The 72,089-nt window shown below is 38.8% G+C and overlaps 2 protein-coding genes across 3 annotated transcripts; both read left to right on the forward strand.

Moving 5' to 3' along the window:
* The first annotated feature begins 14,236 nt into the window (after window positions 1-14,236).
* Window positions 14,237-58,279, forward strand: LOC139123744 (PR domain zinc finger protein 5-like). The gene is made up of 3 exons (XM_070689902.1): window positions 14,237-14,354; window positions 39,490-39,586; window positions 56,743-58,279. Exon 3 carries the CDS (start codon window positions 56,813-56,815, stop codon window positions 58,277-58,279), a length of 1,467 nt encoding a protein of 488 aa, XP_070546003.1. The 5' UTR covers window positions 14,237-14,354; window positions 39,490-39,586; window positions 56,743-56,812.
* On the forward strand, window positions 25,798-28,527 carry LOC139151627 (uncharacterized). 2 transcript variants are annotated; one of them, XM_070724563.1, is made up of 3 exons: window positions 25,798-26,135; window positions 27,428-27,624; window positions 28,424-28,527. In XM_070724563.1, exons 1-3 carry the CDS (start codon window positions 25,959-25,961, stop codon window positions 28,467-28,469), a joined length of 420 nt encoding a protein of 139 aa, XP_070580664.1. In that variant the 5' UTR covers window positions 25,798-25,958; the 3' UTR covers window positions 28,470-28,527. The 2 variants fall into 2 exon arrangements, with proteins under 2 accessions (XP_070580664.1, XP_070580656.1); XM_070724555.1 differs by lacking the exon at window positions 28,424-28,527 and having other exon boundaries at window positions 27,428-28,179.
* Window positions 58,280-72,089: the final 13,810 nt, after the last annotated feature.

Genomic DNA, 72,089 nt, shown 5'->3' on the forward strand with positions numbered 1-72,089 from the left:
CCTTTCAACAAATAGTCGAGATCTTTATCATAGTCTGCCATGCTTTTAAGATATTGCAAGCACTGGAATCAGGCGCGAAAGTTTGTCGACTGCAAAGTTTTGAGTCTATAAAAGCATAATTTCTAAATTTTAAATGTGCCTGATTCATATAAACCTACATTATCATTATTGCTGCAGAAATGTAATTTTAAGGTTATAAAGTCTGTGCAATCCGACGAAATATCGCAGTGTAAATGGTAATACTCTGTATTATTTGTACACATTCATCACGAAATATTCTGACAGTACTAAATACTGTCAAACTATGAAAATTTTAATATAAAAATTAGACAAGACGAAGATTTGAGTTTGATAATTGTACTCGAGTTCACATTCACATGCTATAGATAATTAACATGTGATAAATAATTTGTATATTTGAATTTACTTTTGATATATTAGTATGTTGATTGTAAATTACATGCATTTAACTGTTTTATTGAGTTTCTAATAAATGAGACGATAAGCATTGTAATCTATAATTATTTCTGTAACTCTACATTCAGATTACATTTAAACTTACAAGTTTTAGTATGTGACAAAGCGGCAAAAACCGGTAAAGGTCGTGACAGAACACATTGATAAAATAGAAGTCAGTGTTGAAATAAAGATCACATAAAGACCATTCTGAAGGAGATTTTTTGAAAAGTAATTTTCTTAACTTTACAGCAAATTTTCTCCCATCTTTTTTCTCGGGCAATTATCTGCTCTTACAACACTGGAAACTGGTCTACTGTTTTTGACTTCATGGGATCATTAATTCTGTTAAATCAACGGATGTCAATTAAATCCCTGAGTTAAAGAGGAAGACTAAAATACGAAATAATCACTCCCATGATAGCGATTTGCCTGCCCTTCTTAGTTGCTTAAAATCTTTCAAAATTGCCTTTATTTTGTTGTAATGACCTCTGAAGTCTGCAATGGTTGCTCTCTGCTGTGAAAATCGATAACATGTGGTGCAAAATTATATCAGGAGTGAGGCCCGTCTTTTTACACAAGAATTGAATAAGAAAGCAAAGAGAAAGTCAGAAAGGGATTAGGTTAAACTAAAGTCAATCAGCTTTCACGAATATCCAGTGATACGATAAATAATATTTGCTTTCCGGCCAAGTTTGTTTTGTCATTCAATTGAATTCATTCAGGAGATAACGTGAGTGACGTCATCGAATATGTGCTGCCAAATAAAAACGAAAATGTCCAGGGCATATATATATATATATATATATATATATATATATATATATATATATATATATATATATATATATATATATATATATATATATATATATATTCGCTATGTATAGAAATATTAACCAAAGACCCCGAAGATATTCAGTTTTGCTATAAATGTCAATTCAAGCACCTTCTAAGGATTCAAATAAGTTCCCTACAGCATTTTGACCACATAGGTGTTAGAAGCTGATAATTTGTATCACACGAAGTTGCCCGCACATTTAAATACTAGTACAATCCTTTCGGACCTTTGGAAGCAAAATGTTTATCGACTTCAAATGAGTTCCTGTATACCTGTACATTCCCCAGTTATGAGTTCCAAGTTTTCAAGACGAAAGCTGCAATCCTGACAATTTTGTTTCCGTTTTTAGTATCTCATATGAAAACATTGAAGAAATAAGAAATTAAAATGACTGTACACGGAAGGGCCACACCCGATATTAATGACTTGTCATCATGTTGTCTCGGATATCACGTTGGTTTGTGCATTGACGCTACGTACAGATATCGACCTCCACGAACGTTGACCGTTTTTTTTTGTCACATGTACTGATCAAATTCAAAAGTGTTCAGTGACTGTTCCGATATTGAGTCCTCGGGTTTTTCTGATTTGGAGCATGAGCCTTCTGGGAGATTCACGGTAATAACTTACAGAAAATGGTCGCAATAAATAAAAGATATTCTAAAACAACGCGTTCTCACAATCTTGAATGTTACCGTCAAATAATAATGATTGAAGATAAATGCACTCGTGGACTAGCGTTACAATTTGTTTCCGATGGCTGACATACTATGATGATGTTAACTTTTACGTCGTTGGCGGCGTCGTTGTCTTCAATTACGGCTGTAAACTGCTGTGTGCAGGTTGATCGGGAAAGCAAAGTACTGGTAACTACCAACATGTATTATTTATCACCTTTCATCACAGTTCGAACACTTTTGAACAAGAATATTGTTGCAATGTTCTTTAAGAATGGTCCCAGATACATTAAAAAGTTGAGCTGGGACCAGTCCCTATGTGCATGTTCGGACAACCGGGAGTCCCAAGCAGTAATGTGAGGATTGAGCTACGCTCACTATGGACGAAGCACAGTTTACAGAGTATTACCTAATGCTGAGGACTGCCACGCCCCATGGTCAAATGTATGATTTTCACAGTGCTAACTTTAGCTGTGTTTGATATCAGATCGAGGTAGATTTTCTCTATGTACGCTAGCAGCGTCAGCTAAACTCTCTCTTGGAGACATTTTAACGGCGATGTCTCTTCGGCTATAGGGTGAAACATTGCAATGTTATTTCATAAACATTCAGTGAGACAATCCCGTTTCATTATCGTACATGGCGATACAACAATCCATATAGGCTAGACAGTCGATATTGTCAATGTTTTCCCAATGTACGACAAATTCTTCTGAGTTTAAGTAGAGAGGTGCCGTAACTTTACAGTTTCAGTTACAGTTAGTTAGTTTATATAGCGGAGTGTCAACGAAAACCATTATCCAACTCGCTTTACAATAAATACAGAGTAAGAAAATGTAACCAAAAGGACATCAGATGAAAAGGTACAAACAGTGTTCATAACACTAAGTGTTAACTGTCCAACGCTTGAACCACTCCCGTGTTCATTACTTGCTGCATCTATTATGGATACAGGCCTAGAATTTGCCAAAAAGGTAAGTTTTTAGGTCTGCCTTGAACTGTTAGTAAGTTTCTGCTTTCCTCAAACCTATTGGTAATCCATTCCACCTTTTTGGACCCTGAACACTGAATGCCCTATCTGCGAAGGTTTTACGAAATGTTCTAGGAATCTCGTACGAACTTTCAGAATTACTACCTGACCGAAGTCCTACACGCCTGACTACAGATGGAGTTAGCATGGATATTAAGTACTCAAGTCAATTCTGAGATGCACAGGTAGCCAATGTAGAATCTTCAAGCATTCTGTGGCACTGTCATATTTATTTTTGTCCAGGATGGTCTTAGCTGCCATGTTTTGAATCCGCTGTAGTTTCTTTATGTCGCATTCCGGAAGTCCTGCGTAAAGAGAGTTAGCATAGTCCAAATGTTAAAGTATCATGCCTGATGCTACGATTTTCCTTTCATCAAGAGTCAAGTACTGTTTAATTGGCTTCAATCTTTGTACATTTCCTGCTGCAATAGCGCATTTCCTCGAGATGTTCTTCCTCATCGACAGATGTTCGTCGAGATCAAAACCAAGGTGTTTTATCACCTGCGTCCGTTCGATGTTACATTCATTGACCGTTAAAGTCTTCGACACAACTTTCTGCAGATGTACTCTTGACCAAAAGCATATGGATTCTGTTTTACTGTCATTCATCTCTAAAAACTTTACTGTTAACTGTTACTACCATGGGAACTGCAGCTTTACCCGCGACGATCAAACTTTAAATGTGGAAACGCAATCTATGGACACAATTTTGGTCACCAAAACTGATCAAACCCTTTGAAGGGAATCAATGGTCTTTGATCGAAAGTAATACGACAACTTTCTTTTGATAATGGTACACATTGCAGGGATTGATAGTATTCCAAAATCCATTTACTGGTATATATTATTAATTTTCAAAGACAAGAAATCTCCTCATCAGATACTACGGTGGAAGCAAAGACTGAATCACATGACTGTGGCCGAATTAAAGTACAGAAAATTATTCACCGTGAAAACGTATGTAGACTAGAGAACAAATATCTCTCATCCTCAGCAGAGTTCGCTGTATGTCCATATAGTCCTGTTTCATAATTCAGGTCCATGACATATTTATTTATTTATTTATTTATTTATTTATTTATTTATTTATTTATTAGCCGTGTTCACAATAATGACATTGGCTCAGAAAGAAAGAGAGGAGGGGAAGAAAATGTATAACACTGAACAGTTTTCAGATTCACTTCATTCACATTAGCTCAGAAGTGATTAAACTTTCTGTTTGAAAATCTGTAACAGCTCATTCATGTATTTTGCAACAACATGAACAATGCAACTGTCAGTACATGACAAAAAGTACTTAAAAAGAGAATCATTGTCAAAGCATTTTAGCTGGTTCTGAATGTTAAAAATTATTTCTAAGTAAATTGTTCGTACAGTTTGTGCTGGTTTACTTGGACATAATAAAGTACAATGATTTCATCACCAACACCAGAATGACAAAGGGTACAAAGTCTAAGATGTCTTGGAATGTTTTTAAAACGACCAATTTCTATTGCAAAAGTATGATCAGAAATTCTTGCCTTTGTCAAAGCAATTCTGTGAAATGGAGACTTAACAAGTGATAGATAATTTTCACATTTAAACATGTTTTTAATACTACAGTATACATTTAATTTATTATTTTTTGACAAGGCATTTTTCCAGGCTTCCTTAAATTTAGACTTTAAAGACTTTTTCACAAGTTCGATAACTGTTGAAGGTTTACATTTCTCACAATTCAAAATGCTAGAATTGCACAGTAGAAGAACAGACTCAACAAAATGTAAGAAACACGAGAAACCTTTCTTGTGTAAGTTTTTTTCGAGTTCAAATGCAGTATACAGCAAACTGTCCTTGGACAAATTCTTAAGGCGAACCCAAAATTTAATAACATTCAAAATAACTGATATCAGTAACGGGTAACTCCCAAGTTCACCAAGACAAGCATGGATGCTGGCAGTTTTACTAACACCAAGAATGTGTTTACATGCTTTCATATGAATTGACTCAAATTCACTGACAGGTTTTTCAAAATAATCTGTAAATCTTTCCACACTGACTTTTCTGAATAAGTAAGCACCCCACACCTCAGATCCATAAAGCAGCACAGGTTTTACTAATGAATCAAATAAATGTAATTGAACCAACATCAGTGATTGGTTCATCTGGTAATTTAAGGTCCATTTGCGTTACGCTGATTGGTGGGACCTCATGCGTTAGGTCTCATTACTATGTACTATTCACTTTACAGCTCGCTGATTGGTTAATGTGTAGATTGACCCAAGATTGGCGTGAAAATTGTAGAGTCAATATACATGGTCCAGACCGTACTTTGAAGTTTGAACTGGAGTGGATGCTCCCTTCACATCCCTCGTTGGATCAGTATAAACATTTGGCGAAATCATTATCTTTTGAAACAATCCTAATTGATAATTTCGAATGAAAGGAAAAGAAGCTGTAATTACGTCATTTTAGAAATTGTACATATCGACCTATCGTCATGGTTTATTTTCGCATAGCGCATCGCCAGATCCTCATTGCTTGTGTCAGTCTATGTATTCTCTATGAGGGAGCGTGCCCTTGGCAAGAGAAGTTCAGCGTGAGCCCTATCAGTTATCGCGAAAACCGCAGCTTACGGTGATCTCAAGCTGTCAACACGCTGCATACCAAAGAATGTGGATCGGAATGACCGTCAGCGGGCAGTTAGTGAAAGTTTTACCCGCTAAAAGAATTGACAATCTGCCGTAACTAAGCATGCTAAGGTCCGTGAAATTGACTGACTCTGAGCGGGTAGCTTTCCACAAGTGCCCTATAAACAGCTGACTATCTTCCGTACAAAAAATACGACAATTTCTATGGTCATATACCGGCAGAAGCCGTCAAGTATGCCGCTGCAGTACTACCAATCTCTCGTCAAAAAAGAAAATAAGACAAAAATGTACAAAAATTATTCTGCGTCTACAATTACCGCAGATGGAACAATCTGTACCTTGAAAACATGAATTTAGATTATCCCTTATCATGTTCTTCAGGTCCGTAATACATAGTACTATTGAATGTTCTTTTAGCGCGACCAAACATTTTCATTACCTGAACTAGTCACGTTTCGCCTGTTCTCTTCGGCAGGCTTTGTCAAACTATCTGTTTGTTGTCATACCGCTAGGTTTCGTAGTGGTGATGACGTGATCGTAAATATGTTGAAGTTGATACTCTTGCCACACAGAGACGAGCTTCTAAGGAATATAACAAGTCAGCAATCACAGACCATGTCGCCCAGAATAATCACATCATAGACTGGAGCGCCGCACAAATAATAGACAGAGAATCAGACAGACTATCCAGGCATATCAGAGAATCTATCCACATCAGAAGACAGGGGGCATCCATCATGAATAGAGATGAGGGGGCGTATCAACTTCAAAATATTTACGATCACGTCATCACCACTACGCCACCTAGCGGTATGACAACAAACAGACAGTTTGACAAAGCCTGCCGAAGAGGACAGGCGCTAGGCGAAACGTTACTAGTTCAGGTAATGAAAATGTTTGGTCGTGCTAAAATAACATTCAATAATACTATGAATTTAGGTTGATTTTCTTTTTTGAACGAAATTCACCATTCAATGAGTCAGCATAAATGTAATGGGGGAAATGCCTAGTGATGTGTTGGACTGGCACGGTTCTACGGGGATTTTAATATATTCCCCGAGACAGTTGACGGCCTAGCTGATAGAAGCTTAAGAAAGTGTCGTACTGCTCCTGAGTGGTCAAACAAAGTCTTGACAGAACGAATGTAGGCCTATGTTTTCGGTAAGGGTTTGGCAATACCGACCACTAAAATCAGCGAGGACTAGAAAGTCTGACGGCGGGAATCGGTGAGAGGTGTATCCGATAAAGAACAGACAATGTTCCCTACATATGAGCGTGAACAAAGATGGCAGTGGTGGGACAAGGGTAACTGATGATTGTGCGGTAAAACACTGACAAACTTCGATACCTCAAGTACGGGTATTTGAATGTGGGATGGCCGTTATACCACTATAAGACTTATGTGATCTTTTTTCATGTTTTAGTCGTCCGCTACAATAATGCATTTTACGGGGGAGGGGGCTTCGGTATAATCGTATGACAATTTTGATTTTCCGTTATGTACGGAATAGGTGTAGAAAGTCACCCTTACTTACATTTGTAAATTGAAGGCCTTAGGTAGCTTTATGAGAGCCGTTGGTAGAAGGCAATAATCTGTGTAAATGACATTAATATTTACGCCTTTAATTAAGGTGAAGACTACGAATTACGTCAAAATTAGGTTGTGGTGTCATTTTCTTGAAACTTTGCACAAATATTCTTGGAAGTTGTGCAAGTGCAAAAATTAAAAAAAATGGGGGTCACCACGCTCGTTTCCATGGAAACGGACGTTAAAATGGCGTCGTTAGAAATAAATAAAAATGATATAATTCACTTAAACTAAAGAAAGCAATTATAAAACGCTTAGCAAATGAGTTAATTTTAATAAATACCAAGAATTAAGATCCATATCTATCGAATGTATAGTTTTCATGATGTTTGTAAAGAAATTTAACATAAGTATCGATTACAAAATGACGATATCGAAATTATATCACTATGTAATTTTCGGACTTTCTTCCTGTCGCTTTGAATGGTGCCATTTTGACCAAACTTGGCGAATAAAATCCTGACATAATACCATTTAGTTTACACTTTTAATAAAAGGGTGTCACCACGCTACTTTTTACAATATCGCCAGGTGAATGGGTAATATGCGCTATGTAAATGGGAGAGAAATGTTAATTTTACGCTCATATTGAATAAAAACCAGCTTCCTAGGGGGTCAAAATATGACAAGGTTATAGGTCACATGTATTTCTAAGAGACGGGGTCAAAAACTTAGGTAAAAGCGCCATTTCAACAATGACAGGTGATGTTAAATACATGCGCTACAAAATAACCCATTTGCGACAGGCTGGAGTTAGATCTGCGCAGAAACGTTCTAAAGCGCGTGCGCGTCCGAATTCGTCGCCCTTTTACCTTAAAACAAATACTGCTTGATAAAATACAAATCATATCTCTTTAAATATGAGCAAGAGTGAAAGCGTATGTGTCTTTGCAGGTTTAAGAAGTCGCTTAGAAAATTCTTCGGCTGCATTCTCAGCGATCAATAATAATATTTGCTGGTTTTCACCAAAAAGTACGCAACGACTATTAGATATTCTGGTTCTTTTCGGATTCGAAATATACGCGATGGGCGACACAAATTGGGGATAGTGCCGTTATTTTGAGGGTCAACTTTTGTCTTAAAATCGAAAAATATAAGGACAGTTTTTTAGCTTTAATTACGTTTTTTTTCAGAAACGTCTGAACTTGAAGTCGTGGAATGCGGATCAGATGACGAACGGAAATTTTCTGACGTTTTGAACTTAACTCCATTTTCTCTGTCCTCGAGTGATTCTGAAATCCTCATATAACATTTATAAACTTTAGACATGAAACGTTTACACGAACGACAAACTGACTACCGACAGTAATGTGTACCACTCTTACGTTTCGATTCATCTCAGCTGCATTGCAATCGCGACGTCGATGTACGTCTTACAAGTCCAAGTCGTCTTTCCTTGTTTGGATGGTTTAACATGTAATCAAAACAATTTTACTGTGGAAAACACGGTTGCACAAATCGCAGTTTAGTGACGTATTTTTATATAATTTTTGGATCACGCATTTATTTTGTTGCAATTTAGACACAGCGTTCACATCTTAGGAGACAGTTAACCCAGGGGTGGGGGCGGGGTTGGTGTGTCTTGGTCTGAAGACAGGTTTTTTTGCTCGTAATTTTATACGTTGAAGTATGATATGTATTGCCTAATATTATATAGGGCTCAGCCCTTGGTGTCGCGCCAGGGGTTAAGATTGGCAATGTTATTTGTATTGATTCATGATAAACTGTAATTGTTACTTCATAAACGTTTATATGACAACTATGCCCAGTTTCCCTCTGATGAAAGCAGTTCACGTAATTACACGACGTCAAACCCTGCAGCAGGGTAGGTATAGATTTTCTGTAGCGTGTAAAAATTTTGGACAAAAATTGGCAATTTTTAAAATGATAACAGCCTATTGCGTTCAACAAGGGACGTATTATGCAATAATTATAATTGCAATGGTAACCGCACTGCCCACCTTCCACTTGCAAGCTGCAAACTATAGCGTTCCGTCTAAAAACTTGCAATTTTTGAATCTAATTATTGACACAGGGGGCGCTCTTCTATAATTCAATCCCAGCATTCTTTGCGTATGGCCCCGTTCATATGCACGACAGTTTTCTCCGTTTATCTATATCAACGATACTTTGTATCAGCGACAAGGTGTATAATAGTCGCGCCAGCGGCTTACTGACTACGCATGCGCTTATTCATAATATACTATGCGAGTAACCGGAAGTGTACCCTTCTTTCATGGGCGCCGCCATGTTTTTTTTTGAGTACTCGTAAATAAACAAATACAAAACAAATTACTATGATATAACATGCCTTTTATAACATATACCTCTTTTATTAGCCAGTAAATGTTATTATACACCTTGTCGCTGATACAAAGTATCGTTGATATAGATAAACGGAGAAAACTGTCGTGCATATGAACGGGGGGCATACGCAAAGAATGCTGGGATTGAATTATAGAAGAGCGCCCCCTGTGTCAATAATTAGATTCAAAAATTGCAAGTTTTTAAACGGAACGCTATAGTTTTCAGCTTGCAAGTGGAAGGTGGGCAGTGCGGTTACCATTGCAATGATAATTATTGCATAATACGTCCCTTGTTGAACGCAATAGGCTGTTATCATTTTAAAAATTGCCAATTTTTGTCCAAAATTTTTACACGCTACAGAAAATCTATACCTGCCCTGCTGCAGGGTTTGATGTCGTGTAAGTACGTGAACTGCATTCATCAGAGGGAAATTGGGCATAGTTGTCATATAAACGTTTATGAAGTAACAATTACAGTTTATCATGAATCAATACAAATAACATTGCCAATCTTAACCCCTGGCGCGACACCAAGGGCTGAGCCCTATATAATATTAACATTTACTGGCTAATAAAAGAGGTATATTTTATAAAAGGCATGTTATATCATAGTAATTTGTTTCGTATTTGTTTATTTACGAGTACTCAAAAAAAAACATGGCGGCGCCCATGAAAGAAGGGTACACTTCCGGTTACTCGCATAGTATATTATGAATAAGCGCATGCGTAGTCAGTAAGCCGCTGGCGCGACTATAAAGATTTGTACTATCAACCTATAGTGTCTTGGTCTTGTAAACTGGTGAAGATTTCTTGATGAAGTTGTTCCCTTCACTGTATCATTGACCCTAGTTTCTCTACAGGCTAGTGTCATGTATTTGTCCTTTGATAATCTTACGCTGTTTTATCAGGAGTGTGATAAAATAATGCGCCAAAGCAAGCAAGTGTAAGTTACTCATCTGGGGACGTTGTCACCAAATTATCACCGGATAAACTTTGACAAAGTCAACAACGAACTAACCAGCAAGGGTATCTGTCGATTTCCTGGCAGGCAAGCTTAGGTTCTTCTGTCACACTGAAATCGGCCATCTGCATTAATTACAGCCAACTGTAACTCTTCTGACTTTGGTGTTAGCTTATAAATGCAGGACTCTATAGCAAAACGCTCAGATTATCTTTTACAACAAGTTAAGCAGTCGAGAGAAAGTAAAGTTGATTTTCTTCTTTCACACAATTAACAGTAATACAACACTAATAGAAACACTAATAGAAAAGAAATATTAATAGAAATACATGTAAAATATTTATTACACATCAATTAAGATGCTAAACAAGCTAATTCACACTCACACTGTCTCTCTCTCTCTCTCTCTCTCTCTCTCTCTCTCTCTCTCTCTCTCTCTCTCTCTCTCTCGGCGTACGCACCACGTTTGATGTTTGTCGACATTAATTTACCAGTTCTCGGTCGCTGCTCGATGTTGACATGCCGTCAATATCGCGTATGGAAATGGTATAACTGTGTGTCCTCATTGCAGTTTTTCACGTACACGTTTTTAAAATCAGATTATCAGTAATGGTAATATTGCAGATTGAGTCTTCAAAGCGGAAAATACGATAGCAGGGTTCTTTTATTACGTCCGTGAAACAACCGCCAATAGCGTACCGTTGCATATCGCATCCATAAGTAAATTCTGAAGTAACAATTGCACATTTTATTCTTATGTCTTTATCTGCAATTTGTTTTATCCCACAACACATTTTTTCAAAAACGACCGGGTTTATTCTGTTCGTACGTTCGGAAAAGGCATGAACAATTAATCAGTCTTGCGTACCTTCTGTCAGCAGGTATCACCAAAATGCAAGACTACAAAAATCTGTAGCTGAACTTTCTTTACTGTTATAGCTGTCACCGAGCACTATGAAATTTCAAGTATGAATTATAAGCATTTAAGAGATGGTGCCAGACTCGAAGAGTTAAGTATAAGCTATTTATCTGGTTCGAAAATTGTCATTTTCTGCACTATTTTTTATATGTGAAATCGACGCTATAAAGGTACAAATGACAATAAAAAATAAAGAAATGAATGATTATCGATGCATATTGAATGTTAGACTACTTTTATGTAAGGGCAATTGAACTTATCATGGATGCTGTACAATAGTGGCGGAAATTACAACTCAACGATTTTATTGGCAATATCAGCGCTCAGCCCAGAGATTTTGCTTCCTTTTTGGTTACCATTTCCCTCCCAAATAGTATTTGTACCGATTTATCTCAGCGAGATGTAGGCCTACAGGAAAATATTAGTTTTTGAGTCGAAAAGTTTATGGTCAAAATCATTCCTCTCATGTGGTATGATGTACATTCCATTCTGAGTCTAATCTCCGCACAGAGATCGAAGCGCGGTGTAGAAGCAGTTGGGCGCGGATAATTCTAACCAAGCTAGAGAGTCTCCGAGTCGTTGACCGCCCGCCCCCATACTGAGGCCCCTAGTTACGTTATAATTATCCACGCTAAAATGGTATGGAGATGGTTAGAGTTCAGTGGCAGCCACTCAATGACGCATGGCAGTGACGTACAACGGACACCTCTTCATGGTTACCTTAAGTCAGTTACTGGACATTCTTTGCATCTGAACGATGCAAGAGACAGCGCTGAGTGGAACGGAATTTCGTTCTCATCTGATATCATCTGAATAATGAATGTTAAGGGGAGCAGCAAGCAAATGCACCAATGCCCATCATTGGATCAAAATCTCCTTGAGGAGTACACGATCCATCAAGATGGTGTATCAACTACGTTTTATTGCACCTTCACTTGTGCAAACTAGCTGTGACGTCTCCTCTGACGCCTCCTTCTTTCTGTACAGCCAATGGAAGAACAGAAGTGAAGAATCGCACAAACTCTTAAAGACGACGTGACTACTAGTAAACACGTTTAACAATTGATTCGACTGTGTGTATGTACATATCTTTGGTTCAGAGGCAAACATCATGTACATTGTTTCAAAAGCTAAAAGAAACTAAGGATGGAGGGACGATGTCATCAGTAAACGCGTGGCACCCTGACATTGACCTGGAGTCCAATAACTATGGGCGTTGTTGAACGCTATTCGACCTTTGAGTTCACAGTATTTTATATGTGAACACGGGAACTGGACAAGATTCACTTGTTTAAAAAATTAGACATATAACAACGACTAAGTCATGTAGTGAATGATGACCAGGAAAAAGTTTAAATATCTGAAACAGTTCTACTGTACTACAATTTCTTCACGCGCACTGCACCGCGCGTGTTGAATTTTCATCCTCCGCGCTTTAGGGACTGGTCAGTTTCTTCGGCCTGAAAGGGGGGGGGCGGGGCGGTGGATTATCTTTTGCCGATGTCAAAAAGTGGCTGACCCCCCCTATTCTGAACTTTCAGGTTGTGCTCCTTACACTTCCGTCAAAACGCCAAGACAACATTCTGTCTTTGTGATTTTTCTACAATATAAATAAATAAGACACCGATAATGTACGATTTGGTAAATCTTTGTAGCTATCTTTCAATTGTAAAGTTGCTCAAACACAAATTAAAATTTCATTATTTCAAGGTTTATCACTGTGTTGCTTTATCCAGTAAAATAAGGCTTACAAAGCATTGATAATGCCCTCTGCCACTTTCCAGGCTTTCCTTTTCCTGGCAATAACACAATCAAAGTACCAATCTTTGACAGTGTCTGAAATTGAAATATTCACAGAGTGGGTTAGGCCTAAAACGTTTGTTCCATGTATACAGTGTTATGCTGTTTATGCAAGTTGCATGTGAACATTTCCAGTGAAAAGCCCTTGATTACAGTGGAACAATACCAACGTAAATCAAACAATCAAATACGTAGCTATATACATGTAAATAAATAAATAAATAAATAAATAAATTAATAGGAAATTGACACTCTGCTTACCATAAAACATACTGTATATTGTCAAAATGTACACCAAGAAGCCTAAATAATTTGTTTGCTTTTCGATATCGTTAATTGTAAAACGTATAGAAAATTGATCTCTAAGTTATCGCTTCTGAAACTGAAAGATCACATTTTCTTTTTCAATAACAATCGCACTGTTCAATTCTCAAACCACCCGATTCCTTGTGGCGCACCCGGCCGGATACACCAGTCGTCGCATCGTAGGGATTATTGCAATTTATTCACAGTGTGTATGCGTCATCAACCATGACGTGAAAAAGAGGGTGGGCCAACTCTCTACCCCCTTTTCAAATGGTTTCATCCGGTGATGCGGTGATGTATTTGTCTCATGCTTCAAATAGAAATTCGAAAATTATCCACTAAATGTCTGAGGAAACCAAGTCGAAACTTTAACTTTTGGTAACTTTTCTGCTTAAAGTTTAAGCAGAAAACAACCAACCTGTAATAGCGTTGATCGTGATTTCGAGTTTATTACTAAATATAGCTGCACGCGCGTGACTTTCGGACAAATATGCTGAAATTCGGACAAATTTTGTTGTTGTATGCGCGGCGGCTGTTGTTGCAAGCTTGCAGTCTTAGTCATCAATTCATACGAATAAGTGTGACGCTAAATAGCCATTCTAACACTCGCAGGTTTTATTTTCGTCGTTTATGCCGAAAATGCGGACAAATGTTTATTTATGCATATTAATGAGACACAACAGTGACGTCATTTCCGATCAGCGCTATTGTTGTCTCCTGACTCCCGCGCGTTTTTGGCGGCGTGACGGTCGACATATTATGATTATGACGCAATTACAAATCCAGGACGGCACTCTCCATGGCGGCGTGTGGACCAGACGATACATGCCAAAAAGCCTGGTAAGATAGCTGCTATATTCTTCGAATTACCGGGCGGGCTTACTGGAAAGTGTACCTCCATGCACAGGAACCTAAGCTGCCGTTATTGCATTGGTAGTCCACAGGCCGTTGAAACCGGCTTCTCGTATCGTGTTGGCTGTGCAGCGCCGGCGCACAGTAGAGGGACTCTGGCCGGTGCTACACAGTCCACACGACAGAAAAAGCCAGCGCACGGCCCCTGGAGCAACAATATGGCAGTTAATGGGGAGCCATAAGAGCAATTAACCGAAACGGAATTGTTGAAGGCGTGAAATGAAATCGAAAGTTACTGCATGCCACGAATGCCTGTTACGTCGAACAGTGCTATGCAATACCGTACCGGTCTTAGCTGCAAAATTGTAGCTCTACGGTGAGGCGGTCGGTGAGTTTTGGTTTTTGCGACCTCGCTCAATGCCGAAGGCCCTGTAGCATACAAAATAAGCGCGCCACACATGGCGCGGCATTTTCAGGTAAAATCCCACATATTTACTGCATTTGGTCGTACCGATTTATCACTACTGAAGACTAAACACTATAACCTTGTCGTTTATGGGGTTTGGTATAAGCAAAGACACGTCGATCGCGTCCCATAAACATTGAGCGTGTTTCTGGGAGCCACCATTACCAGAAGTTGGAAATGGCGGCTCCAAGAAATGTTTTTGGAACGCGATCGACGTGTCTGTGCTTATACCAAACCCCATAAACGACAAGGTTAGTGTAGTATAGTGTTTAGTCTTCAGTAGTGATAAATCGGTACGACCAAATGCAGTAAATATGTGGGATTTTACATGAAAATACCGCGCCATGTGTGGCGCGCTTATTTTGTGTGCTACAGGGCCTTCGGCATTGTAGCTCTACTGGTGAGCGATGTCGCAAAAACCAAAACTCACCGACCGCTTCACCGTAGTAGTCGGCTGCATTTATGAAAAAAAAAGACCTCACCCCAAAAAAATTGCTACAAAAGGTTTCTCATCGGTTTTTGATAGAGTCAAATGTGCTTAATAACATACTAAATGTCTACCAAAATCTGACCACCGGAAACGCGTCATTTTCAAGATGGCGTCCAAGATGGCCGCCATATACTTAAAATGGCCATAACTACTTAAATATTAAACCTAGACTAGTGATGTCTGTGTCTACCACCATGTTTTAGTGGTTTAGGAATCCAACTACCATATCTAGATTATAGACAAGTGGTCATAAGTCCCATAATTTGCATATTTGTACATGTATTAAAAATATCAAGGTCACATTCTTCGTCCGGAACATGTTGCTCATGTGGATTTTCACAATTTCTGAGGTTAGGTAGTAAAGGGAAATTAACTCCACACATCGTTCATATTTGGGTTGTTTGCATTTTGTGTATAAAAGTATGTATAATATAAGTGTATGTCATGTTTGACTGTTTTAAGTAAAGTGTTGCTTAGCCATGGCGAGACGTACCCGTAATCTACGAGTCTTGATGTTACTCCACACTGGAGCGGAGAGACAAGTGTGACACTGCGATCCTTTGGCGCTGCGTTTCGAAAACAGAGTTTTCTTCATCAGTCGCTTAAAATTCATTCTTGATCGTTGAGACGTGTTGAATGGTTGATTGTCTTTATTTGGTAGTATGTTGTTCCACTTATGTTTGGTGTTCAAGTAGGGAAGCTAGAATGTCTACTGGTTGGTCTTGTTGTGTTTGTGTAGATTCGTGTGAACCTGAGTTCGAGCTGTCGTCGCTTTTGTGAAATCTGGCGCTTATAAGTCTATCGCCTATATTAATGTTCCTTCTACCGGTATATGCGATTATTGGTTGATTTTGGAACAGTTTTTTTAGTACTTTGTGCCCTGTGGGCACAAGGTACTAATGTGATGGCGCGGCCCAATACGGCCAACATAGTGGGCCGTATGCTGTGGACGCAGGTATCTCAGAAACGCTTCAGTAACTTTTTCTGAAATTTGGTCTGGTGGTCACTTGGGCATGTATCTCAAACGGTCTTTTTTCTTTTTTGATTGAATCATTTTAAAGTCTCTTTTTTAGCTTTTTCTGAAAACCACTATTTTCACTTTTTCCTCAAAACCACTGATTGATTATTGTGATGTTTGGCATGGGTGTTCGTATAGTTGAAATATTGTCAGAAATGTTCAAAATTTGGTGATACATGCCTTACATTATTTTTAAACAATATTTTTATCCATTTTATTTTATATTTACTTGATTTTGCCTCACTTTCGCTAAAGCTACCGTCTGCGCATGCGCACAACTGTAGGACAAAATCTGAGTTGAAGAATCGAAACGGACGCCATCTTGTTTCTCGGTATGGGCACATTTCATTACATTGTGAACGTTTCACTGTGTGTTTCAACATGTTTTATAGTTATGAAGTTGACAGTGATGCACTTTTGCAGCTGTCGTGTATTTTTTGGAACGAAAGGCGCCTTTGATCGACTGAAGAATGATGGCCTCCGTAGGCGATAAACATTGGTACTGGCAGGCATATCAGTTCTACTGAGGAAGTAATCCACTGGCCCGTATAGGTCAGGGGCTCACTTAGGGGAGAACCACTTGATTTCTGGGGGGGGGGTATGGAGGATTTCGAGGAAAAAAATTGTCACCAGGTGAAATAAAAGACAAAAATTAAGCCTGTAATGGCTTGAGAAAAAATATTCTCATAACAGACAGAAATAAAAAAGGAATTGTCACAATACTGTTGAAATGAGCAAAATTTTGGAAACTTCATTCTCATGTATTCTTTGCTGGCATGCTGCCAAAGGCACGCAAATGTTTTTACCACAAGTAATTCTTATGTGTTTTTTTTCCAGCACTTATGATATAAGCATTCACTACTGTACACCTCGGTGCACTTGATGTTTTCCTTCCCTTTTCTGACCCAAGAAATCATGTTTCAGGATTTCTGTTGCAATATCTCAATGGTATAGGCAATATCTAGATGGGACTATTTGACTTCTCTAAATCGTGAAAATTTAAAACACAAGATAGGAGTCAATAAACTAGTGTTAAAACCAATACATTATGCTCTCAATATAAATATGATAGAAAGATTACAAGTTGACAATGAAAATTGAGGAACAACAAATATAATGAAATACAATGTGTGAGCCGTGTTTCTCTGACCACAAAAGATAACATCTCCCCTGAGAACTTAAAAGGAATTGACTGTTTTAAAGAAAGAAAGGAGCTGAGAAGTATAGTATGATCACAGTTGATTTGCCAAAAAAGTGTTCTATAATTTAAAGTTGTATATATAATAGACTTTCCATTTTGTTTGTCATTTGTTGGAATGTAAAATGAATAAATAAAAAAATCCTGTGATATGTGAAACACTGGCTTAAATTTGAAAAATTGCACTGCTACTCCATATGAAAAAAAAATTGATGCAGGTCTGACTGTAGAAATAAAAAATGCTGTCTCTCTAACAAAAAAAGTTCCCATACCCACTTCCTGCATACCCCCCCGAAATCAAATGGGTCTCCCCTTAATATGCGCATGCGCACATAACAAGTTAGCGTTGTTTTTCAAGGACTGCCATCATGTTTCTCGGTCAGTTGCGGATTTTGACGTTTTAAAGGTTTTAGCGTATATTTGATTGCTGTCATGTATTTTTTGGCACGAACCGCTCCTTCGATAGACTGAAGAATGATGGCCTCCGTACTCCCCAGTACCGGCGAATCCATTGCTTTTAATAGCGAGGCAATCCCACCGGCGGCCCGTGCTAATAGCTGGGTGAGAGCGAGGGAATGCTCTGTCCTTCTACCCGGCCTCCATGTCATAACAAACTAGCGTCTTTTTATGTTGATATACTGTCCTTTCGACACAGCGATAACTTTTAGTTTTCTGTTGCTTATTTTGGGTAATTTCGACATTTTGCATTGATTTTGACATCATCTTTTACTTAATAACCGTCGATGTCGGCAACTCTCTCGCTAGCCCTGCGTACGATGCTGTGTGTTAGGAACGCACACAGGGAATGCACTGCGTACACTGCGTACGTACGCAGGGCTAGCGAGAGAGTTGCCGACATCGACGGTTATATTACGAAAGTGAATAAAAGACTGGCATTTTTGGAAGCGATCGAGTAGCTGAGGTGGGCAGGGATACGACTTGGGCCCAAGAACGCTGAATTTCGGCAGTAATTTGGCTTGTACGTCAAGTCCCAAAGTGGATTTGAAGTCACCGACCCTAGCATCGTACGCAGGGCTAAATCCGACATGGAAATTTGGCATGATCATCAGATCATACATGATCCGAGATTGCACTTTAGCAAGGTCACGATAACTAATGTTGTTTGTTTCACTGTCGTTTAATACCTATATTTCCACTAAAAGACCATTAGAATTTCCTCCTGGCTACTTTGAAATCGTGCACTGGCATGCATGTAGTTGTCAACATCACTATGCTTTAATGTACAGTAGACTCTCATACTATGAATATATCGACTGTCACTGCATGTGTGCAAATCACTCCATATCATATCAAAAAATGTAGTATTGCGACGTTTGAGCTGCCAGAAGCCAGAATTTACAGTTTACGAGAAAGTTATCTTACATGTAAAACTCAGTTTTACTATGAACAAAATGCAAGCTATGTTGTATAACTATCGTGAATAGCATAATATTTTGTACCTATCACCGTGTCCTTCCCTGCACTACATAATTCAAAATTAAATATTGTTTTTGGCCTATACATACTTGAGGGGTAAGCTTATTTAGTCTCATACATTAAAGATGCACTGTTGACCTACAGAGTCCAAACTTTTTATCATTGTATTGTAGATAGGTGTACACTCCAAATACTAAGTACAAGTGTGGTGAGTGTAACAAGCAAATGTTTTTTAGTCAATGGTTCATATCAAGGTTGTTGATACTTAGAATCCACACTTGAACTTATGCTGGAACGGTAACCAACCAGTTCAAATAACTTTCATTTATGTCAAAACAATTTGACTTTTTGCCAAATTTCACATTTATGGCAATTAATAAACAGTAAGGAGGTACAAAGGACGTCGGTGCCCCCGGGCCCCATGTTTTAGTGTTTCGTCTTTTTCAAGTTCACTTCAGTTTTGTCTCAGAGCTTGCTTTATTTTTGTCATTTCGATGTACGGGCTATATGTTGTTATGAAGACTACTGCATTGTTGGTGGCGTTCTTTCTTTCTTTTTGTTGTTCAAACTGTCTTTTTTTCTGCTTTTATGATCTGTTTCTCTGAAAATGCGTTCTATTTCATTTTAGCTCATATTTGGTATGTGCATAAATAACAAAAAACATCTAATATGGTGAGTCGGTGGCATCTGTGTGTCTCTATGTATGTATGTGGGTATGTTAGTGCGGATGCATGTCCGTCACATGCAAAAGCTCCCTTACCGCCAAAGCTATCATCTCAGTATTTGGTGTACAGGTAGATGCAGGGGCTGAAATGTGACGATGTTCAAATGGACGTCAAAAATGTGCAAATGAGGTAAGAAAAAGGGAAATCCTGCAAATGTGTAGGAGTGGTGGTATGCCAGTGACTGAAACAGGCTACTCCACTGACCTTGAATCATTTCCTGTCATTGTTTTTGAACTGTTACATATTAACAGACCTGCTCAAACTTAGAGGGACTAGCTGTTTTTGCTATGTTGCTAAAGTTGACCTCCAGTACCTAAAGTTTCAGACGATATTTACTTTTGTCATTCTTCTTTTTCTGGTTTATATATTTCTTGTTGTTTTTCTGGTTGTAGTGTGCAGAAGTCATGTTGATCTTTGGTACCCATACTGGTATGTACCAATTCTGATCAAATATAATGGACACCGTATAATTGCGGTATTTTTATATTGTCGGTCTTCTAGTTTTTCACTAAATTGTGTGACTTTCTCTGTAAAATCGGTTTCGTTGTTGCATGTTCTGATGTATCGTAATGTTTCACCTTTGATCAGACCTTTGAATGTTGCTGCCGGATGGCCTGAGTTTCTTTGTAAGAACTGGAATGTATCTGTTGGTTTTATGTGTGTCTTGGTGTCGAGAATGTTCTTTTTGTTGTATCGACGATCTTTGTAGATAGTCAGGTCTAAATATGTGATTTCTTGAGAGGAGCTTTCAAACGAAAATTTGAAAGTAGGATGCATTTTGTTGATGTTTGATATGAATTCTTTGAGTTGTGTTCCGATGAAAATCAGGAAAACATCGTCCCTGAACCTCAGCCAGGTCGGTATTTGTTGTTTGTGTTTCTGTATTATTCTCATTTCTATCTCGTGAAATGTAATATCTGCCATAGAGCACCCCCATATTTGCCAGTAGAATTCATCATTGAATTCAAATATGTTGTTTTTTCAAGATTATTTTTAAGCAGAGCTTTCATGTATTTCGTTATTGGCTACTTGATTATGTAATTATTTGATGATCTTACGTGATTTCATGCTCTGCCGACTGATTCAACTGCCTCATTATGTGGTGTATTTGTGTAAATTTTAATTACATCTAGTGTTACTAGTGTTGCATTGGCCGGAACTTCGATTGTCTATCCCATATTTGAATATTTGAATCAGTCAATAGAGAAATAAGAACACCACTTTGGTACCTCCTACCGAAAATACATAAAATGCCGCCACCAGGAACTAAGCTCGCAGGACAGCCAATTATAAGTAGATGCTCCAGTCCAACATTTCACATATCAGAATTCATTGACCACTTTCTCAAACAAATCGTCAAAGAAACAACCAACATACATAAAAGATACAACAGACTTTATACTGAAAATTTAAACAATCAAAGTTCCGGCCAATGCAACACTAGTAACACTAGATGTAATTTAAATTTACACAAATACACCACATAATGAGGCAGTTGAATCAGTCGGCAGAGCATGAAATCGGGAAAGATCATCAAACAATTACATAATCAAGCAGCCACCAACGAAATACATGATAGCTCTGCTTAAAATAATCTTAAAAAACAACACATTTTAATTCAACGATGAATTCTACTGGCAAATATGGGGGTGTCTATGGGGTCTCTCTCGTCTCCGAAAATAGCAGATATTACATTTCACGAGATAGAAATGAGAATAATACAGAAACACAAACAACAAATGCCGACCTGGCTGAGGTTCAGGGATGACGATTTTCTGATTTCCATCGGAACACAACACAAACTCAATGAATTCATATCAAACATCAACAAAATGCATCCTACTTTCAAATTTTCGTTTGAAAGCTCCTCTCAAGAAATCACATATTAATAAAGACCTGACTATCTACAAAGATCGTCGATACAACAAAAAGAACATTCTCGACACCAAGACACACATAAAACCAACAGATACATTCCAGTTCTTACAAAGAAACTCATGCCATCCGGCAGCAACATTCAAAGGTCTGATCAAAGGTGAAACATTACGATACATCAGAACATGCAACAACGAAACCGATTTTACTGAGAAAGTCACACAATTTGTGAAAAATTACAAGACCGACAATATAAAAAATGAAATAGAACGCATTATCAGCAAAACAGATCATAAAAGCAGAAAAAGACAGCTTGAACAACAAAAAGAAAGAAAGAACGCCACCAACAATACAGTAGTCTTCATAACAACATAACCCGTACATTGAAATGACAAAAATCAAGCAATCCCTGACAGAAAACTGGAGTAAACTTGTAAAAGATGAAACACTTAGTCTAAAAAGCGGTTCCAAAATCAACCAATAACCGCATATAGAAGGAACAGAAAGATAGGCAATACACTTATAAGTGCCAGACTGCAAAAAGCGACAACAGCTCGAACTCAGGTTCACACAAACCTACACAAACACATCAAGACCAACCAGTAGACATTCTAGCTTCCCTACTTGAACAACAAACGTAAGTGAAACAACATACTGCCAAATATAAACAATCAACCATTCAACACGGTTCACCAATCAAGAATGAATTTTAAGCGACTGATTAAGAAAACTCGGTTTTCGAAACACAGCGCCAAAGGATCGCAGTGTCACAAACAGTATCTCCGCTCCAGTGTGGAGTAACATCAAGACACGTAGATTACAGGTACGTCTCGCCATGGCTAAGCAACACTTTACTTAAAACAGCCAAGCATGGCATACACTTATATTATACACAATTTCATACACAAATGCAAACAATCAAAATATGAACGATGTGTGGAGTTGATTTCCCTTTACTACCTAACCTCAGAAATTGTGAAAATCCACATGAGCAACATGTTCCGGACGAAGAATGTGACAGTGATATTTTTAATACATGTACAAATATGCAAATTATGTGACTTATGACCACTTGTCTATAATCTAGATATGGTAGTTGGATTCCTAAACCACTAAAACATGGTGGTAGACACAGACATCACTAGTCTAGGTTTAATATTTAAGTAGTTATGGCCATTTTAAGTATATGGCGGCCATCTTGGACGCCATCTTGAAAATGACGCGTTTCCGGTGGTCAGATTTTGGTAGACTTTTAGTATGTTATTAAGCACATTTGACTCTATAGAAAACCGTTGAAAAACCTTTTGTAGCAATTTTTTTAGGGTCAAACCATATTTTCAGCCGACTAGTAGAGCTACAATTTTGCAGCTATACCTGTCTGTATTAACCTATCGCCAAATATACACTCATGCTGGTAATATAACTACTAAGCTTATCCTTAAAAGATCAGTTGAAGATTACTGAGAGGAGGAAAAAAAACTGTTTCATCTTGTTAGTTACAAGCACACTCGCTCATGAAGAGACGTGTATTTTTGTTGTTTAATGTATCAAATGAAGTAATGTAGTCAGAAACATGAGCTCAAGCCCAACTTAATTCAAAAGTTTTAACCATTCACACAGGCAGTACTTGAATTTTAGATTTTGCACCATTTTCAAAAAATAAGCATGTGACAGAGAAAATAAAGATTACGGCAACAAAATGTTGGCCACAGTATGTGTTACACTCAAGTAAATGGCATCATGCTTGTTAGTCCCCAGGGACGCAGCCTAGCGGGGACTAATAGATTGGGTGCTGTCCATCTCTCCGTCAGCAGCTGTTTCTCTGTTCCCCCTTAGCCCTTTTTTAAAAACTGTGCAAGGATTAAGTACTTTGGCATACATATGCCCGTCAATTTATTTCACGATACAATCCAATATCTGTTGCGAATTTTTCATGTTTTTGAATCATAACTCAACTATCCCAGAACCGATATCGTTCGTATAAAAAACTCAAAGGAAAAGAGATCTGAGATAGTGTTCGATAACTTTTATTCCACTTCACTTATTTCAATGAAGATTACATTTTTTGAAAACGAAAACATAGCGACAGACACATTTATTCATCGATGTCAAAACTCAAAGGAAAAGAGATCTGAGACAGTGTTCAATAACTTTTATTCCAGTTCACTGATTTCAATGAAGATTACATTTTTTGAAAACAAAAACATAGCGACAGACACTTTTATTCATCCATGTCAAAACTCAAAAGAAAAGAGATCTGAGACAGTGTTCGATAACTTTTATTCCAGTTCACTGATTTCAATGAAGATTACATTTTTTGAAAACGAAAACATAGCGACAGACATACATTTATTCATCGATGTCAAAATTATCACCATAACACTTACGCATTCTCATCCAGATACACGTCCGGCCGAGCCAAAAATAGGTCGTTTTGCTTTGGGAAGGCATACACAAGCGAAATTCTAACCTCCTAAAAAACTTCAGTGTCCTCTGCTGTCCTTGGTTACCCTCAAGCTGCTTGGCATGTTCACTCAGCTAAGTCGGTTACCTAATGCACGGTCCCTATGGAGGGACCGTGGATAACGTTACGACCTGATCCATGCAAATATGGCTGCCATCGATTAGTTGCTCATGGGCCTATGATCTTGGATGACATCACAAACTCGCGAGATTTGCAAGATCATGAGAATTACGTTTGCAGCCTGCACGATCGACACTCACACTTGCATTTTGCTTGTAAATCACCGTCAACTTTTTTCTCTGACATTTTATTGCTTTATTTTTCAAAAAAATAAATCTTTTCCATTTCTGGGAAGGGGGCGCTCGGAATTTACAAGAGTGCGCAACGCTGGGCCTGTTACCTTATTCAGGGAGTACACTGTCATGTAATGAAGGTATTCATTGCTTTAACGGCATTTCGTGCTTGTGTGTATCCTTTTTCTGAGCTCGATCCACCAATGAGTAGAATGATGGTGTAACAGATTTTCAAGATTATGCATGCTTTCAAAGTCTTGCGAGGGAAAAGTACCCAACTTCATGAACAGCCCTACACACTTACAGTTAAATAACAAAAACGTGCATGTTCGTACCATTTTCTGAACAGTTGATCATAGATGACTGATTTCCACATCAAAAGACATTTCAGTCATCGATACAAGTAATAAAAAAACTTCCGGGTTTATTGCCAAAAATTCAGTACATCAAATAAGCAGATTGGTGCATGGCGCAGCAATCTCTTGTCTCGGCCAGCCGATATGCTTCAACACTTTACCTGTTTTGAGTCTGCCTTTTTGTAAGATCACATTTTGTTTCGAGATACAGTTAGACTTTTTGAAACTAGGAGCAAAATAATAAAACTCAAGATGCATTATCGATCGTTTATTTTAAGGAGTACGGCAGTGTTCTGCCAAGCTCTTGCATCAGTGGGGTCTGAGGGCCCATGGAAGCTCAAAAAGTGGGGCGCTGTTGAAAAAAGGGGGTCATTCTCAAGACAATTATACACTTTATTACGTGCCATACCTATGTTGTTGTTTCGAAGTTCGAACTCGCAGATTCCATGAGTGCTGCGGTTTTATGGTCCTACCTACAGTCTACAAGGCGAGTAAGTGTACTCGTTCGGAAATTCATGTTGTCTCGGGTCATCGTATTTCGTTTATTATTATGCTTTATGCATACTTTGCAAGTCATTTGGTTGTTTTTGGCATCGTAGTTGAGCCAGCTGAAATCACGTAACCGTTTTTCATGAAGACGTCGAACATCATGCCGCGCCTGCGTGACAATTTCAAACTTGCGTATGATTTTACGCAACTGAGATTTTATTTGCGTAAAATGTATTCAAAATGCGTACGGCTAAGGAATCAGTATCTGATGTGAGTTGGGCAGTCTTTTCTCTAGAACTTGGCAGGTTTCCTGTAATGCGCATGCTCTATTAATAAAAAACAACAAACTGGGGGGCTTCAAGGTGTAGCTGAACGCGTGCCATGCCGTGATGCAAGTCCCGTATATGATCGTTGAGCAGCCCAATGAGTTCATGTTCAAAGAAAAGACCTTCTGACTGTGAAATTAGTGTTTTCAAAGGGCCAACAAAAAGCAGATACTGTTCAAAGTCCAGCGGGACCTCTCAAGAATGCAACCCGACAGATTCTAAATGGTCATCGTAAACACTTTCCAAATAACATGGGACGTAATGACCATTAACTGTGTTGTGTTACCAACTAGCTACACTGTGTAGTGATTGGTTAACTAAATATGAATATGCATGAGGACTGGTTTATAAGGTTTACCCAGATGTAGTACCCATGCCTTCTCACGGCGGAGCGTGACATACAGCAATATTCAGTGTACCTCGCTCGTCATCAAAGTTTCTTTGTGGAATTCAGAATGGCAACTCCAACCACACAAGCAACAGTTGTCACAGCACTGCAAACACCAGTTCTCACTACTTTGGCTGTAAGTAGAATGTCGACAACCAGGACTGCGACTGCCACTACCACCAACGCTACTGTCGCTCTAACCAGTACCCGAACAAGTACCAGCCAAGTGCAACCAGTCAATGCGGTAAGTTTTACCTTGCAGACTGAATATTTGGTGCATTTTGCTGTGTTGTCTTTTCACATCCAGCTTGTATTCTGATAGGTGGAAAATGCGTGGGTACCTGCTGATATTATGAACAATATAATTTTGACTTGAGTCGTCACTGTTAGGCCCCTACTTGGATTTTTGAGATAGTAAGATGTGGTAGCGGGAAAATGAATAAATTCCCCAGGTGGCCGATGTTATCTCATGGAATCATCTGCGTTCAAGACCGAAGATATCATCAGGAACTGGGATTTGAGTCCTTTTCGAGTGAGAATGGAATGTATTTGGGTTTGACGAAAGAGAAGTGATTATTGAGTCGTCCCCATGAAGAGCTATAAAATGTGGTTTTGGGGTCTGACGAATGGACAGTTGTTATATAATGGCGAAGAAAACTGTTGAGTCGTCCCCATGAAAAGTTCTGAAGTGTGGTTTTGGGTCTGACGAATTGGCAGTTGTTATAATGGCGAAAGAAACCAAGTGTTGAGTCGTCCCCATGAAAAGTTATGAAATACGCGTTTGGGTTGACGAATTGACATAATGGAGAGGAAACTTAGTATTGAGTCGTCCCCATGAAAAGCTGAGACTGTAATGAATGGTAGTGAAGGCGACGAGTCGTCCCCAAGTGTTTTCATTTTATATATGTGGGTTTGACGAATCTGGAATTAGTGTACTTGTCACATAATGTGATAAAGGTATGGCCGGATTGGTCATGGCAGGTTAAAAACATTTTGGGTTGACGAATTATATAGCGCCAGTTGGAATGAATACGTTTGCATTATATGGACCCGCCCATGACGCATTGAGGTTTGCTCGTGTTTTGCTTGCATTTATAGAAATGCCATGTCGTAGGTCGTTCTGTGAAAATGCACAGAGTAAAGTGTGTACAGAGTAGAAGCTCTGAAGTTCGTCAGTGTATACGTTACGTGGCATGGTGGTATAGCGGTGCACGCCTGGATAGATTTCCTTGAGTATAAGCGATATTTACAACTCCGAGAATTTCTACACTCGGGAGCAATGGGATAGTTGTACAGGTTAGGGTGTGCCGTCTTCTGTTTCGTGATGTAAAATGGGACTGTTTTCTGCCTGAATATCAGTTTCTTCGTTGGTGAGAATTGCGATATACGACTTGCATGTTGGCGATTTTTTGTTTCTGGGGAATATTGCAGGCTGACTGTGAATGGGTGTGGCCAGAAATGATTGTCATGTAAATTACACGCTAAACGTGCGGCATACCCCAGGTGCTAAGGTTTATTTGCTTTGTTGCATTACAGGGACCCTCACATACTCGCGGATCGGAGACGTCAAGTGGCCCTCGACTGGAATCCTACGACAGGTTCGAAAGATCACTGACGGAGTTGCGGTTGTATGCTGAACGGGACGAAGCGGCTTTTAGTCCAGAAGAAGCTTTGGCTCGCCTTGAAATGCTAGTGGACATATCGATGGATATAGGACATAAAGACTATCATAAGTACGTAGCCATGTTACGGGCTCTGCGTAAAGAGAGACAATCACCCGCTATGCCTCAAATGCTGCTTTCCCTACTTGGATCAGGTGCACATGCAGAGATCTTAGAGAAAATTGCAAAAGTTAAGAAAGCCGTTGGTAATACTAGCACCCGTTCAAATGCTGGTCGCAGAGAGAATAGAGAAAGATCAAGTTTGCGATGTTGGAAGTGTAACAGAATTGGACATATAGCTAGGTTTTGTTATGGTAGACGTGATAGGTATGATCGGTACGATAGATACGATAGATACGATAGATATGATAAATATGATGACGGGAGAAGAGAATCTTACCGTTCCCGTTCGAGTAGAGATGACAAATAGGTATTAGTGTAGATTTACGGTGATTTGTTTGAGGTATGGCTATATGATATAAGAGGACACCTTGGCTGGAATACTATATTGTCTGTTGTATTGTAGCACGGAATTGATAATGGTGATTAAAGGACCATAAGAACGTAATGTAAAATTGTCTGTTGTGTGAATGGTTTGCGCATGTTGGGAAATGGGGGCGTGCCTGGGGGAGGTGTACTGTAGTCTAATTACAGTCCCTTCTGTTTCAACTAGGCGGGGGTTTCTAACCCTATGCCCGGTTTATTTTTCCCCAAAGAAATTAAAAAAAAAAAAAAAAAAAAAAAAATTAAAAAAAAAAAAAAAAAAAAAAAAAAAAAAGCAAAAAAAAAAAAATTACAACCCAAACAAAACGACTGTTTGTCGCTTTTGGTATGCGATAGATACTAAATTGAGTGGTTTTGACCTTTGTAGGTGTATGTTCCCGCTATTCCGGGATGGGAGAGGGAAATCAGGGTGAATCCTCTACCGGCTTACGGAGAACATCTTGAAAGGGCCACAAGATGGATAAATTTGGATGATCGTATTGTTCCACCGTGCTGCCGCATCCAAAACTGGTACTCCGGAACGGACTAAAAGTCTCTGCACGTGACCTCCATTTTCGAGATCCGGCATATTTCAAAGCAGGAGGACTTCATGGAAAGAAGGGATATGGTCTAGTATATTGCAAAATCAGGATAACCAGAGGCTTGTTGAAAAAGGATAAATGACTACGTGTCAGTTTTTGACTATATCACTCCTTTTAAAGGCGAAGTGTGCGGGAGACATTATGATTGTGGCTTTCCACCAAGTGTATATTTGCCGAACAATGCAGTGTGTAAACATTACAAAGATTTTATAGGTAGGACACTGTTAGAAAGGGTACAGGCAGGGTCACTGGAGATCTGGGGTGAGGTTGGCAGAGTACCACCACCATATATAGTAATGCCTTTAGTTATAGAACCTACAAAACCTAGGCTTTGTCATGATCAGCGATACTTGAATAAGTGGATGAAAGATCTGCCTTTTAGATTAGATTTGATTACAAACCTACCACGGTATCTGGATAAAGGGCATTATCAGACAAAAACGGACGACAAGAGTGGATATGATCACATTTTCTTGACACATTCGAGTCGTGCTTTAATGGGTATACAATGGGGCGGTTATTGGTACGTAGCTACTACGCTGCCTTTGGCTGGAAGTGCTCCCCATATATTTACCAGACAGTGGGCTTGGCAGCTATGAATGAAGTGCGTCGTTGGGGTGTACCTTGTTCCCTTTACATAGACGACAGACACGCGGGTCAGTTGATAACAGATAGCACAAGTCTGTCAAATTACGAAAAGGCTGACGCCGCATGCTTTATTTGTGCTATACTATGATTGAATTAGGCTACACATTAGGGATAGGGAAGTGTGTGCTTCAGCCTACCCAATACATTGAGTATCTTGGATTTGGGGTTGATACCAATCGTAGGGCATTTACCTTACCTCCTGCCAAGAAAGTGAAGTTTGCCGATCTCAGGGAGTCCATCTTAGCAAAGAAATGGATCCCAGTGAAAACTATGCAGCGATTCGTTGGGAAATGTGTTTCATTTACTGTAGCAATTCCAGCAGCAAGGCTGTTTGTGAGGGTAATGACCAAAGCAATAGCAAAGGCAGAAAAACTGGGGTCACGCATACCGATAGAGGGCGATCTTCGGGATGAAATACTAGGGTGGAGAGAATTGATACAGGTCGAGACTGGTCATACTGGAAATATGAACGGCATGTCACAGTTTCCCTTGCGAGTGATGCATCCTTGGGGCTTGGGGTGGTATTATCTATACTAATGGTAATGAGCAATTATGTGATTATTGGGTTAGTGATCTCCAGCACAAAAGCATCGCATATAAAGAAATATTAGCCCTACGGAACATTTTACAGGCAAATAGCGAGTTGGTTAAAAATACCAGAGTGAAAGCCCAAGTTGATAATAAGTTAGCACTTTATGGTTGGTTAAATATGGGAACAAAGAGTAGTGAGGTAACGAGGCTTTGCAACAATTGTATAGTACTGTGGAAAATCTTGATATAGTTTTGGAGATGGAGTATATCCCATCAACTGAAAATCCAGCTGATGAACCATCGCGCAGGATGTCGGCAAGTGACGCAAAACTATTGCCGGCGTTTTGGGAACGAGTAGAAAATGAATTTGGCCCACATACAGTCGACTTAATGGCCCTCGACTCGAATGCACAGAGTGGTCGGAATGGTGCTTCTTTAAAGCACTACACGCCGTGGAAGACCCTGATTCAGCGGGCATTGATGTGTTCACACAGAAAATTGGGGAGAAAACAACTATGTGTTCCCGCCTTTCTCGATGATAGGGCCTGTACTTAAGTTTTTGGAGGAGGAGAAGGCATTAGCCACCATAATTGTTCCCTTAACATCACCCCGCATGTATTGGTGGCCTATAGTGGAAATGAAATCATACAAGATAGTTCGACTTGCTCAGGCAGGTGAGAAGGTCTGGGAAATCCCTACAAAAACAGGGCACTGGTTTTCTGTCCCATCGGTATATGATATTTTTGCGTGCCGAATTGATTACCGCAAATGTGATTAGACAACTGCAGAGATTAACACATGTTTTCTGTTATGGTTGGCCTTTAGTTAATTTGGACATGGTAATTATGTAAATAAAGTAAGGGTTACGTACTCATTTTTTGAATGATTGGAAAATTAAAATGTTGTCCGGAAAAAATTGTTAGAGTTTTCTGTTATTCTTCTTTTATATTTACAGATTTCGGACCATGTTACCTTAGGTGCCCCTCGACTGTGGTTACCAGCAGAAAAATGTCATGAGTGCCGTTACCCCATGATATTTCTTTCAATTTTTGCCAACAATGCGGATTTCGTCGAGTGCCCGACAGTGAACACCGCCCTCTACGGTTGCCCATCGATATCATGACATTGGATGAGAGAATTCAGGAGGTTCAAGAGCGTATAAGGTCAACACCATATGGTGAACGAAAATCTAAGTTACAGGGGAACTTGAGGATTTCCTAGCTAGCCTGGACACACGTAAGACTATACTGTCAGCTTCGCCTAAAGATGTGCTGAGGTTTTTGGTTTGGAAGGATAGCAAAGGCCGTACTGTTGTACATCGTGTAGACTGTCCCGGGAAGACTTGTGTACCTGCCCTCATCGTTTGGCGTTTAAAACGGTCGATTCATATATTGGTCAGTTGAGGTCGATATTTGAAAAGGAAGGACGAGGTGGAGAGTGGGATATAAGGCTTGGACTGGGTAATCCGGCAGCAGATAAAACGGTGAAAGAATATCTAAAGGCCGTCACAGAAGAACAACTAAAACAAAATTTAGTACCAAAACAGGCAATCCCCATTACAATCGAGAAAGTTGTAAAACTCGTTCAGTATATTAACTCGGAAATTAGCGCTTTCCCAAACATGGATTTATATCGGGCTTTTGTACTGGCGAGGGATAGAGCATTTTTTCTTACTCTCTTGTTCACTGGTGACGGTCAGGTGACCTCTTAATGACTAAAATCGAAAATATTGTTCAATTACCCGAAGGTGGATTTGTGTTAAACCATGTATGGGGGAAGACGCTGCGTGATGGGAAAGTGCGGCCCTCTGCACTATTTCAGAACCGAAATAGCCTGATCTGTCCAGTCAAGGCCATAAATGACTATGTCGATATTTCAATTGCAGTAAGTATTACGCTTAGTCCTGGCTACCTGTTCCGTTCAACTTCAAGGGATCGGAAAGTGGAATGTACTCATATCTCTACTAATGCAGCCAATGCTAGGTTGAGATTCTATATGCAGAAAACAGGCACTTTTCAAGGAGAGACTATTCATAGTTTTCGCAGTGCATGTGCCATTGCATTAGCTTTATCAGGTTCATCCCTCCCAGATATTATGCAGCATATAGGATGGTCTAATCAATCAACAGCATCGTATTACATGCAGTTATCGAAGGTGATGTTGCCTTTCTCCCCCGCCTTCAGATTACAACAACAATCGATAGGAGAAGCGCATAGTATGTATCAGAGATGTAATGAACTTGTTGGGGCGTCAGCAGCGTTCCCACCAGCTAGTGAAGATTAACAGGACAATTTGGTTAGGTCAGGCTACGTTTGCTGACACCGTCAGGGTGACTTTGGTGATATCTGCTCCTGACTTATGTTTTGTCGACTATTATGTTTATGAAGGAAAATAAATAATTTTTCCTCTTTCATCTTTGTGTGGTATTTGTAGATGTGCGTGATGAGTATTGGAGAGGGGTTTGCTTTTTGGGTACAGTCGAGGGAGATCAAGAGAGGAGGCAAGGGACCCTCGACCACTCCACAACTAAATCAAACTAAACAACACTACGCAGTGTAGATGGGGAACTAGCTACACTGCGTAGTGATTGGTTAACTAAATATGAATATGCATGAGGACTGGTTTATAAGGTTTACCCAGATGTAGTACCCATGCCTTCTCACGGCGGAGCGTGACAGACAGCGCCCACCCACCCACCCTAAAGTCGCCGACGCCCTAGGCATGTGTTAATTGACAAGGCAGCAGTTTTAAGGATGACGAGCGAGGTACCACGAATGGCCATCGGTCACTCTTTGAAATACAACAAGGGACCCTCGACCACTCCACAACTAAATCAAACTAAACAACACTACGCAGTGTAGATGGGGAACAACATAGACTCGATCGATTCTCGAATTTTTTGCATCTGTAGTGCCATTGTCTGTACAGAACTGATTGACCTGACGTTTTGTGATGATGAAATACAATGTTGCATAAAGTGCTGCGGTCTGCTAAAATCTAAAATGTTGCAATATCATGATAAATGTCACTTGCAAGCAGGTGCATATGTTCTAATTTTGTCCTGCATTGAACCACATTCAGGCAATACAATGCAATGCATGCAGTGCGGCAAGTACGTCGTGTCATGGGGCGGCATTTCTCAATGCGTATTAGTTTACGCAGTCATGATTTTTTTTTGCGTATTTCAGAACAATTTTGCGTAAAATACGCAGGATTTTGCGTTAACGGAAACACTGGCCTGCCTCAATGAAGGCTGAGTTTCCGATGCATGGCTGCTCAATGTTTTGAGACTGCTCTGTTTCTGACTGTTGCGTTTCCGATGTGGATGGCAGCGGCGTGCATTGGTTTTCAGTTTCCGAGGATGTAAACAGCTGAGACACGATGTCATGTTCGATCGTATCGTCTTCACTCGTCTGGTTGTTGGATTTGCCTTTTTAGGGCGGAATTGGTCCAAAGAAACTAAGAATTGTTCTGCCTCGGTGTTTTGATTTATTCATGGAAGCAATTTTCCTTTCCACAGAGTACTGTGAGGCATTGAATTTAACAGAGACGCTGACTGGCTGACTTGAATCTAGCCGATGAAAACCTAGTTCACGATTATGCAAATAAAAAATCATTAAAGGTTGCTGTGGAAGCAACACGTCTCATGTTCTCACGAGCATGCACCATGAGCAGCGTTGAATGTCTACTTCCGCGTTTGGCCTTTCGCGTATAGTACGTAAATAAGTGTATTTTTTTTACCGAAAGTTTAGTGGGACTGATGGCGCGCTGCCAGGGCCTGAAAATTACGCTGGTCCGAGGTCCCGGACCAGTGATATTTTATCCCGGACCAGTATAAAATTACCCCTAAAAAGTCCGCGGACCAGTACAAACGGGAGCCAATTTATTTTGCAAGGGAGTTTCCAGTGTTTTTCGCAGATTGTGTTCTAGTGTCTTTTGACACAAAATTTGAAACTACGTCCCCCCAAAATACGGGAGTTTACGGGGACGCACTAAAATCGGGCCTAGAATTTCACCGAAACCCAAGAGTCCATTGTGAGACTACGTCTTCTAGCTACAAAATTACACAGTATCGTTATTTTGCGGGTCGACGGGTCAAATTGCGGGTCAAAGTGCGGGTCGATTTGCGGGTCGATTTGCTGGTCGCCCGAAAACAATAGAAATGAGGTTTATCTTCGAGTACAATTGTGTCTTAAAATAAAATGAACCATAAAAAACACCTAGTTCCTTAAGGACATATTTCCTTACGTGGGTACCACGAAAAATACAACATCTTTGCCGAAATTACACTTCCGGGTTTCACCTATTGATCGAGGATGCAGGTCTGAGTGCGCCATCAACGACCTCATGCATGACAGGAGTAAGCCGTTTGTTTTATTACTCGCAGTACAGTATATTACCCACAATTTCTCTTGATTTGCATTCTTGAATGTTTCCTGTGCCATGCCTGTTTTCTCTTCAACTCATTTGTAATATTTTAAACTGTAAATTGTCAGTTATTATTATTTGATAAAAGTGTACAGATGACATGCAACATTTCTGTTTGAATAACATCAGAACTCAAATTTCAGAGGTGCTGAAAATACTCTGTTTTTCAATGCAAAATAATCACAAACTGAGGTGGCCTACACCTGTTCTTCAAAGATAAGAATAATATCACTTTTCAGGAAAGACAGGTGCAACTGGTTCCCTAATTTTATGGAGAAATTAGATAAGGTATTTGAAAATATGTCAGAAATTATACAAACATTTAATGCAGTGGCAGCAACCAGCACTTTGCAACCTCCAGTACCCCAAAGCAACCTGAAAACCCGTAAAAAAATAATGGCCGACAGTGACCCACAACTTGTAATAAACTGCTCAGAAAGGAGTGGCCCGCAGCGACCCGCAACCTAAAAATTGGCCAGAAAGGAGTGGCCCGCACTGGCCGGCAGCAACCCGCACTGGCCCTCAGCGACCCGCAACCTAAAAACTGGCCAGAAAGGAGTGGCCTGCACTGGCCCGCAGCAACCCGCAGCAACCCGCACCCGCAGCCCGCACGACCCGCACAATAGTTACACTCAAAATTACAATAATTGTTGCTTCTTTTCAGTCAATCAAACATTTAAAATTTAGTCTATTTCTTTCATCACAACGTAAACTCTAAACAGTGTCTAAAGGAAAATCAGTTACTCTGTTAAAGTCTGCGATTCATGATAATGAGCAAGGCGATGTACGTCCACCAGCCACTGCACTGGGCCCTGGACTGGACAAATGCTGGGCCACGTACTCATCTTACATGTAAATGTAACGTGGTAAAAAACAGACCAGAGCATCACCTAAAAATATCAGCAACCCCAAAATTGTGTGAAAATATTGTATTTCTGTCTATCAAAGTAGCATTTTGCAGTAAATTTCTCTGGAAAGAGTCTCATTTAATAACTTTCTGATCGTCCGTAGCAAGCAAGCTTCAGAATTTAGAAGGTCACCATGCTGAATTCCTTATATAGTCAAGACCCCCTAGCTCCATTGTAGCTGACCTTAACAAGAACCGCCTAGCTTGTCAAAACATCGTTATGGCAATTTGCGGAAAAAGAAGTTCCTCTCAGATATTTTGTGCTTTCAACCTATTTTTGCAATTTAAATGGAAAAGAATCAACCGCTGGGGAATTATAAAAATGAAGTGAACTTTATGGCAATAGTAAAAACAAAAATGTTAAGTGTTTGTACAAGAACTTGAGAAATCTAGCAAGTAAATGTTTATGCAGTGTGTCTGTATTACAAAGATTGACAGTTTTTGCTGTATATAAAATAATCGCAATCATACAATCCATAATCAAATGACAGGAGGTCAGAATTCGTAAGTTGTAAACATAGACACAAAACAGCACAGAACAGACAGTAAATAGACGGTACACAAACAAAGCCATATTCATGAAAGAAAGATACTTGGACCTCTGGCCAGAAGACCAAGAAGTGAAATTCCAAGCAAATCTGATAGAAATGCATATATAACATGAGTACAAGAAATGAATCATTCTTGTATTGTTATGCAAATTTTTGAGGACCAGTGGATTTTACTTTGGGACCGGTGAAAAAAAAACAGGTCACTGGTCCTGGGACCAGTGGGAAAAAAGGGAAATTTTCAGGCTCTGGCGCTGCGCCTTGCGGACCCGATGATTGATTTTTTTGGGGTCTTCAATTTTATTTTTGCGGCAATGGCGCAAGGCCGCGGCCTCGGCAGAACACTGAGTACGGTAAATGAAAATCGTAAATAGAAACCATTGGACGGACACCATCCCGCTGAAAAGAATTTTACCTTGACCTCATGCACTGACACCTTTGACCTATTGCGTAAATTGACCAATCACAGCCAGTGGAACTTTAGGGACATTCCCTTTACTCAATGTCTGACCTTTGTGGCAATGGGAAGCTAGCTGCTGCTGGGAACGTACTTGTTAGTCCCCACGGACACTGTCCGGGGGGACTTATAGGTTTGGTCATGTCCGTGCGTGTGTGCGTGCGTCCGTGCGTGCGTGCGTCCGTCCGTCCGTTCACGCAGATATCTCAGAGATGCCTGAAACGATTTCATTCAAACTTGGTACAAGGATTACTTCATATGTCATACAGATGCACGTCGATTTGTTTTGTGATACGATCCAATATGGCTGCCAGGCGGCCATTTTATTACGATTTTTTCACGTACAGAGCCATAATTTAGGCATGTTTCAACTGATTTTATTCAAAGTTGGTACAAGGACATTGACCAATGTCATAGATATGCACGTCAATTTTTTTTGTGATACGATCCAATATGGCCGCCATGCGGCCATTTTGTTACGATTTTTTCATGTACAGAGCCATAACTCAGACATATCTCAACCAATTTCATTCAAAATTGGTACAAGGACATTGACCTATGTCATACATATGCACATCAATTTGTTTTGTGATACGATCCAATATGGCTGCCAGGCGGCCATTTTATTACGATTTTTTCATGTACAGAGCCATAACTCAGGCATGTTCTACAGATTTTATTCAAAGTTGGTACAAGGACATTGACCAATGTCATAGCTATGCACATCAATTTGTTTTGTGATACGATCCAATATGGCCGCCAGGCGGCCATTTTGTTACGATTGTTTCATGTACAGAGCCATAACTCAGGCATATCTCAACCAATTTCATTCAAAATTGGTACAAGGACATTGACCTATGTCATACATATGCACGTCAATTTGTTTTGTGATACGATCCAATATGGCCGCCAGCAGGCGGCCATTTTATTACGATTTTTTCATGTACAGAGTCATAACTCAGGCATGTTTCTACAGATTTTATTCAAAGTTGGTACAAGGACATTGACCAATGTCATAGCTATACACATCAATTAGTTTTGTGATACGATCCAATATGGCCGCCATGCGGCCATTTTGTTACGATTTTTTCATGTACAGAGCCATAACTCAGGCATATCTCAACCAATTTTATTCAAACTTGGTACAAGGACATTGACCTATGTCATACATATGCACATCGATTTGTTTTGTGATTCGATCCAATATGGCCACCATGTGGCCATTTTATTACGATTTTTTCATCTCCTGAACTACAACTCAGACATGTATCAAGCGAATTTATTCAAAAGTATTTTTATCACAGACCTAATGAAGAGGACTATATCCTCTCTGAGGACCTGTAATCAAAGTACCCATTAACAAATGGGGACTGTGTCATCAACGATGACTTGTTGAACAAAGTTTCATTGTGATTATCTTTTCACAAAATATGAAGATTTAGTGCTATGGTATTGTTAAAGTAAAAGAAGGTATGACATACATTACATTTCAAAACTTTTGGATCTCATATAATTTATACTTGTACAGATTTGACTGCCAGTATCTAGGCAGCATGGCATGAGTCGATATCACAAAGTATGAGTTGTCTGTGGCGTGAATAAAAAAATCATTGGCATAAAAATTTGCATAACATTACATAAATTAGCATAAATTATAAGTATGATGTTCGATTTCGCGGTGACATCCGTTTATTAGACCCCCCACACCTTTTTCATCATCTTTGGTTGTGGAAAGGGGGTCTTAGAATCGGAGGAATACGGTACATTCAAACATACCAACAACAGCTAGCCAGTTCCACTGTGACATGTACCTTCAAGGGATTTTTTTCATTTTTAAATGAACTGTGTGTAACTCTGTACTGAACTGGCTAAACTATGTACAAGCTTTGCTTAAATGACCTGTCAATCCCGTCGAAACTATATCAGAAACGCATGTATTATGCTAAACTGCCTAGTTGTTAAACAGAGGTAGCTGAGTGACACTGCCCACAGGAAACAGGACAGGTGTGTTGGTGCTGCCACACCCCAAGCACTACCCCTGGGTCTCTGGCTAACCGACAAGCGAGGTGATGTTTGTGCTGAGCAGACGTGTGCAATACTGAAAGAGCTTTATTTCTAAAGAAAGTAAGCATGAAACACCAATAAAATGACGAACCCCCTGGGCAAACAAAGCCGGTGACCATGATTATTTTCTGCAGTAGTCCTTGGGCACCTTCCCCTGTATATGGACATGTAAAAAATTATTGAAGTCTAACACCTATAAGCACAGCTAAAACTACCCTGAAAATGGGTGGTTTCTCCAAATTGCCTAGCACAATAACTGAGCTCGCACGCAATCTTTTGCAGACACCTATTGTGAGGCCGTTTTCTACTTACTTGGCAGCAAGGTGTGCAACAAGTTTGGCAAGAAAAGGGTTAATATTGCTATTTGCCATCAATACTCTCTCCAGATGTCACTGGTTCAACTCAACAGTTGAACCATAACTGTACTACAAACTCATTCTCGGCCATTTAAACCCATCTGTATTGCAATTAATTAATAAACGTGACTCTGTCCCCTTCAAGGACATGTAGTCAAATGATCCATTAACAAGTGGGAACTATGCCATCGACAATGACTTGTTTCATGTGCATCATATCCAGTTAAATTTAGTCATATCAAATGACAAATTCCCAATTACATGCCGGGACAATTTCATTGTCAATGACTTGCTATATACCCCGGTATACCACTGGTCGCCCATCTCCCTGCTCCCTACAGAAGTCTTCTCAAAAAGAACACTGCATACCCCGGTATATATGTTACTGAAGGATACTGACAACAAACCAGAAGTTACTTCCTACTTTCATTGCAACCTTTGCCAAGGTTTTCATTCAGTACCACAACTGAAACAAGTTGATAACCATGATGTAAAACTGATACTTAATCAGTTTTCAAGTTGGCTGATTGAATTTGGTAACGCAAATATTTCTCATTTGAAATCCCACAAATTAAAGTCTAACATCATAAATGCACCTTCAATCACCATAAACTGTGCTTCAGAGACATTGGCGCTATTTTTTATTTTCGCTAGAACACTGTAGGTATTATCCATAAAGGCCATGTTAATCCTGCAAAGCAATTGCATTAAACAACTGCCTCAGGAAGTATTTCTGGTAGGGCATGGTCTTTTCTGGGTATGAACTGATGCAACAGGCCAATGGCTAAATGATATTTGTGAACTATTTTCTTGTCACATGACATACGGTATTTGACATGACATATATTACTATAATTGCTCAGCCCTTTAGTCTGTGTACCAATACTTTTACATACTCTATTTTCCTCATTAGGTCAAGGTTACAGACTAGCTGAATGCAAAGAATATGGACATTAAAAAAGAACTATAGATATGTATGCACTGTTTCCTGGGACACATCAATAAGAGAGGTAAGCAGAGACAGGGTTTACATAAACTTGTACATAAGACTAGAAAGGCAGCCCCAATGGTTTGTGATGTTGATCATGAGTAAACAATTAATGCCACATTGAGACATATCATTCAGTTTCACCACTCACAAATTCTCAAAATCTAAAGGTTCTGGTTTTGTCTGAAAAGGCAGCTACATGTACACGTAATAATATGATGAATCGTTATTTGGAATGACTGACACACAAAGACAATGCAAGCACCTCCTGTTACTGAAAATCAATATTTAACTTTTCCATAACGATAAATGTAGCTCTATGAGCAACATGATAATTTTTAGTCCCCGTGGACGAAATACAGCGGGGACTAATAGATTGGGTCCCATCCGTCCTTCCGTCCGTCCGTCCATCCGCAGCCATTTCTCAGACACTGCTGAATCAATTTTGTTCAAACTTGGTACAAAAGCATAGCACTATAACTTACAGATGCACATTGATTTATTTTGCGATACGATTCAATATGGCCGCAAGGTGGCCATATTTTTGCGATTTTTCATGTCTTTGAACCATAACTCAAACATCCTTGAACCGATTCTGTTCAAACTTGGCACAAAGGCATAACACTATGGCCTACATATGCATGTTGAATTATATTGCGATAAAATCCCATATGGGCGTGAGGCGGCCATTTTGTTTGCGATTTTTCGTGTCTTTGAACCATAACTCAAACATCCTTGAACCGATTCTATTCAAACTTGGCACAAAGGCATAACACTATGGCCTTCATATGTATGTCAAATTATTTTGAAATACGATCCAAAACGGGCGTGAGACAGCCATTTTGTTTGCGATTTTTGTCTTTGAACCATTAACTCAAACATCCTTGAACCGATTCTGTTCAAACTTGGCACAAAGGCATAACACTATGGCCTACATATGCATGTCGCATTATATTGCAATACAATCCAATATGGGCGTGAGGCGGCCATTTTGTTGCGATTTTTTCATGTCTTTGAACCATAACTCAAACATCCTTGAACCGATTTTGTTCAAACATGGCACAAAGGCAAAGCACTATGGCATACATATGCATGTATCAATTAACCTTGCGATAGGAGCCAATATGGCTGCATAACTGCCATTTGTTGGAATTTTGCATGTCTTTGAAGGTCATTACACCGATTTTGTCCAAACTTGGCACAAAGATCATGCACTATGGCATACATATACATGTCAATGTACTTCGTGACAAGTTCCAATATGGTTGCCAGATTGTCATTTTTCTCCAATATCGCTGCCAGATGGTCATTTTTGGATTGCTTCATGTCTTTGAGGCTTAATCATATGCAAATATTCCTTATCCAATGTTGTTGAGAATTGGTACAAAGATAAAGTACTATGGCACATATGCATGTCTACTAATTTTGTGCTATGATCCATATGGTCAATAGACAGCCATTTGATTTCAATTTTGGTGTGATTTTTTTATGTCTTTGAAACATAAACATAGGTCACTGTCCTTCGATGGACTGATTTTATTTAAACGTGATATGGCTGCATTCTTGTGCACATTAATTTGTTTCATTATATGATCCGAAATGGCTGATTACAACAACATACCCGATCCCATACCATTTCTAAAATTCCACCAAACCATGTGTATAGTATGTGCCATCATGACACTAGAGGCAGTGAGGGCATTGTTATGTGTGATGTAATCAAAAGTTCCTTCAATGGTCATTACCGGCAGAGATGGGTCAATTTTATTGAACGTTCCTCAGATTACTTTATTATGCAAGTCACAGGCATGATGCACCCATTGCATCTCTGTCATTCCACAGCTACCTGGACCATGCAGCTACCTAGACACCAAAGATTATAACAAAATGGACAAGCGGGGACTGTGTCGTCAACGATGACTTGTTATTGATAGTTTGGGTATAGCCTTAATGGTGAAATTTTGTCTGATTTACTTTTTTTAAATTGTTATTCATGACAAACCTGTTGTGATACGCAGCAGCAAGGAGCGTCCATGAGGAAGATGTTTGAATTTCAGACTTCCTTCAATCACAAAGCTGTGTTGAATGTTGTAGTTGGCAAACATTTGTTCTGTACATTGGGTAATTTACAATATACACAAAGCAATCAAATCTCTTAATAGAATGCTAGATGAATATCAGCAGTCAGACTGAAATAACATACCGGTACCTTGCTATTGTAGCCAAGATGTTAACATGACTAATTTGCATATAAGTGAAAACTATACTACTATAAATGAAAAACTACTTTCCCTAAGGGCTTCCGATTTTGGTCAAGATATTTCTATGTTGCAACAAATTCAAATGTTGGCAAACCAAGGTGATAAGATGACTAATATGCAAATGAGCAAAGCCAATCTAAAATCTGGTGATAATTCTACATCCAAAAAGCTGCACTTCTGGCTCAGTATATATATATAAGTATATATATATATATATATATATATATATATATATATATATATATATATATATATATATATATATATATATATATATATATATATATGTGTGTGTGTGTGTGTGTGTGTGTGTGTGTGTCTATATATATATATATATATATATATATATATATATATATATATATATGGTATATATATATATAGAGAGAGAGAGAGGAGAGAGAGAGAGAGAGAGAGAGAGAGAGAGCTTATATGGTAAGTTGTCAGTGTCTATGACTTTATATGTATCTACTGTATGCATGGCAGCTCCTATCATTGTAGTATTTGGTGTACAGATGATCGTCTTTATGACTTACTGTATGTATTTATGTATTGTGTATTTCTGTATGTATGTCTGTGTACATGTATGCAGGGCAACTATCATCTTAGTGTTTGGTGTACAGGTGTACTCAGGAGTGGAGGTGTGAAAATGAATATGTTAGTGCGAATTTGCATATGAGTTTAAACAAGGAAAAACCTTTTTGATAATTAGTAAGGCTTGGGCCGCTATTGGTTTTACTGGAGTTCAATGTTCTTCTTGTTCTTCTTTTTTTTTTGTCGACCTGGAACTCAAACACCGCTCACTGCAAAGTTCTAAAATTTCTGAGGCATATAGGTACCTATGAGTACTCTTGCAAATGTTCTAATAAAAAGTGAAGGAAACAAGTTCTTGTTGTAGGTGAAAAAAATTGATATTTTTAGCAAAGCTACAGAAGGGGCAAGCATAATTTTTACGAACCATCAAAATCTCCCCCTAGTTACATTGTCACTGATGACTTGGAGTCTAGATTTTACAAGCTGTGCATGGAAATAGAGGCATTACATAAACAGGCAGTGTTGACACAAATTCTGAGCGCTTCCCCCCTTACTCCCAGATTCAGAAGACAAAAGAAACTAAAAGTTTGCATGACAAAAATATCCTAAACATTGCCATACAGAAGTTTGCGTATTTGCAGCAATTTCAAAATAAATGCAGTAGACACTTTTCACAGGAGGTATTTTAGCTTACAGCTTGTAAACTTCAAAAGTTCACCCTCTCAGAAAGAGATAAAAATCCTGCCAATTTGAGGAAATGGTTTTCGTAAAACCAGGTCTTTTTCTCAAATTCTTTACAAAGTGTAGTAAACCATAGTCAGTTACAACGTGTCATAAATATGGTATTAGAATGATTGAAGTATACATATTGGTACATTATATGATGCATAATTGTCATTGCTGTCTGGAGCAAGGCAGTAGCAGTCCATCACTGTTATGACAGAATAGAAAGTGAAACTTAAAACAGAACATAGGTTGGTACAACAAATACCTGTTAATATGCAGACTACGTTAGGATTTGCAAAAGCAATGGTTTGTAGGTTGATCTTGAGAGAGAAGATGCCTCGCCTCCTATAATTAATTTTTTTTTCTTGTTAGGGCCAGTACGTCAAAATATACAGACAGTATTCACTATAACAAACAAAAAATCCATTCCTTGGCAAACTGTACGGGTGTCTTTGAAAGCAAAATATACTTGAAAAATTTCAAAATAATGGTAAATAGAGTTTGCTAGTATTTGAGCACAGAATACATGGATATGTTGCAAGCTGCTTTTGTTGAGTACGTTGTTCCCTATTTTTTCCCATTTGTAGCCATTAAGTCATGAAAATTACTATTTTATCATGTACATATCCTTTATATGATCCATATTTTCTGAGAGTTTTTTATCAGATTGTGACAAATATCCTTCGGTAAACAATATTATTTTTCCAAACCTTCCTCCATCCATGTAAAGCCTGGAGGTTGACTGAAGTCATGGCAATGTAAACTCTTGATGGTGTTGTGTAATCTGTTTTGCAGGTAGTCTATAGGGACACAGATTGGGTAGTTTATAAGGACACAGAGGGGGACCAGTATATAGGGGCGCAGATTGAGTAGCTAAGGGGACAGAGTGTGGATAGTCTATAGGGTCACAGATTTGGTAGTTTATAGAGGCACAGATTGGGTAATAAATAGCGTCACAGATTTAGGGGTCTTGTTTGGATTGTACCCTATATACAAACTGAAGTCAAAAATTGCAGTTTTCATGTAAATGCAATATCTGATTTCTGTGATTGTAAATGAGCAAGTTCAGAGACGATACAATATCAGAATTGAAAGCAATGACATAGAGTTGTACTCTACACAATAATTTGTTTAAACTTTTCGGTTACATTAAAACTATGAGAAGCTTTTAGGTGACTGCTATATATTAATTGCTTCATGTGGGTTTCACAGTTGGCAAAAAGACCATTTATCATCTCATATCTGCGAGTCTTATAGTTTTCATTTCTGAGAATATTTGTTTTTGAGATGTGTGCAGCATGCTGAAACAAGTACTTTCACAATTGATAACATTCAGTGGTTATATTACAGTTGCCTATTCTGTGTATATCCCGAAAGAGGTGAAACATCAAAGTTGCTTAAACCTTGATTTCTGATGCAGACAGTCCTTAGTTACTTGCTGTAAGTGTTTTTCATTGAAGGTTTGCAATGTGCTTGAGGAGGTGCAAAAACAGAGAAAATACATCATGGGAATTTTTGACTCTGATACCTTCATTTATAACAGAATTATAACAGTACTCTTGCACCTGGGTATACAAATTTTAATTTGTCACGTGACGTGTCACATGTCAGATCATCAATATATCTGTGCATGTTGTTACAATGCCTTGCAAGTTTTTTAGATCCTGCTTTGTAGAGAGATTGTAGGAACTCTTCTTTATATGAATACAGAAATAAGTCAACAAGAAGTGGTGCACAATTTGTACCCATTGGTATTAGACATCGATTGTTGAAATGACATACCACCGAACTTAACAAATATGTTGTCGATTAAGAAATTAAGCATTTTAATAATTTCTTAATCTGTGTATTTATGCTGGGCATCCATGTTGTTACTGAAATAACCTGACCTATGTTTGATGGTAATGTATATTGGTACCTTTTACTGCCATTTTTTATGCAGAAAAGCTTGTTAGTCCCCACGGGCACCGTCCGGGGGGACTTATAGGTTTGGTCGTGTCCGTGTGTATGTGCGTCCGTGCGTGCGTCCGTGCATGTGTGCGTCCGTGCGTGCATCCGTCCGTCCGTTCACGCAGATATCTCAGAGATGCAAGGAGCGATTTCATTCAAACTTGGTACAAGAATTACTTCATATGTCATACAGATGCACGTCAATTTGTTTTGTGATACAATCCAATATGGCCGCCAAGCAGCCATTTTATTACGATTTTTTCATGTACAGAGCCATAACTCAGACATGTTTCAACCGATTTTATTCAAAGTTGGTACAAGGACATTGACTAATGTCATAGATATGTAGGTCAATTTGTTTTGTGATACGATCCAATATGGCCGCCAGGCGGCCATTTTCTAACGATTTTTTCATGTACAGAGCCATAACTCAGACATGTTTCAACCGATTTTATTCAAAGTTGGTACAAGGACATTGACTAATGTCATAGATATGTAGGTCAATTTGTTTTGTGATACGATCCAATATGGCCGCCAGGCGGCCATTTTCTAACGATTTTTTCATGTACAGAGCCATAACTCAGACATATTTCAACCGATTTTATTCAAAGTTGGTACAAGGACATTGACCAATGTCATAGATATGCACGTCAATTTGTTTTGTGATACAATCCAATATGGCCGCCAGGCGGCCATTTTGTAACGATTTTTTCATGTACAGAGCCATAACTCAGACATATTTCAACCGATTTTATTCAAAGTTGGTACAAGGACATTGACCAATGTCATAGATATGCACGTCAATTGTTCGTGATACGATCCAATATGGCCGCCAGGCGGCCATTTTGTAACGATTTTTTCATGTGGTACAGAGCCATAAGTCAGGCATATCTCAACCGATTTTATTCAAAGTTGGTACAAGGACATTGAACAATGTCATAGATATGCACGTCAATTGTTTTGTGATACAATCCAATATGGCCGCCAGGCAGCCATTTTCTAACGATTTTTTCATGTACAGAGCCATAAGTCAGGCATATCTCAACCGATTTTATTCAAAGTTGGTACAAGGACATTGACTTATGTCATACATATGTACGTCAATTTGTTTCATGATATGATCCAATATGGCTGCATGGCAGCCATATTGGTTACAATTTTTTCGTGTCCTTAGCCAAAACTTGGGCACGTCTCAACTGATTTTATTCACCGATTTTATTTAAACTTAGTACAGGGACATCGACCTATGTCATACATATGCACATTGATTTGTTTTGTGATACAATCCAATATGGCCGCCGTGTGGGCATTTTTTCCGATTTTTTCATGTCCGGAACCATAACTCAGACATGTATCAAGCAAATTTATTCAAAGTTGGTACAAGGACATTGACTTATTTATACATATGTACATGTATGTCGATTGGTTTCACGAGATGGTCCAATATGGCCACATGGTAGCAATTTTGTTATGGTTGTTTCATGTCGAGAGCCATAACTCTGGCAAGTCTCAACTGATCTTATTCAAAGTTGGTACATGTATATTGACTTATGTCGTACATATACTTGTTGATTTTTTAAACAGTAAGATCAAATATCGCTGCATGGCGGTGAATTTGTTACAATTTTCTTATGTACAGAGCCATAACTCAGACATATTGCCACCAGTATCATTCAAAGTTGGTACAAGGACATTGACCTATTTCATACATATGCTCCTCAATTTGTTTCACGTCATGTAGCAGTAACATGTCAATTATTGAAGTTTCGTAAATAGGCTGATATGTCAAGAAATACTGCATCAAATTCATGAAACTTTGTACAGATGTTAAGCTACATTGCTTTAACATTGAAAAAGACGTTTATCAGTGTCATTTTAATTAATTTGTAATTGCATAAGTAATGAACTTTCCTAATTTGGGTGATATAGCCACAAATTAATACAACGTCAAATGTGATGAAACTTGATACAGATGTTGATCTCATAGTGTGTAAATACTGCATCAAACTTTATGAAATATGGTACAAGTGATAATCTGTTAAGTGTTAGGATTGTATGCAAAAATGTTTTGCAACATCCTGTTGATTAATTCTAGTAGACTCATTTTATGAACTTTAGGATGGTGGCCTACTTTGGTTTTATGTTTTCATCACCATAGAACTCATTCTTGGCCATTGAGTGCCATCTGTATCAAAGTATTTTATCACAGACCTAATTAATGAAGAGGACTCTATCCTCTCTGAGGACATGTAATCAAAGTACCCATTAACAAGTGGGGACTGTGTCATCAACGATGACTTGTTTAACAAGAGATGACAGCCTTGTTTTAAGGTTATTGTGGGGAATTGTGGTGTATAATGTGGGAATGTCAAATATTTTGATTGAGCTGCACTTGTTTTGCTTGACTTTTATTAAATAAACCAACAATTCCTTCGAATTTTTCAGTATCCACATTTGATTCAACTCACTTGTTTCATACTCTTTGTCACAATATTGAAAAAGACAAAGTTTGGAACTTGATTTCTCACGTTTAAGAGGTCACCAAATAAATCCATTCCTTACCCTTTGAACCCACTTCAGGTCCATATAAGGACTAAAATAATGACATCATCTGATGTAGCTATGGCAATTTCCAGTAATTTGAGCGACCTTTTGAGGAAATCGGGTCGACTATTTTTACCGTGAATATCTAATCTGATCTAGTCACTGACTTTACCAAAGTTAGAGACATTCTGAATGCTTTTTTCTGCCGTACATCCTAAAGACGATGGTTTTGTGACAAGTTATTGGCCATTTCTTTATAGAAATGACATTTTTTGGTATTTTGTTTTCATATTTTCTGAGAAAATGAAGACTTTTATTGATTAGTCAAACATGATTTTGTTGAAGTTGAACAGCAGCTCGAATGGCGTCACAACGGAGCATCGCATTGACCAGCCTCTCTGAAAGCTCAAGTTTAAGTTTGTCAGTTCAGTTTTCTAGGCTGAAAACACTAATGATGAAGAAATTTGAAAGGATTTTCACTAAATTTTAATTTAACACGTGATTTTGGAGTGATCAGGCATGTTTATGTAAAGTACACTTTGGTATCGCGGCATTCTTCACCGTGTACCGAGACAGCCAATCATGGGTTTGTGTTACAACGCGTTATGCGTCATATTCCTACGTCTATAACATATTCCTTTGTCGAAATATACCCGATATATAATTATTTATTTCATATTTATTGGTTTCTGTTCATTTACTGGCAAAATTTGTTGCATGCTCGTCAAAATACGTGATCAAACTTTCATATGTGTTCACATTGACTGTCATGATCATGACAGATGTCGCGATTGAACGTCAAGGTCGGTACGGTTGTCGAAAGCATTCAGAGGCGAATGTTGTTCTTATTGTACCTCAAACTTAATTTATTTTGTTCATGAACCGAATTTATTTTCTCAGAAGTTCAGGTATTGCGCTTTTGTTGTGAAGTCATGACGCGACCGCCCCATTTAAACTTACACCCGACTTCTAACTCGGGTTTACTGAGGTTTGAAGTTAATGTAATACACAAACAATACAATCAAAGGTTACATAATCAATGTACACATTGCGCCATGGATCAACACTGATTTTGCAGCTGCTGAGACTGAGTACTACTACCAAATAATTATGGGCAGGAATATTTTTGTGTTTATTTTGAAGTAAATGAAGTAAGTACATCAAAGTCTCAGAGTGTCTACTTCTCAGAGAATGTCTCTCGCTAGAAAGGGTGCAAATTAAATTGTCTCCAAATCTAAATATTGTGAATGCCTGTTTTTGAGTTATGACTCCATAAATATTCTCTGAGACACACAATAAAAATGTCAATTATAGGAAATCATAATTTGTAATTCAAGAAAAGGGGCAAATTTTCAAATTGACTCTAAAGTTTTTGCAATCTTGGTAGTTAGAGGGCACACTGATACAACTGACCACTTTAGTCACCTTTAGTTCCGTGACCTCTAGCCATGCCTACTTGCTGTCCTTGCTATGCTTACTGTACTAATTTACACAGCGACGTCTGTACGCATGGCCGGCCATATGGCGAGGAAGTAGGCATGGCTAGAGGTCACAGAACTGAAGGTCGCATTTACACTATACATGCCAATACAAGCTACACAAAAGACAGCTACACAAGTGTTGTGCTCTTCAGCTGGTTTATTTGTAACATTAAAAAAGAAAGAAAAACGCTGTAATATTGACTTAAAAAGCCACTTATGAGGCCCTGTGCTGTAGGTCGATGAATGAATAGGTGATGTGTATGTTGACCTGCAGTACGATATTTTACGATAGATCTCTTTTGTAAGTATGTTGTGGCCTAGCCCTGCGTACAATGCCATGTGTTCCCTGTGCTATATGGCCTCCCACCACAGCTCTGCTGATAACCATGGACAAAACCGGCAACATGCGGATGCAATTTGGACGGAGCACAAAAAACTATAGCTACTTTTTCTAACTGTTGTCGGCCGAAATCAACTCGATTCTGATCTATGCTGCCTACCAAAATCACTCAACCGCTCACAGACTGCAAAAAAATGCTCTCGTGACGTCCCAAACCGTTGTTTGCTGGCGATGCACGGTCAATGGCCCATGCAGTGGACGGCCATTGATATGTTCATGCCACAATTATACAGGTGCCCATAAGCTGCATTATTTCTTGTCAGGTCTAGTCATGCACAATGTATCTTATCATAGTAAGGACCTTTTTAAAAGTGCATTGTTCATTGGCTGCACCTGATGATGTGGTTCTTCTCTGTACGTTTTTCTAAGCTTGTTTTAAAGCACGGTCCCTCCACAAATTGCTGTTTTATCTGAGGTGTTTTTTGAAATTTTAATCAACTTTTCTTTCCCTACCGGGCACAACATTACCTTTTTTACTTTCATAGTAACCTAGGATTCATTTAATTTGCAGATTAATAGACTTTTATGTTCTTCCTCGATTGTCTGTGACTGATTTTGCTATCCTGATATCGATATTGCGTTCGCACTCAGGTGTCTTGAAACTTACGTCATTCACTGAAATAGTTTTCGGACAAACTCAAGAAATTCTACAACTGCTGATGAATAGTTGCCAAAATTTACAGAGACTAGCAATATTAATTATGATCATTTTACCATCTTTAGCTGAGCGCATTCGCTTGGCGGAAGCAGTATATAACGATCTGAGTTCCCATTTTTAACTCCCATATATGCATATATGCAAATGGAAGGTATTCTTATAATGTAGCAAAATGGCGTCTGTGTGTATGTATGTATGTATGTATGTATGTATGTCTGTTAGTCCGTCCAGATCAAAAACTCCTAAACTGCAACGGCTGCCGTCTTAGTATTTGGTGTACAGGTGCATCTAGGGATGGAGATGTGAATTTGTTCAAATGAACATGTCAGTGCCAAAAATATTCAAATGAGGGGGGAAAAAAGAAAAATCCTGCAAATGGCTAAAACTCAGTAAGCATTGGTCAGATTGGGTTGAAACGTAGTATGCAGATTCGTTTAGGTATCCTACATTATATGTGCACAAATTAGGGTGGAATTTGCATGTTGTATTTTTAGGGTATTTTTTTCCGTTTTTAGTCAAAAAATCATGTTCTCTGAAATCGCTCATCTGATCACTCTGAAAGTTAATATTCATGTTCCTCAGGATAACTTCAATCAAGTTCATACAAATTGTGTTGATATTATCATATTTGTAATTTTAGGGCAATTTCCCAATTTTGGTCAAATATTTTTTAATCCAAAAAGTACTGATCTGATAGCTTTGATATTTGGTATACAGGTATCCAAGATTTATCTCAATATAATGTATTGAAGTTGGGTTGAAACTGGCAATTTTTTTCTTTTGGGGGCAATTTTTTTTTTGGTCAAATTTGGAATTTTTTTTGGTCAAAACTACTGATCTAGTAGCTTTGATATTTAGTGTACAGGTTCCTAAGGTTTATATTAATAAGATATATTGAAATGAGGATGAAATCTGCTATTTTGTATTTTTTGGGGCATTTTTTTGTCATTTTTGGCCTAAAAATTTGTTTCTCAAAATTTACCAGTCTGATTGCTTTGTTATTTAGCAAACGGGTTCCTAGGGTTTTGAAAAAAGTTGAAATCTGGAATTTTGAGATTTTGGGGCAACTTTACAAAACTGTCAATTTTACAGGGATATCTTTCATTTTGTATATTTTTAAATTGTTTTAGGTAATTTTATACCTACTGAAACTAAGAGTATATAATGTGGTGATTTAGTAAGCATTTGGTATGGTAAACTGTATTTAACGCCGGTAACACACAGCCCTGCCATGCAGAGCTACCACAAAACCATTTCGCCACTACCAACTTAGGTTTCGATATAGACGCTCTAGTTCACTGAAGAGTTTATACAGCTCGGCTTGCAAGCGTTGTGGCTACGTCACAACGCATCATGCCTATGTCATATGACGTCACTGAGATTTCCATCAAATTTCTCGTAATATGCTAGGAAGACTTATAGTAAACGGGAAGGTCAAACTATGACCATGTGGGATACAACGGATTATGATACACGGACCGTACAGCATGGCAACGCCAGGCGGGAGAAGCAGTTCAGCTGATAAACTTTAATAGACGTGCTAGTAGATTGATGAAAATAGCACAGAATCTCTTGGACTCTGAGCATGAACAAAGTGCTGATCTTGATCATGCTGCTGTGTCTGGGTACCAGATCTCTATACGACCCCCTAAGCACACCCCAATCGACTTAAGAATTTGCTAACGAATTTTGTCATGCACCTCTCAAATTATTTTATCGACGTCTCATTCATAGCCGTAAAACTCTTTAGTGAACTAGGGTGTGTGATATCGAAAACTAAGTTGGTAGTGGCAAAATGGTTTTGCGGGTGTCAAAATCTGATTTAATGGTATTGAAAACTAAGCTGGTAGTGGCGAAATGGTTTTGCGAGTGTCGAAAAGTGAAGGGGTAGTTTCGAAAACTGGTTGAGTGGTGTCAAAATCTGAATGAGTGGAATCGAAAAGTGAATGAGTGGTATTGAAAAGTGGATGGGTAGTTTCGAAAACTGGTTGAGTAGTGTCAAAATCTGAATGAGTGGTATCGAAAAGTGAATGAGTGGTATCGAAAAGTGGATGGGTAGTTTCGAAAACTGGTTGAGTAGTGTCAAAATCTGAATGAGTGGTATCGAAAAGTGAATGAGTGGTATCGAAAAGTGGGGTGCTAATTTTGGCATGAATTACACTCCATACCGGTATGTCGTACATATGTACATTAATTTGTTTTGTGATGCAATATGGCCGCCATGGTTCCATTTTGTTACAATTTTTTCATGTACAGAGCCATAACTCAGGCACGTCTCAACCGATTTTATTCAAAGTTGGTACAAGGACATTGACCTATGTCATGCTTATCCACATTGATTTGTTTTGTGATACGATCCAATATGGCTGCCTTGCGGCCATGTTATGATTTTTTTCATGTACGGAGCCATAACTCAGGCACATCTCAACCAACTTTATTCAAAGTTGGTACAAAGACATTGACCTATATCATACACATAACTGTGTGGCAGACGACAAAATGTAGTCATCAGAGGCAGCTAATACATGTATCTGTAACTAACTTAAGTGCTGTTTACATTAGAATGATAACACTCATCTCATTAATTAAAAAAATTCCCTAGGTTGTAAATACATTTCCTGTCATCTGGCATTATGTAATACCAAGGGATGGAACATTTGATATTCAGGAGGGGATAGGGTCTAGAAGATTGATGAGGTAGCATTACTTTTTTACCAGATCCCTTCTACATTTTTTTACCCACTCCCACCTTTTCTTTTTATCAAGCCTTCTCTGTCTATTTTTTGTTGTTGACATTTGCTTACGTATTTAGGATCTGCTTGTTCCATTGCTACAGAAGTTGATACGCATGTTCCTAAAGATGACCTCCATTACCTAAGTTGGAGACCTTATTTGCTTTTGTCATTCTTGTTTTTCCTGGTTTAAATATTTCTCGAATAGACCAATTCAAACCGAATGTGAGCACACTGTCCTTGACGGTATTTTTCATATTTTGAAAGCTCTGTTACTTCTGTCACTTTGAAAGTATGCATGTCATCAGGTGTTAGGTGGTGCCTCTTGGTAGCTGCAGTCATTAGGCCTATACCATGTTCATCTCTAAAATTCTTTTAAAACAACCACTGATCAGAACATTTGGCAGTCTGTGGTTTCGCACAAATTTTGTCTCATTATAACAGCAAATTTAAGTACGCTAATGTTTTCTTAGAGACAGTTATACTTTTAAAACGCTGCAGATGATCGTCATTTATTTTTTGTCTGGATAAACGTTTTCGTCTTGGGACTGTGCACAGCATTGTCTTTGGATCATCAAAGAAAACTATCAGTATTCATAACATTTGCTGAGACAGTTGCTTGTAACATATTTTGAAGGAAACATTTAAAATTGGCAAGTTCACTGAAAAAAATTTAATCTGCAGATCGTCAAATGACAAATCTATGACAACTAAGATTTCCGGCTAAGATTTCCGGTTCGTTTCCACCTCCATGCACAGACAAACACTTTGCGGTACGGTACATCATTCAACCATGGGCGGTCCGGACTGCAGTTTGACTGTCTTTCAGGCTGACTGTCTTGATCTCTTCTCGGTGGTTTCATTGTTTCCAATTTTTTATCACAACTGGAAGTTGTGATGTAGAGGTGGTTTCAACCGGTGTTTGATGTCGTCCATTTCCGTAAACGACAAAAAGTCAAAAACTGCTGAACAGACTGCATTGATATTTGGTACCGATACATAGACTGGTTCCAAGGTTCCAATTCCGAAAAATGGAGCCAAACGGAGCGGAGGTTATATAGTTTTGGGAAATTTCTAACCCCCCTTTTTAACTAATTGATTTTAGGGGTCTTTCATATATGTAGTTTTGGAATGTACACCAATCCTACATTGTGGACTGTTTTATGAGTTGTGGAACAGAAATGAGGTTTTGATGAATGTTAGAAATATGCAGGATGGCTGATTCAAAGTATAAGAGATTTCTATGCTCTTTTGGGTATCAAAAGCAATAAAAAAAAAACATATTTCATAGTATAGATTCTCACTTTTGAGATGACCCTAAGCATTTGCTATGTAAACATCCTTGAGTCAATATACAGACTTTGACATTCCTGAGATTAAGTATCCACGACCTCACATGTTACAGTCTTTCACTACCATGGTATGGCCAAAACCCATTGTTATCAATGGTGAGTGTGGACCTGTCTACAGGAAATTGGGGTGAACAGGTTAGACAATGCCGTTACAAGTTGTAGGTTAGTTATCAAGGTAGCACCAGCATACAGTCCTAAGCATGTCCATGTGTTCTCACAGGAAATTACAGGGAAAAAAATTATTTGAGAAGTTTCTCTCCTTTAAATAGAAGTATATTACAATTTAAACCTGGATGGATTGCTCTCAAATGATCTGAAACACAGTTATTGCCCATTAGCAACAAATCTATAGCAAGATTTATGTTAAGTTCATGAACTTACACAAGGTATTAGATAAAAGATGACCATGACTTTGTTACTTTTCAACATTTATTTCATTCAGATTTCCTCAGCTTAGTGTATAATTTTGTAATCTTAATTACTGTCAACTTAGCTTTACTAACTTATTCTAACCTCATTATTCTTACACTACTGTTATACGTTATAACCACAAAATTTCAAGAGATGCATATATGATTGTCACTTAACAAACAATTTACAAATATGTCTTCTGCTTTTTTCTTCATATACATATACATGTCCCTTTTCTCATAAAAATGGGCTTAAAATCACAATGTGAAAAATAGTCTTTCAGCTGTATGTTGCTCATTGACTTCGTGGTCTGTCTAATTGTCCCCACGGACACCGTCCGGGGGACTTATAGGTTTGGTCATGTCCGTGTGTGCGTGCCTGCGTCCGTGTGTGCATCCGTCTGTCTGTTCACGCAGATATCTCAGACATGCCCTGGTCAATTTCTTTCAAACTTTGCACAAGGATAGTACCCTACCCCATACAGATGCACGTTGATTTGTTTCACAATGCGATCAAATTTGGCCATGTTAGAGGACTTTTTAGTTTACTAGACTACAATGTATAAGTCAGCTGTCTATAGAATCCCATGTATAAGGCCAAGTAAAATAAAAATTTAGTTTCTCATCATATTCATATTGCAAAAAGGATTCAGTGACACAGTTTTTAGTCCCCATGGATGAAGTCCAGGGGGCTTATAGATTGGGTCATGTCCCTCCGTTCACGCAGATATATCAGATATTTTGACAAAATGTCACTTGACCTCGGTGACCTTTGACCTCAAATATACATATTTGTCCATAACTCAGTAACCACAAGTGCTACACCCTTCATATATGGTATGATGGGACACCTTATGACGCCACATATTGTACCTCATTAATTATGTGCATATCTAATTTTGAGCGAGCCAATAGAGCTAGGTCTGATTTTTGGTATATAGGGATGACTTAGCAATTCAATTTTTTTGACAAAATGTCACATGACCTCAGTGACATTTGACCTGAAATATACATATTTGTCCATAACTCAGTAACCACAAGTGCTACACCCTTCATATATGGTATGATGGGACACCGCATGACGCCACATATTGTACCTCATTAATTATGAGTAGTTTCACAATGTGCCAGTTGTGATCAAGTGCCATTGGCGCTATTTTTCATATCAGGTGCCGTTTTTATGCCCGACTTTCTTTCCCAGCTGAGGATACTATCTATCTGAAGCATTTGTAACTGCCCGCTTCCCTCGATCCGCTTCATCTGCGTCCATTCGGAAAGTTGACAGCATGTGAGTGTTTGGGTATCTCGAAACTACCGTAATGCATGACATACCAGTATGAGAGTACACGACCCGGGGATCTTGAAACCTTTACGCGCATGCTCATGTTAGCACAGGTCAGATTCCAAAGCTATTACCATTGTCGATGCGCCGATGATAGGGGCAGATTTGTTTTTGAAAGACGAGATATGACAGTATTTCCCCGGAATTCATAATCTTGACCGAAAATCAGGCTTCAAAAATAACAAAATTGTTTGTAAATGGCCGATCGGGCATGTATTTTTTTTCGTAAATTTTCATTTTTGTTCGTAATTTACAAACGTTACGAGCGACAGCGAGAGCACAGCTTCTAGGCAAACTTTCAGATAGATTAAGAAGACACTTTTACTCTTTTTAAATGCACAGGTTTCTTAGAAAGGTTTCTAGTACGTCCATAAAGATATCCTATAAGCTATAATGTTATTTTAAGATTTTTAGCTCCCATGTACATGTATGCCATATGTACACTTGTATATATGCCAAGAAAAGCTATTCTTATAAGTTAGAATGGGGTATGTGTAAGTTTGTATGTACATGTCTATCTGTATTTCTGGCTGTCTGTCTTTCTATGTGTCTGTCTGTCTGTCTGTCTGTCTGTATGTATGTATGTATGTATGTATGTATGTATGTATGTATGTATGTATGTATGTATGACTTGTTATGATTATTATTATCATGTTCCTGAAAGATCTGATTTCTTCTACCAGGTTGATGATGATAAAAATGAAGTAAGACATCCATTTTGCATGTTGAGGTCAGTTCGTATCAGGCCTATTCAGTTATGACCTTCTTTGATTTTCTTGAATCAACAGATATCAAAAGTAGCAAGTCCTCACTGTTGAAGATTAAGTAAAGATTGCAACTCAGGAAGACTACATCAACATGGCAACTCAGGAGCTACATCTTGATTTGCAGGATTTAGATTATCTTGGTACTCAAGCAAGTTGTCCTGACATCAAAAACTTTCATGTCTGTGTTTGCTCAGAGAACAATGACTGCATTAATCCCGGAGACTTGAGTGGCAGAAGCGGTCGAGACAAATATGGCGTTCCAAGAAATCAAACTGGAAATCTTTCCGTCAAAGTTAAGGAAGAGGAAGATGTAAGAAGTGATATTCCACAAGCTGGTGTTACTGGAAACTCTTCTATGACAAACAAAAGCGATAGTGAAGGCAACCTGAATGCAAAAAGTGATACAAATTCAGATTTTCAAACAAAATCAGAACTTGTTGGAGTAAATCTAGGACATGAGTCCATGATGAAAGTTTATGAGCACATTTCAAGATTTTCCCATCAAAAAGCTTCTGACTTTGAGTTTAAGATTGATGGAGGAGAAACATCAGAGAGTATTCCTTGGTGTGTGGATGATGGCTTTGGAATCCAAAATGGAAAATGTATGGATGTGTTCAATGTCAAGGTAAAGGAAGAGGCTGATGTAACAGATAATAAAGGGAATGTTGTAGAATGTGCTGTGCATAATAAAACCCTAAAGGAAAATAATCCATGCAAGTGTGTGAATGTTAAGACAGACTTCACGCTTGTGGAAAGGGAGACAGGTGTAAGGCAAGATGTTCATGGAAATCAATCCGTTATTGCGAATAGTCACAGCATTGCTTGTCGCAAAGCAGATGCCAGTGCTCCTAAACTGTTGATACGGAAAAATCCCTCTGAAGACAAGTGCAACACCAGAAATGATGCTTGCAGTGACACTTGCAGTAGGCAATGGAAAGAAAATCTGCAGATTTTTCCCATCGCTCTCAATCAAATTAGAATCAAGCTCCCCATAACGGAGGAGATTCAGCAGCAGCTTCACCAGGAATGTTTGCAGGAGCAGAGGGAAGGAAATCGGACGGTTGGAGGAGAGATGGAGCAGAAGAAAGGGAATCAGACGCATGGAGGAAAGATGGATGAAGAGAATGAAATCAAATCACAGTCATACATGTATGGCTACCAAAGGAAAAGTCATCGAAACAAAGTGCTTCGCCAGGAAAAGCGCCCACCCTACGCATGCAGACAATGTGACAAGGTCTTCTTGACATATGGTGGACGTAGCAGACATGAAGAACTCCATTTGGCCTTGACATTCAAATGTGACATGTGTAGTTCAACTTTTAAGAAGCAGAACTACTTGAGAGACCATATCAAGAGAATACATCGTCAAAAGGACCTTGAATGCAAAATATGTGGGAAAGTTTATGGATACAAGAAAGCCCTCAAGCTGCACATGAGTACATGTATACTCAGAAAACAAGCGACTAAAGTTCATAGCTTTGAACAGGGCAAGACCTTTGGAGCCCGGCTTTGGAGTCAACTTGCATCAGCTGAAAGACCATATAAAGAGAACCCATGATGTGGAAAGACTACAGAAATCCAATGTGTCCAGCGAGTCTCTTCCAACCGGATCAGTGCCAGAACAGCATACGGAGAGTCATCAAGAACAAACTAGTCATGAGTGTGACGTTTGCCACAAGAGTTATAAATCCATGGACATTCTAAGGACACACAAATTACTTCACCAGGAAGAGCGCCCAACATACGCATGCAGACAGTGTGACAAGGTCTTCTTGACACGAGGTGGAGTTAGTAGACATAAAGAAGTGCATTTGGCCTTGACATTCAAATGTGACATTTGCAGTTTAACGTTTAAGAAGCAGAACTACTTGAGAAACCACATCGAGAGAATACATGTGCATCATCAAAAGGACCACGAATGCAAAATATGTGGGAAAGTTTTTGGATACCAGAAAACCCTCAAGCGGCACATGAGTATACACACACAGCTACCAGTTAATGCCGTAAATGAAGAGAGTGCCAAGGCATTCGAAGATCAAAAAAGTTTGCGCAATCACATGCTCAGTCATTCATGTGAAAGGCCCTACCAATGTCGATATTGTGAAAAGACTTACAAAAGTGCTTATAATTGTGATAAGCATATGGCAACCGTGCACAACAATCCAAAGCCAAACTGTTGCAGATATTGTTTCCAACGTTTCTCAAGCAAGAACTCACTTCTTCTTCATGTTGAAGCAGTTCATTCTGAAAGCCCCATTACTATTTGTGCCCACTGTGGAAGGTGTTTCACAACAGAAGTGGCGCTGAAGCGCCATCAAGGAACTCAAATATGTCGTGACTCCATTCTCTGTGAGCAGTGTGGAAAGATTGTGTCAAAACAGTCTATTAAGAAACATCTCAAGTCTCACAAAAATTCAGATAAAAAAGATACAGACAACACGAATCAGACAGGTCTTTATGTTTGTGACATTTGCCATAAAGCGTTGAAGAGCAAAATAGCTAGAAGGTATCATATGAGGGTACATTTATCTGAAGACATTAATGTGTAAAGAATCATGTTCTCCTCCAGATTGTGTTCAAATTGTGATCAAGTCAGCAATATAATTATATGCAAAAAATATTTTGTCAGTTTTATGAAACTCTTCAGTGAAATATCACTTGAAATTCTATCTTTCCTGTTGCACAGAAATTTAGTACATGTACATATCAACAGGTTTCTTTGGAAATTTTCATGTAGTTTCATTCTAATTAAGACAGAAAAATCGCGGTAGATCTTCTTGTGAAATGTTTAAGTAATGGCAAATTGTTGTACTTTCTTAAAAGGATTCACAAGAAGTTGTTTTCAAACTTTATCACATTGCCAACATGTGCAGTTAGACTCAAAGATTGCAGGTCTTTCTCTTACTCCTGCTGTTAGAAATAGAATGCTGTCAGTAAGTTAAGATTTCTGTCAGCCTTCTTGTAAATCTCTTGAAACCAATGATTCATGATTGAATTCACAAAATATCTGTACAGTAGAGTTACATACAGCTCTTTGAAAACACTGGATGCATGTCCTACAGTCATGACTTCAAAATGTGTATATTTGTGACATAATTGTTTGATATGAAGTGTAATGGTTATGAACAATTTAAGGTAGTATGCTCCTCAAAAGTAAAAGACTTAACTTTCCTCAAGGAATCTTTCAACCATTCTCTTTCAAAATGAAAAAATATAAATCGGGGGTCACCGTGCAAATTTTGTTGCTAGAGAAATGAATTACCCAAGATATAACGATATATGAAATTCAAAATGGCCGCCATCTCTTAAGCTTATGGAGAAAAATAAAATTTTGATTTTCAAAAACTGAGACTGTGAAAGTTTTTCTTCCTCCAAAGACTTGAAGTGGTAGATCAGAAAAGAACTGGAAAAGTTTGAAAGTCCAAATATCTGTCCCTGAGGCACAATTTGAGCAGAATGTAGCATATGTTATTAATGGTGCATTTTCAATTCAGTTGCCATTGTATGTATAGAAGCTGACAGGACAGGACAGATCATTGTCAGGTCTTGTACTTCATGTGATTAACCTGTGCAATAAAACTAAGCATTTTTAAGCATTTTAAACCAAGACCCTAACCTTCCTGCAGTCAGATTTATGGTAATACGGTCTGTATGACTGGGTTTCTTTGGTTGTGAGCAGTTTGCATTCCCCAACACCACATATACCGGTATAATAGAATATAATAGAATTTTCTGAATTTTGATTATATCATGAATGGTAATGACGTAGCATCAGTTAAAAAATACTGTGATTTAGGTGTTGATCTAACTTTCGACTTGAATTGGAATACTCACATTGATCGTATTTGCATGAAATCTCATAGATTGCTTGGCATGATCAAGCGCACTTGTGGCTACAAATGTGACTCTAAAACACTTAAAGCTCTTTACTGTTCACTAATGCGTAGTCATCTGGAGTACGGAGGTGTCGTTTGGGCAGCCCAGTCTAAGCGCAACTTAGTAAAAATTGAAAAAATCCAAAGAGCAGCAACAAGGTATATTCTTAATTATCCCACTGACATTGATTATAAACAAAGATTAGTTGCTGTAAACCTTTTACCGTTGTCATTTCGCAGGGAGATTCTTGATCTGATTTTCTTTTATAAATGCACTACTGGGAAATACTCTTTAAATGTTCATAAGTATGTCAAAACTCACTCATCTAAAATTAATACACGTTCTTAACTTCTAGTGCTGATACAAATGCACTGGATAGAAACCATTGTAAAACTGTCACTTTCCAACACCTTCTCTTTAATAGAATTGTCATTCTCTGGAACAATTAACCGGCGACAATTAGAACCACTGCTTCACTTTGTACATTTAGAGTAACATTGACGAAATGGTATTGGGATAAATTTTACAACTGTTTTGATCCGGACAACACTTGTACGTGGATTTCTCGTTGTCTGTGTAGCAGGTGTAGACCTATGTAGATTTTATTTGATTTGTTTTAGACTTTCTTCATTTTTTATCTCCTGATGTTATTGTTGTTTGCTTTTTTCATTTGTACATATTTCATTTCATTAGGGTGTCTGGCTTTGTATAGGTGGTTCGCACCTGTTTCAGTCATCCTATCCATGTTGGTACACGTATCGTGTCCGCTGTGGATGAATATTATAAATGAATAAATAAAAACAAGTCATCGTTGATGACACAGTCCCCACTTGTTAATGGGTGCTTTGATTACAGGTCCTCAGAGAGGAAAGAGTCCTCTTCATTAGGTCTGTGATAAAAATACTTTTGAATAAATTTGCTTGATACTTGTCTGAGTTGTAGTTCAGGACATGAAAAAATCGTAATAAAATGGCCACATGGTGGCCATATTGGATCGAATCACAAAACAAATCAATGTGCATATGTATGACACAGGTCAATGTCCTTGTACCAACTTTGATTAAAATTGGTTGAAATATGCCTGACTTATGGCTTTGTAAAGGAAAAATCATAACAAAATGGCCGCACAGCAGCCATATTGGATCGTATCACAAAACAAATTTACATGCATATGTATGACATTGGTCAATCTCCTTGTACCAACTTTGAATAAATTTGCTTGATACATGTCTGAGTTATGGTTCTGGACATGAAAAAACGTAATAAACTGGCCACATGGCGGCCATATTGGATTGAATCACAAAACAAGTCAATGTGCATATGTATGACATTGGTCAATGTCCTTGTACCAAGTTTGAATAAAATTGGTTGAGATATGCCTGAGTTATGGCTCTGTACATGAAAAAATCATAACAAAATGGCCGCATGGCGGCCATATTGGATCATATCACAAAACAAATTGATGTGCATAGCTATGACATAGGTCATTGTCCTTGTATCAACTTTGAATAAAATCTGTAGAAACATGCCTGAGTAATGGCTCTGTACATAAAAAAATCGTAATAAAATGGCTGCCTGGCGGCCATATTGGATCGTATCACAAAACAAAGTGACGTGCATATGTATGACATAGGTCGATGTCCTTGTACCAATTTTGAATAAAATCGGTTGAGATATGCCTGAGTTATGGCTCTGTACATGAAAAATCGTAACAAAATGGCCGCACGGCGGCCATATTGGATCGTATCATAAAAAGAATTGACGTGCATATCTATGATATTGGTCAATGTCCTTGTACCAGCTTTGAATAAAATCAGTTGAAACATGCCTGAATTATGGCTCTGTACATGAAAAAATCGTAATAAAATGGCCGCCTGGCAGCCATATTGGATCGTATCACAAAACAAATCGACGTGCATCTGTACGACATATGAAGTAATCCTTGTACCAAGTTTGAATGAAATTGCTTCTGGCATCTCTGAGATATCTGCGTGAACGGACGGACGCACGCACGGACGGACGCACGCACGGACGCACGCACACACGCACGGACATGACCAAACCTATAAGTCCCCCCGACGGTGTCCGTGGGGACTAATAAATAATAGATCCCAGTCATAATCTGTGTTACGTTTTGTTAAGGTAGTATGTGCCTCAAAAGTGAAAGACTTAAACTTTTACATGTACTTTCCTGAATGAAACTTTCAACTATTCTCTTATGAAATCAACAATAAAATCAGGGGTCACCATGCAAAGTTTGGAACTAGCGAAACAAATTACTCTACATGTTGCAATATTTTTAATTCAAAATGGTAGTCTGGGGGGGGGGGGTTTAAATTGTGGATTTTCAAGAAACCAAGTCATTCGTAGTTTTCCTTTCTCCAATAGCTTATAAAATGAGCCCCCACGAGTGATAGATCAGAAAAAGAAATATAGAAATTTGCGACTATCTGTCCCCAAGGTGCATTTACCTTAAATAGTACAATGCTGTTGAAGTAACCTTGGTTAGTGTATATGTAGGATATGACTATCTAACAATTTGAAGTTTTTGATAATTTTCACCCTTTCACAGCTATGGTTTGTCTCAAACCCATTGTTATTGATTGTGATGGCGTAACCTTTCACAGAGAATGGGTGTGAACAGTTTGACAAATGCATGGTGGGTATTGGCATTAAGCATGCAGCTTTTGTTGGTCCATGGTCACCTTGTGTTTATTGAATAGATACTACATTTGCTGATTAGATGCAAGCATGCTGTCAGTGCAGGACATGATAAAATGTGCTCATTTAGGGGGGGGAGACAGATCATTACATGTTGAGGATGGTTTTGTTAAGGATGTACAGCATTTTATTTTTCATATTCCATGATTCAACATATTGTAATTGCCGTTATCAGCATACACCTACTCCCAAATTACCACTCATAGCAGATAATAGTTATGAATAAATAAATATCTTTTCTCAAAATCAACACGGCTGCAAAATAGTTTTATACCATGTTTCGCAGTTGTTATTTATTTTGTACCTCCCAAGCATCTTCCAATAGTGAATGACATGACAGGAAAATTCAAAAACGAGAGTTTGAAGTGTGCAAAATACATGTCCATGTCACCATACTTTCTAGTTGAAGGCATGCTCAGTGATACATTTTGTAATGCAATGTTGCAGAAATTGAATATCAAGAATATCACCAGTTTTCACTAAGATTTGAAAACGTAGTTCAGTATCACGAAAGAGTGTATCCATACCAGCAAGTTACCTAGGTATGGTATTTTACTGATGCCTCATTTCTGTATAAAGTGTGCTGACCACTAAAGTGCTGCTTCTTTCTGTGCCTCTGAAGTGATTTTGCTTTGTATTTGTCCATCCTGTTCATCTCCAATATACTCCAGTTTTCTTTGTTTGAATTCGTCATGATCTATCTCCATACTGTCGACAGCGGCAAAGAATGAAGAAGGGACAATTGTGCTCTGAAAGTCAGTCTCATGCATCCCAAGTGCTGCACAGGCAAATTAGGAAATAATTTAGGAAATGTGACATTAATAGGAAATATTAATATTATCGACAAAACCGTTTCTGAAATGCACGAGGGTCAAGCTTCTTTTCTGCTCAACAATACTTGATAAAATCCCTGAACGTGAATTAATTACATTTACTGCACCCAGTCCGTGTACATGTATTTATAAAGGTACTTTCAGAACACAATGGTTTGCTTCCTTGTTCTACCGCTGGCGGCGCTGTGGAATCCCTAGCTGAGCACCGAGCTCCCCAACCCCCTTTTCCACTGTTCATTCAGATTCCAGTCATGAATATCTTTTCACGACATCAAAAAAGATGTCAAGTAAGTTATCATTATGAACAGAAAGAGGTGTGGCCTTGAACATAAAGTCGCAGTGAAGAATGCAGAATGTGGATTTCTTTGGTGACTTAAAGTCAAGATGTCGATATTCGATGTCTTTTTCCCTTTTTTATTGAAATTCGCCAAATAGCTACCAATTTACTCTCTGTTCTTCTCAATCATAACATGTAACCATTAATCCGCCTGAGTGTTGGCACATCTGTCTTATGTAACTTACATGTCTAAATTGAAAGCAAATTCAAAATTTAAAAAACTCCGCCATCTCAGCTATCATCTCCTTGTAGTCTCATTTCTGAAAACTGAAATATTTATCAGGGATCGGAGAAATTTTTCATTCACACTGCTGCTTTTCTGCTGGTCATATTGAGTGTACATTTGAACCTCAAATTGCCCATTCTCGCGAGCCAGAGCAATAATTTCCGCTCCGCTGACCTACGCAAAAATCTCTTGACGGGTAGCGCTGAGCTGTTGCCGTAAAGAGGCACGTGGTTTACGACGATGATATATACAAGTCCAATGATATTCAATTTTTATAATTTTCAAAGTTGGTCGCGGTTTCAGGTATGTTGCAGCAACCCAACGCTTGCTGTGAATCTTTTCAATTTTGGTTATAAAAATACACGTGGAAATCTAGATAGTGAATGAACAAACACGATCATTTGAGCTAAGAGGTGAGGGTTGAGCCTGAAATATCCCTATCCAAAAATGAAACTAACTTATCTGTCATCATTCTGTGGAGTGAGCGTATCAAGTTTTGAAGGAATTTGAGTGGATTCAAGGGAAAAAAACTTGTATATATTCATTGATGCACTAAAGCGACATGGCAGCCAGCGATGTGCGCAGCTTTCTGGCTTCAGTTAATAAAAGGCGGACTTTTGATCAATTTTAAAGGAAGCCATCCAGGTTTTTCTTATTGAAAAACCTACGCTGTGTTAAATGTACTACTGCTGTGTCTATGTACAAAGCCATTGATGCGTATCTCTGTTGACATCGCCTTGAGATACGGCTAGTGAAGACACCATTCACATCCATAGTCAGTCATCTGCCACATTTTAACATTTACCATCGATCAAGCCACACTATGGTCGATTTTGAGTTGCTTATATGGGCTGCGGCTACATTCACAAATACTGCACTGCATAGGGGATTCGAAAACTCTGGGTGTAGTAGCGGATGGACTTGAAAGTTTTGCTCTGCATATTAAGGGAACCTGAAAATATTTTGGTTCCCGTTACTTTTTAAATTTTGCGATTCCAAGGGTTGGTAGGTTATTCAATGTGAAATGAGTAACATTTTTATGTCATCCAATTGTTCTAATGTTAGTGACAATTAAACAAAATCTAGAACTGTTTGTCGCATTTCGTGACTCCTATCTCGAAAATCAAACTATAAAACCATTCGTTCATGCAGTGAATGAACTTTTCACATCTCATCATACGATAACAAAGAAGTAAAACTTAAGTAAAGACTCTAATTTTGATAAAAAAATGTGGACCGGAATGTTGCTCACGCTTATGTTGTAGCGATGTGTTCGTCGAATTCGGCCGAAAATCACACGAAACGAGCGTTTTTGAAGCAAATTAAGTACAAGGTATGAATTTTGAGAATGATAGGGAACGATCGACGGTTACATGATAAACGAACTTGCTACTTTTCACAGTAAAATCGAACGTCGAAGATGACATGGTGGCATAATCCCTATAGGAAATAGCTATTTGGTTTCCTGACTTGGGTTTTTCTCAGGCATATGTACACACGTCTATGGGGGCATAGATGCCGAACGGAATAGACCGATCACAAGTGCTGTGCTTTAAGGCTTTGCTACAACTACTTCAGCAACGTGGTTTTTCCTTAAACTGGGAGAAGGTGGTCGAGCCTACGCAATGCTTACCATTCCTAGGGATCAAGATAAACGCGCACACACGGACTTTGTCCCTAGACGGTAATTAGCTACAAGAACTGAGCGACCTCCTGGAATATTGGCTTCCAAAGCGGCAAGCGACCAAACGCGAGCTTCAGCAACTAGTCGGCAAACTCAACTGGGCGGCAAGAGTTATTCGCGGCGGGTGCACATTTTTCCGGCGACTCATCGCTGTGATAAACTCGGTCTCACGTCAGTCTCATCATATACGCCTTAACAGGCAAGCGAGAGCGGACATCAGCTGGTGGGCGAATCTCAGCAAAACTTTTAATTGTACGGCATTCTTCATAGAGGAGACTCCGCTGCCCAGCAGATTTTCACCACTGACGCATGCTCAGCAGCGGGAGCGGGCATTTACGCGAACGACTGGTTCCACACGCGATGGTAAGCGGACCATCCAACTACTGCGGGTGCGCATATCAACCTCAAGGAACTTTACACCGTCCTGCGTGCGTGCAGGCGGTGGCATCGTTTCTGGGACAAACGCCGCATAGTGGTATACACGGACAATTTACATAAGAATAAACTCTGGCACGTCACGTAATGCAACAGCCATGGAGTGGCTGCGCGAACTCTTCTCACTGTCGGCAATCTCCAACTTTCAGATTGCCGCCAGATACGTCAGAACTAATGATAATGACGCGGACTCCTTATCGCGCCTGCACGAAATTAAACACTACTTCAGAGCTTTAGACGCCCTGCAAAGTCGCGAGACACACCCTTTACAGGAATGGCACTACCATATGTCTGTTTCCACTCACTTCTTACTGCTCCAGGGCCTTTGCAGTAAGAACTTTGCAAACCAGTCCGGGTTATGTCCATATAGAGGATAGTTGGGAAAAGCCAATGGCGTACCGTATATGTAATGAGGTTAAGGCAAGAACCAATCACATACTGTATATGTAATGACGGTTAAAGGTTAAGCGGGTTCACTTTGAAATGTTATGCTGAGATCGCGATCTGACCTGACAGATCCACCGTGACCGATCGAGTGAGAATGTTGGCTACCCGGAGGTGTCGAGTCAATTTGCGACGTTCTACCGTGTTAAAAATTGTAAGGATTTCTTCAGGAATAGTTTTCTGAGTTTCTTTACCCTAGACCATGTTCGACAAAGAGTTATTGGACGTTTTTCGTACTCTTTACCAGCTTCTGGTTAACTTCTCGGCGATTGATTCTGCGCGCGTTTTTCTGAGCGAAGGGTCAATCGTACCGGGAAATGCATGGTGATCGAAAAAATCGTGCTCCATCGTGCTCCGATCATTGACAAGAACAGTTGACCCATCGTTGCAAAGCTTGAAACATTCTCCATGCTACAGATGGAAAGGTTAAATTTAATTTGACCAAAAATAGGCGATATTTGGCGACAAATAACTTGCTGTAAATTTACAATGGTCAAATCCTGATTTCTAGGAGCGGTACCTGGCCAGGAAAATCATCCAAAGAAGTAATATTCGATGTAATAACCACCAGTGTCAGTCGCCATCTCGACCGTACTGAACATTGTGCATAACGTCTACATCTAAAAACTACCTAGTGCTAAAAATAAAGAGTGAAATCTGGCCGAAAGTTCTGAACTCATTACAATCTGCGAGCCAAGGATTGCATGGTTAATTATTCATGACGTTGGCGGCGGCAGGTTCGCTGATTGGTCAATCGTAATATCCTCTCTATGGACATAACCCGGACTGTTTACAAACCAATTAAAAAAGCATGGAACCCGGTGGTGACACTCTCAGAGAGCACGGGCATCCATGCTCGTTCCACAAAATTTCAAGATACCCCTAATCTGGGATTTTTCAACAAAAAAGACTCCCTTATTTTGAGAAATATGGGAGAAAATACGACCAAAATACCCCCTTATTTACAAAATCCAGGCGAGGGAGACGTAATATTAGAGTCAGGTCAATGCTGAATTATGATACTGTTTTCACATATATTAACACATCAGAGTCTGAATAAAAATGTTAAGTTTGGAACAGGAGTGTCAAACTCATAAAATTCATTAGATTTCGAATCACAGTTTTAAACTAGATCAAAGCATAGGAAACGCACAATGAAACTTTTGGTGAAGTTTGAGTGTCTGATAGGTATTTCCTGGGATATTTCAAACATTTCTTATGCCAGGTTTTTGGAAAAGTATCCCTTTTTCTCCATTTCACTGACCTGTGATAGGGAATAAAAAACATCCCTTCCCCGTGATTGTGGGAACACGCATGGATACCCATTTCCCCCGACAGTGACACCACCGGGGCCCGGACGCACTTAGCGACAATGACGTTATTTCCAGGGCGCCGGAGGGCTAGCGCCTACCACTAGTGTTGGGGGCTTTTGGCGGAAATCGGCTCATAGCCAGTCAACATTTGAATAAAGTTGTTGACCTTGATCCCCCAAAAGTTGTGTCTGTCTGTATGTTGTCAGTATAGGCATCATTTAAGTGAACAATGATACCTTTTTATTGTCGTTAAAATGGGCCGGGTTCGAGGCTGTGAGTGGGACGGTATCGGGACGAGGCCACCGATAGTTAATCACAACTGGCTTCGACCTCAGAGCGTTCCCCACACTACCTCCCTATCCTACAAGATGCATTTGTTTTTCTTTCTTTTCTGCTCTGTCGTCTTTAGAATTTGTATCCTAATACGCCTAGAGTGGCGGGAATCGGCTCATAGCCAGTCAACATTGTAATAAAGTTGTTGAACTTGACCCCCAACACTTGTGTCTGTCTGTATGTTGTCAGTATAGGCATCATTTAAATCTAAATACTAGCTGGGGCTTATGTTCGCACGAACACTGTAATTTATGTAAACACGTTTCATGTGTTCAGAATATGAGCAAATCGACATGGCGAATCATTATTTCATGTTCTAAAACGTTTAGGTGTGGTCAGTATTAAACAATGAGATTTCTGTAGGAAAATTATGATGTGTCAGCTCATTTTGATGACATTTTGATACTAGTCTTGAGTTGTGATGTAACAACACTGTGCAATCTGAAAATGTGCCATGAAGCAACTATTCATCGTAACAAAGTTACATTGTTTTGAAAATCTAAAAGATTTAAAAGTGAAAAAATAAAGAAGAGCATTGGCGATGTAATACAAGTTCTGATCTACATAATGTAACCTTTTGGCAAGCATGTAACTGGAACCACACACGTATTTTACTTGGACCAGAAATTAAGTTATTGATTATTTTTGAGGCAAGCCGATGACGAACCGCAACCGTCACTCATTCAGGAGACCGAGAACATTTTACCACCATAAAGAGAGGGCCTTTAGATAGAGGGAGGATGTGGTATTACCTTTGATGATGTGCCGAATGTTAAAAGATCGGGAAAACTAAACATGGCAAACAATGATAAATCAAATTTCACAGGTCACTCTAAAATCATAATACATACATTTAATTTCCGAAAACATTATAGTACAGATAATTATAAAATCAATGAAAATAGACTGGTTTCTTGCTTTCAGTCTATGCATTGTTTTGACTGAAGTCATTTGGAGTCAGGTATGATGAACAATGTAGATAGGATTTGTATAAAAATGGAGCAATTACATTTGATCGTTGACTGTATTAGATAATGTCTCTGGACTGACGCCATATGACCACTACAAACTGTGGTCGCTCTATATGGTGAGCACTAAGTCAGGTTTGATGCTCTATTTGTATAGGTCGACTCCATGAAATTTCAACTATGGCTACACAGACACTGCGTTCAGTCAGTTAGTTTTTACATTTTGAAATAATGTTATCATGCCAAGAGAGCGACACTGACGAATGTATCAGTTTATTCATGATGTTCATAGTGTTGCTATCAATTTCGACCGATGCCGATGATCGCAGGCAACAGAGCCTCCTTGAATATGTCACAGTAACTTAGAAGATTTAATCGAACGGCTAATTTGTGTATACGAAACAGAGAAAACTCTCATGTCGGGGGACAGATTTTGGAACTGTCTCATAACATCCTGAGAAATTTAACTCTTACAAGAGGGATAATGGTACCTTCGGCACAGAGGTCGTATCAGTGTACAGATTCAAAGTGGTACAATCTCCAAGCTCCCGTGACATTTTAGTAAGACATTCGACAACAGATTACAGTATTACAGTATGTGTTTGCAATTTCCGGTGATTTGAGTGGCTGATTAACATGACGCTTTACGTTAATAAATTAATCTGTAGAAATTATAAAAGTATCAACAAACCGGACGAGAGAGAGAGAGAGAGAGAGAGAGAGAGAGAGAGAGAGAGAGAGAGAGAGAGAGAGAGAGAGAGAGAGATTTTCATATTAAGTTAAACGGAAATGAAACGATACACTGCGCACACGTCGCATGCAGAACTGTTCGTAACGATTGGTTGTTGGTCGAGCTGTTCTTTCAATGTCGACCAGTTTGAAATCATAGCGGAATTGTTAAGTAATAAAGATGATAGTTATGCCCGAGAAAATACCGATTCCAAGGTGAAAAGAGAAAAGCAGCTTTTATCTCTTGATGATCTCACAATGTCAGAGTGTGGTAACCAAGCTCGTGTGTCTAGGATTTGTAGAGACTTCAACTCAGGTCGGTGTACTAATCAACAATGTAAACTTCGTCATCCAGCGATGTCACTACTCACAGCTAGCAACTGGAGAATTGCCGAAATAAAGAGGTTCAACATTCAATGTAGTCCATTCACACGTACAGGTCCGCGCAACGAGCAGCAGCTGGAGGTGCTACAGTGGATCGCAGTTTCATGCCGCTATGGACAGCGATGACGAAACTTGTGCGCCATCATTACTGCTACATTTTGACAGCTTCAAGGGATGGTTCTGCCTGAATTCTGGAGAGAAATATCTTGTCAAGGCTGATGTTAGAAACATTGTAAAATCTTGTGAGTGATAAGTCTGTAAGTTTATCCTATAAACTACAAATTAATTCCTCAATGGCTTCCCAGTCGATTTAATATGGCGCAAGATTATTTACACGCTTTACAATACAGTGACAGCCTGCAAGTCTCTGATCATCTCCATGACAGAAGAGAAAGCATGTTTATGTTATGACCATGAGTTGTTGTAAATTTCTAATTATAATACGTGTAGTACTGTCAACAATTAGTGTCAACTGAACGCAACCTAAGTGAAGATGTTACAGATCACTCTGCTCTGCGCTCTCCGTCTTGTCAACTGTATCTCCAGTATTATTAATAGGGAACTACACTGGTGAAGTTTTATAATTTACATTAACTTTAAACCCATGTCAAGCATTTTCTCTTGCTTGCTTTCTATGAAAAATTCATGCTATAATTACTTCGATTTATGAAGATCTGTTCGAATAATAATAATAATAATAATAATAATAATAATAATAATAATAATAATAATAACAAGGCAGTATTGCTGAAGGCAATGAGTACTTGGGCCGAGATAGAGTAATTTTGAGGACAATATATACTACTATTCAAATATGGTCTTGAATTTCCTCCTGTCAATTAGGCATTTGATTAACTGGTTATTAAACGAAGCAATCGCATGACAACGGCAAAATATGTCTAGCAACTTTTGTGGAGTTTGAGGCAGGGGTTCTTTATTTATAGTGAAATTGCTTAAACTCCTTAAATATTCAAATTACAGCAAATTTCTTTTGTTCTCGATGGTAGATGTCTAATAATTAGATGGCATATTTAGATTTCTACCCTATAGTTATCCCTATATACCAAAAATCGGACATCTAGCTC

The sequence above is a fragment of the Ptychodera flava genome, chromosome 2, assembly GCF_041260155.1.
Source record: "Ptychodera flava strain L36383 chromosome 2, AS_Pfla_20210202, whole genome shotgun sequence".
NCBI lineage: Eukaryota > Metazoa > Hemichordata > Enteropneusta > Ptychoderidae > Ptychodera > Ptychodera flava.

Bases quoted from the DNA above. Each gene is read 5' to 3' on its own strand.
- LOC139151627 (XM_070724555.1), top strand. From the start codon at position 25,959: ATGGCAACTCCAACCACACAAGCAACAGTTGTCACAGCACTGCAAACA. The intron at 26,136-27,427 runs GTAAGTTTTACC...GTTGCATTACAG, and splicing joins AAGTGCAACCAGTCAATGCG to GGACCCTCACATACTCGCGG.
- LOC139123744 (XM_070689902.1), top strand. From the start codon at position 56,813: ATGGCAACTCAGGAGCTACATCTTGATTTGCAGGATTTAGATTATCTT.